The sequence below is a fragment of the Megascapheus bottae genome, chromosome 11 (assembly GCF_031878675.1).
Source record: "Megascapheus bottae isolate mThoBot1 chromosome 11, mThoBot2.hap1, whole genome shotgun sequence".
Classification (NCBI taxonomy): Eukaryota; Metazoa; Chordata; class Mammalia; order Rodentia; family Geomyidae; genus Megascapheus; species Megascapheus bottae.
Genome location: NC_143519.1, coordinates 18,599,978 through 18,672,066, shown reverse-complemented (window position 1 = coordinate 18,672,066; position 72,089 = coordinate 18,599,978). Strand labels below are relative to the sequence as shown.

At 33.5% G+C, this 72,089-nt stretch overlaps 1 long non-coding RNA gene across 1 annotated transcript; it reads right to left on the bottom strand.

Annotated features, from left to right (window-relative positions):
* Nucleotides 1–24,029: 24,029 nt before the first annotated feature.
* Nucleotides 24,030–39,891, bottom strand: LOC150056795 (uncharacterized). The gene is made up of 4 exons (XR_016536988.1): nucleotides 39,705–39,891; nucleotides 31,818–31,935; nucleotides 24,377–24,459; nucleotides 24,030–24,282 (listed from the first exon to the last, which is right to left on the bottom strand). It is a non-coding gene; the product is annotated as an uncharacterized LOC150056795 (long non-coding RNA).
* Nucleotides 39,892–72,089: the final 32,198 nt, after the last annotated feature.

The following is a 72,089-nucleotide window of genomic DNA, read 5'->3' as shown; positions in this document are numbered from 1 at the left end:
ATAATTTTTTCTTTTTTCTTTTTTTAAAGATTTTGTTAACATTGATTTTTACATCATATTTCAAATGTCATGTTTAACAAACAAGTATTCAAGAAGGGATTCTCTATATACAATCACTGGCACATATATTTTAGCAAATAATTAAAATTGAGCTGAAGGATTACATGTCATAGATACATATCGATTATATAACATTATGTCTGTAGCTTATATATCCCATCACAGATTTTTATGTCTATGTAGTTACGGTTATATCTCCAAGACCATGTCCATAACCTTTGGTACCCAAATATTGAGTCATTGCTCTTGTATGTTTGGATCTAATATTCACATATTAAGGATACCATGTGCCTTTTGTTCCTTTGTTCTTGACTTACCTCACTCAACATGAATTGCTCTAGGTTCATCCATTTCCCAGCGAATGCCATTATTTTATCTTGTCTGTTGGTTATGTAGAAGTGCATTGTGTGTGTGTGTTACCACATTTTTGTATCCATGTTTTTCATAATGTCTATGTTTCATCACAAGCTATTGAATTTATCAACTGTTTGGCATTTTAAAATCATTTTTAATGTTCTATCGGTTCTAATGTTCTATCCATTTTTGAAAAAGTCTATTTCAGAGGTATGTATCATGCTTATACTGTCATCTCATTTTTGCTGAAATGTTATGATGTTCATTTGCTATGAAGTCTCCCATCATACACTCAAGGAAATTAATGTTTGCTCATAGACAGCAAATGGTTTGCTATTCATGGATCTAAGTTCTATCCTCTGCCACTGTGAAGTTTCCCTTTTACAGGTACATGAATAGCAGATTAAAGTATATCCTTAATAAACCACTGCCATTAAACTTATGTTGATATGGTTTGAATCAGAATAATGATCTTCACCAGTATTAAATGTGCCTGCATCAGGAAATTTTCCTTTAAGGAGAGATGGAGTTGAACATACTATAAAATGTTCCATTTTTTCTAATCATGTGTCATTTTTCTTCCTATGTGTATATAAGGACATGCTAGTTACTCACAGATAAGTTTATTAGTTGTCTTTAACAATTCATGTGTCAGATATTCATCCTCATTCAGAAAAGGAAAATGATTGAAAGAGGTGGAGCTCATTGAACGAGTTACAACTGATTATTACAACCTGTTCTAACGGAGAACTAGTCATGAAATCATGATCATGATCATGATCACTTCTTACCGGAACTACCTACTTTGGGTTCCAAAATCAAGGCACTTCAACTAGTTCACTGGAGTACATATAAGTCATTTATTTCTTTTGACAAACTGATTTTTTTAAACTCTGTTTTGTCAGTAAAAAGAAATGTTAATTTTAAATAAAAAACACTAAGATGGAATAAAATATGGATGTATTTATTTGATAGTAAATGAATGCTAAAATTGAAGTTTTGATGAGAATGATCACTGTTGTTCAAGTACTGTATGAACATTTAACTATAGAATATCAGTTTGTTTTCATAATAATAATTCATTTGCATCTGTCTTCTTGCTTTGTTTCTGTTGTGTTGATCCTGTGTTCTTGTTCAAAACTAGCAAGATCTTAGTCATTACTTCCCTATATGAATATTTTTATTCCTCTCTAAAAGTTCTAGAATTCTGTGTCTATATATTACTTAATACTCATCACAGCTTTTGCATCTTCAGAAATAATTCCCTTAGATAAATAAGCCTCCCTCCATATGTGAGCAAAACCCTTGCCTCTAGTTACTCATTAGTAGAAAAGACTTCCTCCACATAGTTCTGTAAGTGACTAAATAAAATCTGAATTTTTCTTCCAGCTGGTTTCATATTCTGCAGGTCTTTTGGTGCTAAGAATGGCAGTTGTGAAGTCATCTGTTTTTAGAAGATATCGTGGCATTGTTGAACTTTTATCCAAACGTTTTGTTGAAATAGTTCTACTGTGACTTTCTTTGGGAACCATCAAATTTTCTCTCTAAATTTCACAGCTTAAAAATGTATGATCTCCTTCAAGGTTCCAATGTATAGCTGCCGGTTGTACACTATGTAACATTAACTTAATCTATTCGCAGTACATTTATCACTGATTTAGATAACTTTGGATCTTTTTTTGGCAGAGAACAGTATTCAGTTGCAATAAAATAATATATTCTGGCTGTGTTTTGATATATAAAAGTGCTCCAGTCAAAGAACACTTAAAAATAAAAGTTTATAATAGCAAACATTATGACCTCACTATTATATTAAGTTTATTAATTGAATATGAGGGAAGTACAAGAACTTATTGAAGAGATATTTCATTTATTCATTTTATTTTTTTGATTTTAAGAATAATACCTAATTCAAATCTTTCTTTCTTCACTTGCTCATTTGATGTTGTGTTACATATTTAATCTTTGACAAATTTGGTTTCCTTCCCCGAAAACTGGGAAAGATGTTTTCATAAGATAAAATCAAAATAGCCCTCGAAATAGGAGAACATTGGTAGAAAACAGGCAATGAGTTGAAGGCACCATGACAAAAACTGGGGAACTAAAAGGCAATCATATTTTGAATTTTTTATTGTATGTGTCACATTATTTAAATCTTATTTAAATAATGCTAATATGGGGAATGTTTAGCAGTATGGCCAGCATCTATTGGACATACAGTGGTAATTTTTAGATATAATTCAATCATTGTTCAAAACCAAAAAGGACCAGGCATTGGTGGCTCAACCTGTAATCATAGCAGCTCTGTCTAAAGATCACCTTTCACAGGCAGTCTGGGCAGGAAAGTCCATGACATTCTCACATCTAATGACCAAAAGCCAGAAGTGCAGGTTTGCCTTGAAGTAGTAGTACACTAGCCTTAAGCACAAACTTTCAGGAATAGCACCAGGCCATGTATTCAAGCTTCACAATCATTATCAAATACAAAAAGTTAGAACTGATGATAGAATTTGGTGATCTGAAACCTGGTATTCCATTCCGGAAGCCTCTGGATGGGAGGTTCTGCACCAGTGTACACTCATATGATAACTTACTGTGGATATAGCAGAGTCCTCAACAAACAAACACACATACACAAATCAAACTATGAAATCCAGGAAAATGATGCTTGTGCCTACTTACAAAAACTAAGAAAATTGTCATGCAAAAATGTACTGAAATAATCATTTTACTATTAGTTAGGTAAGACAGGGGGTGGGGGGAAGCACAGGATATGCCTCTGTTGTATTTAGTCAAAGTTAATTTTATAACTCTTTCGAGTGTGAAAGTTACAAATCATTGAAAAATGATCTGGCATGAGGACTGATCAAAAGTATATGAATTCTTAAGTAGAATCGCAAATGCTGATACTCACTGAAAGACTATGATCTGTCTGCCCAGTAAAAGTGCAAGGCTTGAAAAGGCTTGAACTCTGCCTGGGCTCTATCCCTAAGCTCTTCAGCCCAAGACTACTGCCCTACTCTTGAGCCAAGCCCCACTTCCATTTTTCTAGAGGTTAACTGGAAATAAGAGTCTTTGGTCCTTTTGTGCCAGGTCTGGCTTTGAACCCTTGATCCTCAGATCTCAGCCTCTTTTGTAGCTAGGTTTACCAGCCTGAGCCACTGTGCCCAGCTTAAGTGCAGGATGTTTTTTAAGCAGGCAATGCAGTTCTTGGGGCAGAATGGCCTACTAGGAGCACATGTGGAAATTTGGAAAGAGAAGCTAGAGGAAGTATGATACAAATGTCACCACAGTATGGAAAACCATATCTTTGAAAAGTGTTGTTTTTCTTTGGTTTTTGTGGACCTGGATCTGTGAAATCTGGATCTGTGTGTTGTCCCTGAGCTATTTTTCTCAAGGCTGGCACACTACCAACTTAAGCCACATTTCCACTTCTATTTTGTTGGTGGTTTCTTGGAGAGTCTTCTGTACTTTCCTGTCTGGGATGGATTTGAACTGTGATTCTCAAATCTGTCTCCTGGGTAGTTAGGATTACAGGCATGAGACACCAATGCCTACCTTTTTTCTTTTTTATTCTTATAGCTTAAAATGATGCACAGCCCAGTAGGAATGTAGGATTTTTATGGTTAGTCCTATGAGAATATTGATGTTGCATACTGGATTTTGAGAAGTAGATGCTGAGTTTTATTTGGTAATAAAATATTTATTGAACACCAGGAATAGTGCCTGTGAAAGAAAAATGAGAGAGAAGCATTAAGTAAAGAATAATAAAGATTAATACAGAGCTGACAATACCTCTGATGGTCAACTATGTAACTCTGGAATGATTGTTACTTGGCCATTGTCTCAAGCTGAGATAAACATGGCTGGGTCATGACAACACCCCCCCCCCTTTACCCTTTGTCCCCATAGCACATACCCAAGTCCTTAGGGAATCCTGTTTCTTTGAACTGAAGTGGGAAAATGAAAACTTATTTACTGTTGGATACATGATGATGAAAGTTCTCTGATGGAAGAGATGGGTGTTCATTCTCTGTAATTCTGTGTTAATGAAATTCTGAAATGACTTTGAAAGTTAAAAATCCAGATAACAAAGTGAAATACTTTAACAATATGAGATAACCAAGGGACAGCAAAAGAGATGAGAGATAACATAGTACATTAAGGAGAACAGTCACTTATACGGCTTTTGTTTTTATATCCTAGAGGTCCTTTCATTTAGCGTCATACTGTATGGCCTTATGTATCTAGGTTTTGCTCTATTGTAAATCTCTGCTAGGAGAGCCCAAGGTTTCTACTGATTATGACAAATGAAGGAAACCATTGAGCCTATGTTCCTTTGAGTCTGGCTTACTTCACTTAATATGATTTTTTTCTAAGTCTTTTCATTTCCTTACAAATGGGGCGATGTTGTTCATTCTGACAGCAGCATAGAATTCCATTGTGTATAAATACCACTATTTGAAACTGGATAGGGAAGGGGGAAAACAAGATTATGGGGGGGGGATGCAGGGGAGGGAAATGGGAATCAAGACAAGAGAAAGTGTATCAATGTATGTGAAGTAATGCACCTCTATGTGGTGAATATAATGTAACCCTTTTATTAATTACAATAAAATATATGAAAAAATCCAACCCAATGCTATATATCTGAGATATTGACTCCTGGTTTATATTTTCATTCCTCTGCATTCTCTCCTCATTTACATTTGTATCTGTAAACTTAACAAACACTGCTTAATAATGTATATCAGAATTAGACAAGTATGTACCTGTGAAATATAGGCAATCCACATTCTCAACCCACTACTGAGACAAATACAGAAGTTCCCCTAAATATAACACTGTATTTTATCTACAGGTAAGAAATTGCATTCCAATCACATAAAATAATGACTTGATGGAGGAGTAATGAAGTTTTGATTGTTAGTTTCACCTAGCAATTTTTAGTTATATTAGCTCATTGGGCATTTGTCAGGTTCTGTAAAATGAATTTCCTCTCCTTTATTTGTTTATGTAACTATTTGCTGTAAAGCACCAATAGATGATTTGTATAACCTGGTACAATTTTTTAGTTACAAATCCAACACATGAACCAATGAGAAATAACAAATAGTCTGAATGGAGAATTTATAATCTTTCTACTAAGCTCTGACAGTTTTTTTCTTACTGTGAAAGTATATGGAATCACACAGAAAAGTGAACTCTCAGTCTCAGTCAATCTCTTTAAGAGACCTGCTGACCATTGAGTTATTCTATTTCCCTGGTAACTTGCTATATACTTAAAACTGGAAAGATTTATATATTCACATAAAGACTTGTGGATTAAGATCAATACAGAATCTGTAAATAAAATCTAATATGAAACTCTTACCTCAAGGTCTAAATAGTAAACCACAAATAAATTGTTAGAGATTTGTTCCGTTATGCTTGATTTGTAGAATCCAGTGTTGACCTCTGTCTCATTTTCCAAGGTAAAGGAGAAAGCACTGTAAATTGAATGTGCTAGTACAAATAACAATCTTACATTCTTTTTTAATTTTTTTTATTTTTTATTGTAATTAGTAAAAGGGATACATGATATTTGCCAGATAGAAGGTGCATTAATTCACATACATTGATACCCTTTCACATGTCTTGGTACCCATTACCCTCCCCCCCACATCCCCCACGGGTCTTGGTTTTCCCCCCTTCCCTATCAAATTTCAAATAACCAAATACAAATAAATTCAATATATCAGATAACAAAGTGAGATATTATAACAATATGAGATAACCAAGGGACAGCAAAGGAGATGAGAGACAACATAGTACATTAAGGACAACAATCATTCATTATATGGCTTTTGTTTCAATATCTTGGAGGTCCTTTCAATTAGCTTCATACTATATGGCCTTATGTATCAAGATTTTGCTCTATTGCAGATCTCTGCTAGTAGAACCCAAGGTTTCTACTGATTATGACGAATGAAGGAAACCATTGAGCCTAAGTTCCTTTGAGTCTGGCTTACTTCACTTAATATGATTTTTTCTAAGTCTTTCCATTTCCTAACAAATGGGGCAATGTCATTCTTTCTGACAGCAGCATAGAATTCCATTGTGTATAAATACCACAACTTGTTGATCCACTCATCAACTGAGGGACATCTAGGTTGGTTCCATATCTTTGCTATGGTGAATAGTGCTGCAATGACCATTGTTGTGCTAGTGGATTTAGTATGCCCTTGTTTCTGGATGGTTGGGTAAATGCTAAGTAGTGGAATTGCTGGGTCATAGGGTAGTTCTATGTTTAGCCTTTTGAGGCACTGCCACACTGCTTTCCATAGTGGTTGAACCAGTTTGCACTCCCACCAACAGTGTAGTAGTGATCCTTCCTGGCCACATCCCCTCCAGCATCTGTTATTATTCGCTTTCCTAATCCTGGTCACTCTAACTGGAGTGAGGTGGAATCTTAGAGTTGTTTTGATTTGCATTTCTTTTATGACCAGAGATGTTGAGAATTTTTTCATGTGTCTATAGGCCATTTTTGTTTCTTCTTCAAAGAAGACTCTCTTTAACTCTTTGGCCCATCTTTTAATGGGATGGGTATTTCTTTGGAGATTAGTTTTGGAGTGATTCAATTTTTTGAGCTGTTGATATATTTTAGATATGAGGCCTTTTTCTGTTGTATGGTTGGTGAAGATCTTCTCCCATTCTGTAGGCTTCCTAATTAATTTACTAGCTATGTCGTTTGCCATACAAAAGCTCTGCAGTTTAATGCAGTCCCACTTATCCAGCCTTTGTTGGATCTGTTGTGATTCTTGGTCCTTATTAAGAAAGTTTCTACCTGTGCCAAGGAGGCCTAGTGTATCCTATTCCTTCCTGTAAAGTTTTCAGTGTGTCAGCTTTTACCTCAAGGTCTTTGATCCATTTGGAGTTAATTCTAGTGCAAGGTGACAAAGAAGGTTCAAACTTTAGTTTTCTGCAGGTGCTTAACCAGTTCTGCCAGCACAACTTGTTCAAGAGGCTGTCCTTCTTCCGTTCTATTTTTTGGCTCCCTTGTGAAAGATTAGGTGGCCATAGGTCTGTGGTTTAATATCTGGATCCTCAGTTCTATTCCATTGGTCTTCAGGCCTTCACCTTAAGCTCCTGGAAAAAGAGCAACAAACCAACCCTAATCCCAGTAGAAGAAAGCAAATTATTAAAATCAAAGCAGAATTAAATGATTTGGAATACAAAAAAATATAGAAATAATCAGCAAAACAAGGAGTTGGTTTTTTGAAAGAATTAACAAAATTGACAAGCCCTTAGCAAATCTTACCAAAAAAAGAAGAGAGCATATCGAAATAAAGAAAATCGCAGATGAAAATGGTAATATCATGACAGAAATTACCAAGATCCAGAATATCATGAGGGAACACTTCTCAAACCTTACGCCAACAAATTTGAGAATCTAGATGAAATGGATGAATTCCTAGCCAATATTAACATACCCACACTGAACCAAGAAGAACTAAGCCAACTCAACAGGCCTATTTCAAGCTCTGAAATAGAAATGGCAATTAGAGAACTTCCACCTAAGAAAAGCCCAGGGCCAGATGGATTCACAGCTGAATTCTATAAGGTCTTCAAAGCAGAGCTCACACCAATACTCCTCAAGCTCTTCAACGAAATTGAAAATGAAGGTTCCTTACCAAACTCATTCTATGAAGCCAGTATAACCCTCATCCCCAAACCAGACAGAGATTCATCAAAGAAAGAGAACTATAGACCTGTTTCTTTGATGAACATCGATGCAAAACTTCTCAACAAAATACTGGCCAACCGTCTACAACAACTCATCAAAAAAATTATACACTATGATCAAACTGGATTCATCACAGGAAGGCAAAGCTGGTTCAACATACGCAAATCAATTAATATAATTCAACACATCAAGAGGAGCAAGGACAAAAATCACATGATTGTCTCAATAGACGCGGAAAAGGCATTTGACAAGATCCAACACCCCTTTATGTTAAAAGCTCTGGAGAAACTAGGAATCCATGGAACATTCCTCAATGTAATAAAGGCTGTGTATGAGAAACCCACTGCTAGTATTAAACTTAATGGTGAAAATCTAAAGCCATTCCCTCTAAAATCAGGAATGAGACAAGGATGCCCACTCTCTCCACTACTCTTTAAGATAGTACTAGAATTCCTAGCCAGTGCAATAAGGCAAGAAGCAAACATAAAGGGGATCCAAGTAGGGAAAGAGGAAATAAAACTATCCCTCTTTGCAGATGACATGATTCTGTATTTAAAGAATCCTATAGACTCTACTCCCAAGCTCCTTGAGCTGATTCAAAACTTTGGAAGAGTAGCAGGCTATAAAATTAACCCTCAAAAATCAACTGCCTTCCTTTACGCCAACAGTGAGAGGAACGAGGCAATAATTAGGAAAGAAACTCCTTTCACAATAGCCTCAAAGAAAATAAAGTACCTAGAAATTAGCTTAACTAAGAATGTAAAGGACCTTTTTGATGAAAACTTTAAAACCTTGAAAAAGGAAATTAAAGCAGAACTAAGGAAATGGAAAAACCTCCCATGCTCCTGGATTGGAAGAATCAACATTGTGAAAATGACAATCTTGCCAAGGGCTATCTACAAATTCAACGCAATACCCATTAATATCCCAATGGCATTCTTTAAACCCTGTATAGCAAAAACACTTCTTAGCAGAAAGAACAGTGCTGGAGGAATTTCAATACCAAACTTTAGACTCTATTACAGAGCTATAATTCTCAAAACAGCTTGGTACTGGCACAAGAACAGGCCTGAAGACCAATCTTACATTCTTATGATTATATGTACTACTCATATGATGATGGCTATAAATTGGTTATTACTACATTCACAGTGACTGTTTTGAGTGACTGCAGTAAAAGGTTTGTCTGAAGATTCAAATTTTCCAATTGACTCATATGTCCAAGTTTACCTCAAGTTGTTGCCATATTACATAAATAAATATATTTTCTTCTTCATTCTGCAAGCTTATATGCCATGAAGCATCTGACCATAACCATCACACATTTGCTTATGTTTCTGAAGGAACTCCATGCTAACAAACCAGGAAATTCTTCTTACATGGAAAGTACAGCTTGCCTAACAGTTTGTCTGGTAGAAAATGAAATCTTACAGACTCAAAATAACTGTGGTGATGTTTGCCAAACGTGAGCTGTCAAGCATCATATTTGTTATGAGATATGGTTAAAATTTTGAATGTGCCCAAACAGTTCATGAACATTTTGTCTGCAAGTCATATACTCAAATTCTATGGGTCTATATGTATCATTAACCTCTGCCACACCTCCCATCAGAAAACACTGAGGCTCAATGATGTCCTTTGAGTGATAAGACAATTGAGGAAAAAGTAGAAGACCTATTTGATTAATGGTTTAACCTAGTGCTGTGTTATAATATATGAGTGACCCACTGATGCTCAGTGATGCTGCAGGTGAAGAGAAAACTGACTCGTCTGAAATAAAATTTCAACTGCTAATGTTCACACATGGTATTGAATTCTACTTTCTGAGAATCTCAGCTAATGTACCAACAATTTCCATAAACTTTCCAGCTATCTCAGGATTTGTCAGACGTTGGTGCTGTGAGACACCACTAGTTTTTGTGCCTTGTAGAACAAGCTCTCAGTTTTCTGACCTGAAGTCTGTTACTCAGTTAAGTTGTAAATCAACAATACTTGAAACCATATGGGGAATCATTTTAGCAACCTGAGAACTCATTAGGTTTCTTTGAGGTGGCTCAGTTCTATTCAAGTTATGTATGTATGCATCTAATTTGGTTCTACTGTGTGGAACAGCTGCCTGGAAATATTGCTTTAATATTCCATCATTTTGTATTTTCTAACTTAGTTCTTCCTTCATACACTTTTTTTAAATCAGAAAATGATTCCAAATATTTTCAGGAATTTTTCCTTTTCTCTGGTCCAGGGAAAAATATGTCCTTGTTAAATATCTGTGGCAGTTCAGCAAGTTTATTTTCAAATTTCACTGGCTTAGTTTCCTTCACTATTTAAAACAGTCATGTAAATTATTTTACATTTTGAAGAAATTCTGCTATGATTTGTGTACTAAGGATGCTATAGTCTAGCCTGCTTAATATTCTTTAATTTTAATATATCATAATTAATATGGGATTATTTTATATTATATAGTCCTAACTTATTTATTAAGGAAGAAATTTCTGGATTTTACAGATAATTAATTTGTGTTACCATTTGTGTTTAATGTATTTTTATTTTGTGAAAACTAAAGGATTTCCGGGATTTTTTAAAGAATATGGAAAAATACAGTATATATACTATATACATATATATGCATATATAAATGTATACTGTATACATGCTGCATGTATGTATTTATATACTGCACATACAAATATATAATATATATTTATATACTATGTGTATATTTACTATATACACTATATATACACTATATACATACATATATATACACTATGTATAACCTATGCTGTATGTGTATTTGCTATATATACTATATTTACAGAGATATTTACAACATCATTATTTAATAAGAAATCACATGAATTATTGTTGTTGTTGCTCATTTTTTATTAAATGCAAGCTCATCTGGTTTATGTGCTTGCCTGCAACTTAATAAGCATTTCTTAGTATTTGAATTCTCATCCTCAAACAAATTTGTGTCTTTATCCCTGTCATTTTTTCAAATTTACAGCAGCATAATTCCAATAGAATTGCTTAATGATGTTGAAATAATGCTAATTTCAGAACCCAAGATTGTGAGAGTTTCAATGATATCAGATATTGTCATAGGAAGAAATGTTGAGGTATTGTTATAATGTCAAAATCTCGCATCCCAAAATACCTAACAGAAATCATCACATAGTAATCTCATGTTGTTACATGGTATATTGTATATATGTGTTTATTTATTTATTTGAAAGTAGGAAAGAGAAGGGAGAAAACAAGATAATTGGGAGAGGGTGGGGAAAACGGGGACAAAAGCATGAGAAGGGATATCAATGTTCGAGAAGTAATGCGCCCACTGCCTGATGAATATAACTTTTAACCCTGTATGCATTATCCCCAAAATAAAATAAAAATATAAGAAATTAATGTACTGGTATGTAAATGAGATTCCCTTATAATTCTGTTTCCCAGAGTTGTAAGCAGAAAACATATGTAAATATTTTCTTACCTTATTTTTGACATTGAATTAATTTACTGCTAATCACCAGTTTAGCAATAACATTTTTACATTTTGTATAATTCTTTACAAAAATTGCAAAATTTTGTCATCATTTACTTGGTAAAAAATGACAAAAAACAATAACCTATATTACTGAAATATAATTGATAAGTGCCAAAAGAATGATTCTAGAGGGAAAATCTTTCCATATGCATATACCTTGTCATTATGAGGAATATGCAAAACAGTATACATAGTACAACCTAACACATTGACATTGACCTATGACATTGATCAGGTGGTTATGTTCCTGAAACAAAACAAAACAAACAAGCAAAAAGCCCTGCAGAACTAATATCAGTTGCATGTTGTTTTCACTTTGCTAAATCATCTAAAATCTCATAGCAGGCACATGGGGGCATTGCAATTCAAATCCAGGTGTTTTTAGGCTACAACCTGTATGTCACAATATCATGTTATACACTATGGAGATGTGCATACATATATTGATAACATTGAGTATGTTACATACTTTATATAGTAAGGTGCATGATTCTTCCCTCTGGGATGGGAGAAATGTACTGAATAGACTTGTAGCTTTGGTACTACCACAGTTAGATTACTGTGGTTACAAGGAGCCAGCTGTACAGACATTTCTGACAGACTATATTCATTAACTCATTGATGAATTAGAGTGTAGTACACAAATCTCTATTCCTCTTGAATGAATTGATAACTGTAGGCAGGGTGTTTTCACCATAGGGGATGTATAAAAATTTGCAATGAATACGTATATTAATGCCCTTTGGTAATTAATCTCTCTATGAAGTTCTTTGCTATTATTTCAGTATTGTAAGTTTTCAGAATCTATCAAGCAAATTATTGTCCAATGACATTATGGGTGGAGGGTTCTCTCTATACTCATTTGATTCAAAAGAATTCTTAGGTCTCCGTATCATTTATCTATTTATAATATAGTTACTATGAAATAAGAATATTTATATGTACATACATGGAGACATATTTGTCAGATAGATTTTTAAGAATTGATAATAAAATGAGCAAAAAAATAATAATTCCCCCACTTGTAGGCTGACATTTAAAAGGAGAAAAGAAGATTGATAAGGAATTAGAATAGAAAATTAGACAAGGGACAAGATCTTCAATCATGATTCTTTTCTATTGGAAGGTTTTCAGCAAAGAATGGTTTAAATTTGGCATATGGTTTAAAAGGATCATTCAGATTGCTGTATGGAAGATACAGACACAAATTCTTGTGGCCAATTTAATTTCTTTGAACTCAGATAAACAGCTTCCAGATTGCTCTCAGGATCCTTTATGTTACTGAATGCTTTGGGAACAAAGGCTCTGTAGGTAAAACCTTGAATTGCAGTCATAAGGATTTAACATACATCATTGTGGAAGAAGCACTGACATTTGAGGACTTTGTTCTCAAGAAAGAAAAACTTTTTAGTTTACTCCGTCCCATTTTAAATTCTAGCAGGGAATTCTAATCACAAATTCTAATTTGTTATTGTTCATTACTTTCGGGATGATGTGATGTTGAATTAGGCATGATACATCTAAATTGAAATTAATAGGTTTGTTCTTTTCTGCCACTTTTAATGAGAGAGAGAGAGAGAAAGAGAGAGAGAGGTTGAGAGTAAAAGAAACAGGCAGGTAGACAAATTTAAATAGATTCTATTTATTTACATCACTACACTTTTTAATTATAAAATTGTTTTTGCAATACTTTGTAGAGTTATCTAGTTATTTAGCCCTATTTTATGTAAATAGGTGATATGTTGTTTTATATAAAATAAGATGGCATATTAAGCATAACACTTTAGAAGACATATTTCCCACATTTAGAATGTTCAGCATATAAATGAATTAATTCCTTGACTATTAACTTGACAAAACGGTAGTTGGAATTGTGGTGTCTTCTCAGCTAGCTACTGTGTTGAGGTGCTATCCTCACCTTGTCTTTTCTAATCCTTTTCATAACCATGAAACTATCTGGAAATGGTCACCTTCATTATTCAAATAAGCAAACTGAATCTCCCGGTGTGAGAAATGAAGCCAGCCTCATTTTCCTTCTTAAAGACTTGGTAATAATTTTTATGAAGGATTTTGGAATATAAAGTTGTAATAGTTATTAACTCTGAGATATCATATAGTTGGGTTCTTGGTAAGAAGTCTATAGAGGAAGATAATTCAAACTGATATAAAGAAAATGAAGTCAGGCAACAGTGGAAAGTGAAAGCATCAAAACATTTTAGGAATCAGGAACGAGACAAGGATGCCCACTCTCTCCACTCCTCTTTAACATAGTATCAGAATTCCTAGCCAGTGCAATAAGGCAAGAAGCAAGCATAAAGGGGATCTAAATATGGAAAGAGAAAGTAAAACTTTCCCTCTATGCAGTTGACATAATTCTGTATTTAAAGAATCCTGTAGACTCCACTCCTAAGTTCCTTGAGCTGATTCAAAACTTTGGAAACGTAGCACGCTATAAAATTAACCCTCAAAAACCAACTGCATTCCTCTGTGCCAACAGTGAGAGGAATGAGGCAACAATCAGGAAAGCAACTCCTTTCGTAATAGCCTCAAAGGAAATAAAGTACCTAGGAATTATCTTAACTAAGAATGTAAAGGACCTTTTCGATGAAAACTTTAAAACCCTGAAAAAGGAAATGAAGGCAGAACTGAGGAAATGGAACAACCTCCCATGCTCCTGGATTGGAAGAATCAACATCGCGAAAATGATAAGCTTGCCAAGGGCTATCTACAAATTCAATGCAATACCCATCAATATCCCAATGTCATTCTTTAAAGAAATAGAAGAGGCAATCCAAAATTTCATATGGAATAATAAAAGACCCCGTAAAGCAAAATACTTCTTAGCAGAAAGAACAGCGCAGGAGGAATCTCAATACCAAACTTTAGACTCTGTTACAGAGGTATAATTATCAAAACAGCTTGAAATGGCACAAGAACATGCCTAAAGACCAATGGAAGAGAACTGAGGACCCAGATATTAAACCACAGACCTATGGCCACCTAATCTTTGACAAGGGAGCCAAAAAAATTAGAATGGAAGAAAGCCAGCCTCTTAACAAGTTGTGCTGGCAGAACTGGTTAAGCACCTAAAGAAAACTAAAGTTGGATCCTTCTTTGTTACCCTGCACTAGAATTAACTCCAAATGGATCAAAGACCTCAAGGTAAAAGCCGACACACTGAAGACATTAAAAAAGGAATAGGAGATACACTAGGCCTCCTTGGCACAGGTTGAAACTTTCTTAATAAGAACCAAGAATCACAACAAATCCGACAAAGGCTGGATAAGTGGGACTGCATTAAACTGCAGAGCTTTTGTATGGCAAAGGACATAGCTAGTAAATTAATTAGGAAGCCTACAGAATGGGAGAAGATCTTCACCAACCATACAACAGAAAAAGGCCTCATATCTAAAATATATCAACAGCACAAAAAATTGAATTACTCCAAATCTAATCTCCAAAGAAACAACCATCCCATTAAAAAATGGGCCAAAGACTTAAAGAGAGTCTTCTCTGAAGAAGAAACAAAAATGGCCTATAGACACTTGAAGAAATGCTCAACATCTCTGGTCATAAAAGAAATACAAATCAAAACAACTCTAAGATTCCATATCACTCCAGTTAAAATGGCCAGGATCAAGAAATCTAATAACAACAGATGCTGGGGGGATTTGCCAGGAAGGATCACTACTACACTGTTGGTGGGAGTGCAAACTGGTTCAACCACTATGGAAAGCAGTATGGCAGTTCCTCAAAAGAATAAACATAGAGCTCCTCTATGACCCAGCAATTCCACTACATGGCATTTACCCAATCGTCCAGAAACAAGGACATACTAAATCCACTAGCACAATGATGTTCATTGCAGCACTATTTACCATAGCAAAGATATGGAACCAACCCAGATGTCCCTCAGTTGATGAGTGGATCAACAAGATATGGTATTTATACACAATGGAATTCTATGCTGCTGTCAGAAAGAATGACATTGTCCCATTTGTTAGGAAATGGAAAGACTTAGAAAAATCACATTAAGTGAAGTAAGTCAGACTCAAAGGAATATAGGCTCAATGGTTTCCCTCATTTGTCATAATCAGTAGAAACCTTGGGCTCTCCTAGCAGAGATTTGCAATAGAGCAAAACCTTGATATAAAAGGCAATATAGTAGGATGTTAAATGAAAGGATCTCTAGTATTTAGAAACAAAAGCCATATAATGAGTGATTGTTGTCCTTAATGTACTATGTATGTCTCATCTCTTTTGCTGTCCCTTGGTTATCTCATATTGTTACAGTATCTCACTTTGTTATCTGATATATTGGATATATTTTTATTTGGTTATTTGAAATTGGATAGGGAAGGGGCAAGCAAGATGAAGGGAGTGGGTCGGGGGGAGGGAGATGGGGACCAAGACATGAGAAAGGGTATCAATGTATGTGAAGTAATGCACCTTCTATCTGGCAAATGTAATGTAACCCTTCTATTAATTACAATAAAACATATATGGAAAAAAATGACAAAAAAAGAAAATTACCTGACTTAGAAATGTTTAAAAAAATAGAAGCACTGCTGTTATGCTTCAAGAAACATTTTTGGTATGTAGAAACAAAGTATTTATAAATATACCGATATAATAATTGTATATAATTATATATACACACATAGCTTTCAAATTCTACTGAAAAATTTGACTACATCTATGTATATTGTTTTATGTATTTAATCCAGTTTTTATTCTAATTTTGATCAAGGATATATCTTACCTAATTGTTACTCTTTGTCTGTTACAAAATATTAACTGGTAACGTTATAGTTTCATCTTTTTTAAATTAAAATTTTATTATAATGAAGCTGTACACAGGGATAGCATTACATATGTTTGGTAATGAATACATTGCTCTATTGCTTTTGGAATAATGTTATCATCCTCCCTCATTTTCTCCTGCTTTTCCTCTCCCCACCATTTTCTCCTGAATTTGTAAAGTTCATTTCTGGCATAGTGTGTAGTGAATATCACTGTTGATAGAATTCATTCTTCACAAATTTTCAAGAACTTTCAAGGCTTGGAATTCGAATAAAATTTGTAAATTTATATTAACGTAGCAGAATGTGGAGAAGAGAAGTAGTGAATACAGGAAAAGGAGGAGAGATGTTCATAGCAAGAAGCAGTAGGTGTGTAGAAATCGATGATAAGAGAATGGCATTCTATTTTTTTTGGGGGGGTGGGTCATGGGGCTTGCACTCTGGGCCTGGGCTCTGTCCCTGAGCTCTCCAGCTCAAGACTACTGACCTATCCCTGAGCTACAGCCCCACTTCCCCTCTTCTAGTGGTCTCATTGTCTTTAGTGCCCTGTCTGGCTTTGGACCATAATCTTCAGATCTCAGCCTCCTGAGCAACAAGGATTACAGGTATGATCTGCAGCACCTGTCTTAAGAATTTCTTTCTCTCTTTGTTTCTTTCTTTGTTTCTTTGTTTCTTTCTTTCTTTGTTTCTTTCTTTGTTTCTTTCTTTCTTTCCTTCCTTCCTTCCTTCTTTCTTTCTTTCTTTCCTTCTGGTGTGTGTGTGTGTGTGTGTGTGTGTCTGTGTGCATGATGGGGCTTGAACTCTGAGCCTGATCATTGTCCTTGAGCTCTGCAGCTCAAGGCTACTGCCATATCCCTGAGCCATGGTCACACTTCCCATTTTCTAATGACTAATCGGAGAAAAGAATCTCACATTCTTTTGTGCCGGGCTGGCTTTGAATTGTGATCTATCCTCAGATCTCAGCCTCTTAAATAGCTAGAATTACAGGCATGAGCCACTACCCCCAGCTAAGAATTGCATTATGTTAACCATTGGTGGTCAGTTTCTCAAAACTGATTCATTAATGCACATTTCAGTGATTTGTGCTCTCTGTCACAAAGAAGTTCATCCTGACTCAGAATTTTTTTTTACAATTTATGCAATGACTTGTAGAGAAGGTTCTATGCATGAATGTGTGTGGGTGAGGGTGTGCATATGTGTGTGTTTTATTTCAGCAACGGGCCATAAGAATGTTCTTCTTGTCTCCTAAAACAGAGGTCTCATCTCTCTGCTGGATATCTCTTTTCCTCCTCTCCAGATCTAAACTGTTCTCTATGTTTTCCCAACTCCCATAGAGCAAGAAGACTAAGCCTAATATATTGCATGCTGTGACAAGATAAATGCCAAGAAAGTGTACAAGTACTGGAGTATTCACATATCTTAAAATTTAAATGCTTTAACCTTTATTTGCAAATAGCTTCTTATCTGTGATTGACATGTGTTATTTTGTTTTGTTGGTTTCTTCTCCATTTTAGCCAGGATATATTACTTACTAAAGATATATGTGCCATTCTCTTTGTTTAGTACCTCTCTCTTCAATGAAAATTTGCTTGTCTAGACTTAAATATAGAAAAGCATTCAGAAAATCAGACACACTGACTGTTGTTTATTGCTTGATTTTGCTTTTTCTTTTTAACTTTCAAGATATTACTAATTGATACTAGCCATAAATTTTTCATTTCCAAAAGAAATTACATTTCTTTACATTACATTTCATTACATTATATTTTCATTGCATTTCAATGCATTTACATTGCATTATATTTTCTGGCATTAATAGACACCAAAATACAAAGGATCAAAATAATTCTTATGTATTTATGTATTTATTTATTTATTTATTTATTTTTCACATTGAATAAGTCTAGAGTTGAGTTGTTGCTAATTATGTAGGCACAATCAACTGGAACTAATGCTTCTCGTTCTTTCAGGGTCTGTCACCAAAACATATCCTTTCCACCCACCAGTTTAAAAGATGACTTCTGTAGCTCTAGCTATGACAGGGAATTTCCAGAAATGTGATGAAGAGGAAGAGAGGAAGGCAAAGCCTAAAAAGGACAATAAAATGCCAAGGATGCAGAATTACAACTTTCACTTACATTTCCAAAATTCTCTATTGGGCTAAATCAAACTCAAAAGAAACATGAAAAATAGAATTGTCATACTGTCAACCAGATTAAAATTAAGCATTTTGCAGTAGGAAGGAAAATGAGCATGGAAAGATTAGGTAGTTGTTAGCCCTTGACTCAATCTTGTAAACCTTTTATTCTAAACCTGTAGTTACAATCATCTCAAGTAACTTTAGAGATGATTTTGAGCAATCCCAAATGATTGAAAAATGAGACCACTTATTTACTAACATTTAAGAATTACAAGCCATGTTGCAAGTACCTTGTTAAGGATTTTTTGTCTAACTTAAATATACAGCATCTTGTCTTCATTATACCTATGAAATTTTCACACTGACAATCTTACAGTGTTTCCAGTTAGGATTAGTATTGTAAGCCTTAGTCTCAAACTGAATCCTGGAGATGATAAATGTGGAATAAGAATCAACCTGTAATGTCTACATAGGTAGGGAATATGCACTCAATATATACCATGACAAGAAGGCTATTTGTTGCCAACTTAATTATTTGATTAATTATTTGATTAATGGTCAGGCTGCTGGAATTATTTTAAATAGATCTATCTGACTTCAGATTTCAGGATTTTGTTCAGGTTGTAGTGTTTTGTTTATCTGAAAAAATATTTTGTAACAGGGTACTGTGGCTCATGCCTGTAATCCTAGCTAATGAAGAGGCTGAGATCTGAGGAACAAGGTTCAGAGCCAGCCTTGGCACTAAAGACAATGAGACTCTTATCTCCAATTAATCACTAGAAGACAGGAAGTGGGGCTGTGGCTCCAGGGGGAGGTGGTAGCCTTGAGCTGGAGAGCTCAGGGATAGTACCCAGGCCAAGAGTTCAAGACTCATGACCTGAAAAAAAATATTTATTTTATTTTATTTATTCATTTCTCTGAATTTTTGTACAGTACTTTGTTCATAAAGCTGATGAAATTAAAATACTTATGAATTGAAAGATAAAGAAAACCAATCCAAGTAAGATTTAAGCACAAAGGACCTGCTTTACAAGGAGCTGACTTTGTCAAGGAAATTGAACCGCAGGGATGGTTAGAAGGAACTATGCTAGCATAGTCAGCACATTTCAGATCCATGAATTTGTTCCTCTCTGCATTTTTTGTATTCCTCCATCACTCTGTATTTTGTCAATGCTTGCTTTACTGGTGCACAAAAAAGTTAACACCATATTTTCAGCACAGAAATTTTTTAAGTTGTATCTATAACAAAGAAACATGAAGCAGAATCTCATAGCTACATTTCCAAACTCCTCAGAATAAAAACTGTGAGAGGATGAGTAAGTTTATCTATATATTATAGATATAGATATAGATATATAGATACATATAGTGTAAAGTGAAATCAAAGAAATTATATGATCAGTTATATCTTGTCAATATGGCAAGAACAGAGTTATTAGATACATAAATATGTCTTTAGTTAATAATGTGACAGCTTACTGATGTAAGATTCCTGGTAGCCATTTGTCTTGAAGTAAATATATCCATTCTAGATAAACCGAGAGTATCTAAAATAATTCACTTGTGGCCACTGCTCATCACCCTGAGACTTCCCCCATGTACTCTATTTTCTTCTCAACTTGTAACTATTCTGAAATCCATGCACAGGGATGGAAAAGTGATGCACAGGGGATATGCATGGAATAAAGAAAAATGTTTTGTACTACATTCCAAGACAATTTTGCATTTTTAAACTATTTTTACAAAGAGAGATTTGTAGTATATAGACGGAAATTGTTCTTAAGGCTATCATAACATGATAAATAGAACTTAAAGTTAAATTGGATTGAGTTGATGAATAGATGAAAAACTAGCAAAATTCAGAATCCAATATTTCACTTGTAAAAATCTGAAGTGACTAAAAATTTTCCAGTTTTGACAAAGAACCTACAGGATTCTCAATATCTGAACTGCCTAAACATACTATGGAGATATCCAAGAGATTATGAGATGAAACATTCCATTAATTTATTCATCAAGGGAACATTACTTATTCCAGAATATCTAAGGAAAACAACTCTAAGGAGATCCTTAAAATTCAGTGGGGAAAAACATGCATTGATTATTTTGGGGTGGACAATGTGTTAAATTTGGGACTGGCCCATAACACCTGAATCTCTAAATGAATTTTGATCTTATGACCCTTAAAATGGTGACAGTTGCAAGGTGGATAGATTTTTCATAATATTTTAAATCAGAGATTAGAGAAAGATTACTCATATTTTTTAGGAAAGTATTACAACCATAGAAGGAATGGAAGAGCCATCAAAACCTTTGCCTAATCTTTTAAAACAAGGCATAGGTCAAGTGCATCTTGAATCACTAAAGTACAATATCTGGACCTCATCATAAAATCTCGGACTTAGTGAGCTTTCATCGATATTGATCTTGAAACCTGCCCTCTGAGTGATGCTGTTACAATTACAAAAACATGTGATATTAATATTTCCTCTAGGCTTCCTTATTTCTAGGCTTACTCATAGAACTTAAGGCAAGTTACTATGGTGACTACACTGAGGAAAAAGGAAGGAATTACTGGATAATGTCTAAACTAAAATAAATGTCTGAAGATAGAAAACTATGATTTTTAATCTGTCAGTCAGATGGGTGCTTATGGTGGTTGTATTGTAAAGGAATTTTAATGTAAGTGCATCTTAAAGAGGGATCAATTGATATTCAAACACATTCTGTGGATAGTTCCCAACTCTGGAAGGCATATTTACAATAAAGACATACAGAAACAGAATTTTTACTGTTATTCTCTGGCTTGGGCAGTGATGACTTTTATGGTGGGAAAAGCCAAGAGAAGGCCAATAGAATAGACTCTATTAAGAAAAATATCCAGCCGAAATTCATATTGAATTCCTTGTTTGTGCCACAATCTAGGACTTGAACAGATGCAGGAAAAGTAATTCCCTTCACAAGTCTACTTGACAGCTTTTTGCCCTTTGCAGAAGAGATGAGCAATGGAGGATGCAGCATGCATTGCTTTAGCATAATTTTGATCTGTTGGTGTCTCTGATTGGCCATGATTTTCCACACATGGCTTTATAAATTAGTCAAATCAATATTTCCTCTAAAACTAACATTCAGTTATCTATCTCACACATTTTTTATGGGGAGACTGGTTACCAAAATTAACAGTTATGGCCAGCAACACCTAGTAGCATGAAGGACACAACTACTCATGAGTCAGAAATCTGAGGATAAGGGTTTTAAGTCAACAGGGAAAAGAGGTTCAGTGGCTCTTATCTCAGATTATTCAGTTAAAAGTGGGAACAAGAGTTGTAGATCACTCAGAGATTGTGGTTCATGAGTGAGAAATTGGAGTGAGTGTAAACTGTATAAGCTTCTATGAAATATGAAATATTTATTTTTCTTATTAGCACATGCTATTGTGACCAAAAATGCTGTCAGTTCTGAATGAAGCTGAAATAGAAAAATGTCCTTGGACAGTTCTGTAGTTCCACCCAGCTGATCTATTACTGTTCTATTAATGTGTTCAAGTAAATAGAATAACACCGAAATTTTGTACTTCTGGTTGGCTTCTATAGATTAGCTTATTATCTTTACATTTTCAGAATGGAGTTCTACCATCTTTTTTTTTTTTTTTTTTTTTTGCCAGTCCTTGGCTTAAACTCAGGGCCTGAGAACTGTCCTTGGATTTTTCTCAAGGCTAGAACTCTACCACTTGAGCCTCAGCACCACTTTCGGCTTTTTCCAAGTATGTGGTACCAAGGAATTGAACCCGGGTTTTCGTGCATGCTAGGCAAGCACTCTACCACTAGCCCAAACTCCCGGCCCCAAGTGTTACCATCTTCTTCAGATCATTTTTCTCAATTTTGAGAAAAAATTTCTTAGTATAATGTTGAGCAGAGAGGAACACACTGAACAAAATTCCAGGCAAACTCGAATTCTCCATGCAAAGGCTCACAAAATACTAATGCTAGGAGAGGATTTGCTGAACGAAGTGGAAAACGTTACTCACTCCTCTGCTACTAATCAGTCTTACGTCCCCAACTACTCTTCCTATGAGTTCATCAGCAAAGTAACCCTAAAGCAAGAATGGATGAGTTTCATTGACTGTATTATCTGATCCTTCTGATTATACATATGGACATGTAAGGCAAATGAAAATAGTATGTCTGAAAACACGATTGGCAAATTAAAAAAAATCTTCAGGAGGAAGTTGTTCTGCCTATATTATTTTACTCCTTGAACTGTATACCAGTGACTCAAAATGAATCTTCTACATATAATGGATTGAATGATAACAAAACAAAACTTAAAACTGATTTTCACATTATATTCACATTATATCCCCCAAAACACTTGACAGCACACTATATCTTCATTATAAGATATTTATGAAGGACAAGTGAATCAGGTCACTCTCAGTTTATATATACACCTGTCTGTGTTTATAATCAAAATTTTCCCTATTATTGTTTAATTTAGATAAGTAGGTTAATGCTCAATCGTATGTAAAATGTGTCTGGCTTACTTCTTTAATTTCTCATTTCAGAAGTTTAAATATTCAGCTAATCATTAAAAATAAAATTGCAGTGTCTGGAAATACATAGAACATTTTTAAGATTCAGTTTGCGAGTCTATTAAAATCCTACCCTTGTCCTTTGTGTTTTTAACTTACAAATATAGTGTAACTTTTCAGTCATTATTTTCTAAGACTTTTAGTAGAATCTATTTCCTCATTCTTTATTTCTACTAGAGTATTATTGCTACGAATTATATTTTCTACAAAATATCCATGCTAACTCAAGGCAAAATGAGCAGACATTCTGAGTGCTTTTCTTAGCAAATAGGAACGAAATTGCTCTAGAAAAAAATTTAAAGTACTAGCAATACAAGTAGCAAAAATATCTGTTGAAAGTCAATGCATTTAAATACAGAATGTGTCTGTAATAGTGATTAAGCTCTTCCTTATAATTAAATATCAGCAAGACAATTAGAACATATTATACTTGTATAAGTATACATCTTTAGGAAGATTACTGAAGTAAAAAGGAACGAGTTAAGAAATAGAAACAGAAGGAAAGACAGTGTAAAATAAGCAAAAGTTCTTGAATTCTTTCCACATATCAGTTTCTATTTTGAAAGAGTACCAAAAGAAGGAAAAAAAATTCTTGAATTAGTAATATTCAATCTCTAGCAGCTCAGTACATAATTTTGTCTGTCTCACAATGGATTATCAGATTCATAGTAATCATTTCAAATATTATATACTCAAACAGCAGTTTTGTCATTTAGAAAGCTGAAGGATGTTGCTGAAGACAGTCAAAAATAATTGAAGATAACAAAGAGAAAGGAAAGAAAGAAAAGCAAAGAGAGGAGAGGATGAAAGAAAGATAGGATAGAAATTAATATATAATATAACATATATAAATATAATATATATATTGTCCCAATGCTCTGTTTCACTTCATTCATTCATTTTCCACTTCTGTCCCTTTAACAGAAACTTGTATTTCTAATCCTAATTAAAGAAATGTCTTATAACATTAAAGGGAGGAGAATACTGAGGCAAGTGGATCTTTGAATAAAGTCAGTCGAGTCTTTGTAAGTTGAAGCCCAGACTTGATTTCATAGCAACACCCTGTCCAAAGAAGCAAACAACCACAATTAGCATAAAGCATGTTTTGGAAGTTCATATGTAAAGCTGACATTTATGGTCACAATAATTTCCATACCTTCAAATTCAGTAGCATGTTTTTCAAAAGAAGATTAAAGACATTAAATTCCATTGTCTGTTGATTTCTATGTCATTTCATTCCTTTAAATAGTGTAATAAGAAAGGAAATCAGAGAATTGTTAGTAAAGTTTAGATCAATTCAGTGAAATGATTCACTTTTACTAAAATTATTATTTTAAACACCATGAAAAGATATTTAGCAGCCCTTTACACTTTTGCTTCTTATATTACGACATATCAAAATCAGCACTTGTAAGGCAAAGGAAATAGCTAAATGAATCTAACTGTATAAGCAAATCTATCTTAATTAAATGTATATTTACCTCTGCCACTGAATCTTCATTGCTTTATTCTCTTCTTGGTCCTTTTCATTGCCTGCTCTCTAAGATAATTAGCTTAACAACAACACATTTATTTTATTTTGGATGAATACCCCTCGTTATACATGTTGCTTGTTTGGGTGAAACTTCTTTAATAGAAGAAAATATTGCACCTTTGTCTAATAAGAACATTTCTTAGTGAGAGGAATTTTAGGTAGTGAGGAAATAGGAGCTCTGCCTCCTTTCCCTAGAGCTGACTTCATAGCCTTGAACATGAACACAAGAAAGGAAACTGCAGCTGTAACTCAAGGCCCACCATCACTGTGTGTGTGTGTGTTTTTTTTTTTTTTTTTTTTTTTTTTGCCAGTCTTGGCCATGGGCTCAGGGCCTGAGCACTGTCCTTGGACTTTCTCAAGGCTTAGCACTCTACCACTTGAGCCTCAGCACCACTTCCAGCTTTTTTTTTTTTTTCTATGTATGTGGTACCAAGGAATGTAACCCGTTCATGCTAGGCAAGCACTCTACCACTAGGCCAAACTCCCAGCCTGTATTTGTTTTTGTTTTTGTTTTTTTTCAGTCCTGGTCTTGAGCTCAGGGCCTGAGCACTGTCCTTGGACTTTTCTCAAGGCTAGAGCTCTACCACTTGAGACTCAGCACCATTTCTCCATTTCTATGTATGTGGTACTGAGGAATCGAACCCGGGTCTTCATGCATGCTAGGCAAGCACTCTACCACTAGGTCAAACTCCCAGCCCACCCGTCACTGTGTTTTAATGTCATGATCTGAAAACTCAGAAGAGTCCTCTGAAAATGGATCTTGGGCTAATCCTAAAATGTGGTTGGATGATAAATAAAACTTGATGCAGTTGCTGAAATGATATGTGATTTCTGCCAGGGTATTTGGGAGCTGTTATAAGAAGTTAGATAAATAATTTTAATAAGTAGAAAGCACAAGTATCTTTGTGTGAGAACATGAGTAATTTAACTGGTTTTTTAAGCATAATTAATAATTATTAGAATACATCAAATATTATTTACTGTTCAAGAATAAGCTAATGAAATATTGAGCCACAGAGATGACATAGAAGATACTTAAAAATAATTCATAGTCATGATTTAATATAATTAATTAGTGAATATATGCTGAACTTGAATCAAACCAGAAAAAAATAGTAGGAGTATTGTTATGGATTGAGATTATGAATTTGAAGTAGCTGATTGTAAACTCTAAAAGTTGAAATTGAAGTCAGTTCTAATACACTTGTATTACAGAAACTAATGGAAAATCTTTTGATTAAATACATTTTTCTAAATTATCCATGTATTGTTTTAAGAATGACAAGATACATTAATTTCAAATGATACAAATATTCTGTTACTTTATTTCCCTGCTTTCTTTGTTGTTACTATGGCAGATATACATATGAATCATTCTGTATCTGTGTAACAGGGGTAGTATTACATCTGTTAATACAGCTGAAAATGTGTTATGTGTTCCTTTGTTAGTAAATACAATTTTGAATTATGGTCAATTTATACTAGAAAAAATAATTTATAGAGGCCGGGAGTTTGGCATAGTGATAAGAGTGCTTGCCTAGCATGCATAAAGACCCGGGTTTGATTCCTCTGTACCACATACATAGAAAAAGCTGGAAGTGGTGAAAGTGGCTCTAGTGTCAGAGTGCTAGCCTTGAGGGAAGCCTAAAGACAGTGCTCAGGCTATGAGTTCAAGCCCCATGACTAGCTAATAATAATAATAATAATAATTTGTAAAGTCATTCTTTAATTTTCTAGTACCAGGATACTTAAGTTAGAACATATGCCCATTAAGTAGTGTGAAAATAAGTAATAATTTGGTAACAAATTCTACACTTACAACCATGATTACCTGTTCTTTAGAACTCTGCTTTAAATAATTGCATTCCATTTATCATTGAATAATATTTCTATTATGTAAAGCAATTTTAAAAGATGAGACCAATTAATTATTAGAACCAGATATTTCTGAATAATAATGGGAATGTCGGGTTTTATTGACAAAGTCTTGAAGCCATATCTGTGGTTCTCCCTATTTTAAAATAATTTCTAACACAAAGTACAGGATATTATTACTGCAACATTAGATTTGTTCATGCAAATTTGTTCTATGAAATACATTTTATTTTCTATTGTGATATTTGTAATATTCAATTTTTCATGCTTAGTTCATAAAATAAAACAGCCCTTTACATTACTACACATGTGCTGACAAGAGAAAAATTGAAGTTGTTAAAATATTAGAAAAACTTGACTAAGATACTGCTTCAAGAGACAAAACCAAGATGAGGGGTGGGGGAGGGGGGAGAGAAATGGGGACCAAGACATGAGAAAGGGTGTCAATGTTTGTGAAGTAAACACCTTCTATCTGGTGAATATAATGTAACCCTTCTATAAATTACAATAAAAATATATGAAAAAAGAGAAAGAAAAACAGTCTGTGGAATTAAGTAATCATCACTTAAAATTTGTGTGTCCTATGGCAGGTCATTTGCTTCTGAGTTTCAGTTCATGTAGAACATACAATTTTCATAATAAAATAATTCAGTTTGGTGGAGTATAATTTACACTGTTGATTTAGGTAAATTTTCTAGAATACTACTTAGGTAGAGTTTACACAAACAAGAATTATTATGTGCTTTTTCTCTTAATTACCAGGAAATATGCAAAGAGGCAATAGAATACTTACTTTCCTTTCAGCATCTGTGTGTATTTAATGTATTCTTTATTGTTTAAAATTAAATTTAGCCATCCAGATGACTGAAACTTAGATGTATAAAAATAATTCATATCCATTGTTTAGTTGTTGATTACTGATTATATATACCTGACCTTAGCAGTTCAGCTAGAAAAGAAAATATTATGGGTATTATTATGGATACTATTTAAAACTGCTGCCATCTGTTGAGTAAAAAAAAAATGTGCCCCACTCTTATTTTTGCTTATTTAAATCAAAATTTTTATAGAAGTTATACTTTCCTTATTATATTTGCTTTTCTGTACACAATTGACTGAATTGGTTTTATATGCTGTCCATTTAGAATTGGTTATTTCATATTTCACATTGCCATATCTTATTAGTGCCTATTTTTCAGTAAATAACAATGGGATTTTAGGAGATACAATCCCTGATTTTTTTGTTTTGTTTTGCCAGTCCTGGCCTTGGGCTCAGGGCCTGAGCACTGTCCTTGGATTTTCTCAAGGCTAGAGAGTTCTACCACTTGAGCCACAGCACCACTTCTGGCTTTTTGCTAGGTATGTGGTACTGAGGAATCGAACCTGGGTCTTCGTGCATGCTAAGCAAGCACTCTACCACTAGGCCAAACTCCCGGCCACGATTCCTGATTTTTAAAGGAATGTGTGTGTGTGTGAGTGTGTGTGTGTCTGTATGTGTTTGTATTATAATGAATAGGATATTGAGAAATTTATTGGTTTCTTATAAGTTCTCCCAAAACTTTTAAGATGAAATACACGTTTAAATGAATTTGTGTGAAATATGTCCATATATATGTATGTATATATATATATATTCGATGAGTAAGAGTCATAGAAATAAGACTCTTATCTAAGACTGATTTTGCAAACACAAATAACAATTGATAACATTTCAACTTATTAAACATTTCAGGCTATTAAATATAATTTAAAAGGAGATCTTTATGTGAAGATAAAAATGACTTTGACATATGATCACATAGCTTTTCCTTCTTTCAAGTGCTTCAACATTGCTGTACCCTATTTCTTCTCTACTCTTTTGAAAAGAGAGTTGTGGATATCCTGTTCACTTTTGAATTGCTTATTCCCATCGAAACCACTCTAACCTCTACTATATTTAGAAATCAGGTGAAAGTGTTATAATTAGGGAGATGAACAAGTTCTTAATTTGGAAATCTAAAAGTAATTACTTATCCAATGTTAATGATATCATATAGCTTTATTTCTCATTCTCAGTTTTAATTTCTTTTGTATGAACAGATAAGTTTCCCTGAAACTTAGATTTCTTTTATCATATTTTTCAAATTCATGTTTTACAGACAAAATGCTACAAAAGCTTTGCAAGTTTAGAGATTCTTCCAGTATCCATTTGTACGTATTGATTCTCAGACCTGACACACTTGTGCCTCAGGTTTACTTGGAAAATATCATAACTTTGTGACAATTTTCGAGGTTGAGTTAATTATGACTTTGTTTCTTTGCTTTTCAGTAAAGGGACTTGAATTTGGAAATACTGCGCAAAAGAAAAAAGTCATGACTGTCCCTAAATAATACTGAAATTAAGTTGTGATATGACTACCACTTATCCCAATCCTAGTTATCTTCTACTTACATTTCATGAATAATCTATTGGTAAGGCACTATGAATTTAGTCTCTATCCCAGCTCTTCAAGGACGCATATTTACTTCATAATATTTACTTCAACTCTATTAAATTCTCCAAGAGAGTTATTTTGTTTTGGGTCCCTCCTATTCTTTCTTGAAAATGGCAGAGGCAACTAAAAGCACAATGCAAGGATGATTGTGGTTATCTTTCCAAAAATAGAACACTTAATCATATTAAAAATTCAAAATTACCTTTCTGTTCAGAAATGTTTTTATGTTTTCCTATTTTAACCACTCTAAGAATTCTTGTAAGATGCCCCCATTGACATGTTCAATTATGCAATCAGGTATTTATTGAGAGGTAGAATTTGGTGATTTTATTATGTTAAGGTGATAACTAGATACATTTCTTACTTTTATTACTATTTTTGTTATTTTGCAGTATTATTGCCAACATAAAATTTCTGTATGAACTTCTTTTGTTTATTGATGATCAAGGATGCTGGTCATCGATTTTCAGCATCATATTTTTAGCTCAAAAGGGAATTACTTCTCCAGATTTATTTTAAAACTACCTGATCCCAGAATAGCTGAGTTTACATTAGTACACACACACACACACACACACACACACACACACACACACACACACACACACATACACACACACACGTTTTCCATTCTTCTTCATTTTAGGGTATTTTGTTGTAGAAGTATATTTTTTCCTCAAGAATTTTTTTCAGGGAATACTATTACTCTTGAAAATCCAGAGCTAGTAAGTAATTAACTCAGATGATTTATGCCTAAAGAGAATTTTACTCTCCTGTTCTTTAAATGTCTCCTTGTGGATACACAATCAACATTATGTTTTCTAACAATGCTAATCTTAAAGAGGTAAAAAGTAAAAGATTTGATTCATTATTTTTTTTCCAAACAAGAGGATCATTATCACTATTTTTCTAATAATTTGGCATGTCCTGTTTACTATTATATATATTTGGAACAATGAATATGATAAACAAAATATAAATTAGGTTACAACTGATTTCTATATAAATACGACTCCTTCATTAACTAAGAATAGTTTTATGAAATATTAAGCATATCGTCAAGTTCATTGTCAACTCCTTTTACACATATTATTCAAATTCATATTTAAAGCAATATACCTCATGAAGTCCCTTCTATAATCTGTTTCACCAGATTGTATTGCTCTATAAATATATAAAATGTATTTTGTATTTTATTTTAATTTAATGAATTTCTTACAGTCAGGACTAGATTTTCTTCCTATATTAATCTGTGTGATATGTATAAGATCATACACAAAACTAAGTTAATGTCACATACTTTGTTAGGTTCTACTTTTCAGCAAATTCCTTCTTTGATGCTTTACCATTATGGCATTCACAATGATAGTGATTGAGATTTCCAAACGGAGAGAACACTACTTCCACATCATTGTCGAAAGACTAATTCTCCAATCAGTCAATTTTAAAGTGATGCTCACTCCCAATTTTCTTCTTGTACCCAATGCACTGAATTGGTTATGTTGTATATAAAATATGGGAAGCAAACTCTGTTTCTTTCTAAATATTATTTTATCTTCCTTGTATATGCTGTTTTATTTTAAATTAAATTAATATTTATTTTAACACTGAGGTATTTCCTAAAAAATATTCCACTACATCCAAACACAACTATTTGAAGATGTTCTATTCTTTCATGCAAAGTGATGGCCAGCAACTTTCATTTAAGATACACACAGAATAAGTCAATCATCAAAATACACATTATACTATAATCACTTATTTTTGGAAAGAAAAAATATTGGGGGTGGGGCAGTGAATAATTGTCAAATCTATGATGTGCCATTGTTCTAGATACTTAAATATACAAAAACTATTTAGGTAAATATCCATAAAAGACTCTTTAACTAGACATCAGAATCTTCAGTTAGTTTGTTTAATGCAAAGTATGAGAAACCAGTATAAGAGATATTTACCTTAGACCAGGACAAAAGTTTTTGGTTCAGAAATTTATGGTTGTTAATAATATACATAGTCAGGGCTGGAAGTTTGGCCTAGGGGTAGACTGCTTGCCTATTATGCACAAAAACCAGGGTTTGATTCCTCAATACCATATACATAGAAAAGGTGGAAATAGTGCTGTGGTTCAAGTGATAGAACTCTAGCCTTGAGAAAGCCAAGGGTAGTGCTCAGGCCTTCAATTCAAGCCCCAGGACTGGAAAAAAATAATATCCATAGTCTGTCTGCATTTATATGGGAATTTTTATTTGAATTATGCAGTTTCCTCTATCTTTTACAGATACTGCAAGAGCTCTTCAAGCCAGAAATATGGTTAATAATGAAACTACACAGACAGTCTTCGGTATGATTTCTACATTTCTGGTTACAAGATGACAATATCCTTATGAGAAGAAACATTTATCTATGTTAGAGATATTATATTAAAATCTCAACTATTATTTTGTTATTTTTTATGTATTATGTCTCTTGTGTGCAATGGTGCATTAAGGCGGAAGTAATTAGCTTTTTGTTGTTTCCCCCCTTTTAAAAAGCCCTCATTAATGGCAAAACCTGCTTTAATACTCTGTCACAATTTTTAACTAAAAAGTTCAGCATGTGTACATAAGTATATTTCAACAACAGGGAAGTAACTTTGATTGACCTTTCTGAGGAGGAAATTATTGAAAATTTCCATCAGATGGTTTCTCTTTTTCCCCAGCCCATTTCCTACTGACCTTTTGTGGGTAATTCTGAATTAGATTTATATTTCCTTTGGTCTTTGTGATATTTACTATTGAAATATCATTTGCTTTCAGGATCATTTTAAGAGGTTCCCTGATGCACATAGCATACCTATAAATGAAGCACAGAAACATCATGAAGTCTTCTTATCTCTGTTTATTCTCTCCTACAATAATACACAAAGATGTATATGTAAATACATATAGGTAATATATACTTTAATTCTGAAAATATAAATTTTATTGTAAACAATGATTATTTCTATCTTTGTAACCTATTATCACTTAACCATTTTGTTAAGTGCTTAATAAAATTTGATGTTGATAAGATAAACATGCTAGTGAAAAACCAAAAAGGTTATAATTTTATATATATCCATAGCATTATTTTTCATTTTAGTAAAATTTAACACAGATCTTTTTATGCTTAGTTTTTCAAGGCGTGAATATATGAAAAAGAGAGAAAAGGAAGCTATAGCATTTGAAAATTTTACACAAGGGCTACACTGAGAAAGTTCAACATCCAGTGCAGTAACATATGATACAGTTAAGGATTCTATATCATTATGTGTATTTCTTGGTCATTTAAGAGAGAGATTAGTTGAGTGCCCAACTTAAGAGGTCAACATGTTTTTATTAGATCTTCAAGGACTCAGTGACCTTGCCATAATTCCCCACTTCTATTCTGACAATTACTATTTTCTCCTCACTGAAGACTATCAATATCAAGTGAAAGTCTATTACTACAGGATGAACAAAAAATAAATGATATTTAAAGCCTAATGCTGATAAAAAGTCAAACTAACTCTTAAAGTATGAATTTTTTTTAGTACTCAATGATGTCTGAATATAAAACATATTTTATATCTATCCATCTCTGATCTAAATGTTTGGGAGTACTGATGATTAGAAAAATTAGTCAAATAGGAAATAAGATGATTATCAGCAGCACAAATCTGCCCACACAAGAAGCAAATAAAAATGGGTTCCAAATAGGGAAAAAGGAAGTAAAACTATCGCTCTTTGCTGATAAAATGTTTCTGTACATAAAGAACCCTATGGATTCCACTCCCAAGTTATTCAAACTAATACAAAACTTTGGTAAAGTAGCAGGGTGTAAAATTCACTCAAAAATCAATGGCATTCCTGTATTCCAACAACAAAAAGAACAAAGGTGAAATCAGGAAAGCTATTCCTTTTGAAATGATCTCAAAGAAAATAAAATACTGAGGAATTAACTTAACCAATGAAGTTATAGGCTGAGAAGATAAAAACTTTAAGATCATAAAAAAAGGAAAATAAAAACAGATCTAAGGAAGTAATCTCCCTTTATCCTGGATTGGAAGAATTAACATCGTGAAAGTGGCAATTCTTGCAAAGGCTATCTGCAAATTCAATGCACACCCATCCATATCCCAGTGTCATTGTTTAACAAAATAAAGGAAGCCATCAAAAACTCTTATAAAACAATAAAAACCCAAAATAGCAAAAACAATCCTTACCAGAAAGTACAGTGTTGGAAGAATATCAATACCAAACTTCAAATTCTTCTATAAAGTAGAGTAACCAAAGCAGCTTGGTACTGGCACAAGAAAAGGCCAAGGGGCAAATGGAATATAACTGAAGATCTAGAAATCAACTCACAGACCTATGGCCATCTGATCTTTGATAAAGGAGCCAAGAATACTGGCTGGAAGAAAGACAGCCTCTTCAACAAATGGTGCTGGCAGATATGGCTAAATACATGTAGAAAACTAGTTAGATCCTTATCTGCTTCTCTGCACCAGAATCAAATGCAAATGAATCAAAAACCTTGAGGTAAAAGCAAACAACCTGAAATAGGAAACACACTTGGACTCCTGGCACAGGTCAAAATTTTCTTTTTTTTTTTTTTTTAGGCCCAGAAACAAAAGAAAGTTTGGATAAATTGGACTGCATTAAACTTCAGAGCTTGTGTAAGGCAAAGGAAATAGCCAGCAAGATAAAATGGAAGCCCATTAAGTGAAAAAGGGTCTTCACTTGCAAAACAACCGACATGGATATTAAATCTAAAATATATCTACAGCTCAAGAAATTGAATCTCTGACAAACAAATCCTCAAAGAAACCACCATCCCATTAAAAGCTGGGATAAAGACTTAATGGAAGATTTCTCTGAAGATAAAATAAGAATGGCCAATATAAACATAAAAATGCTCAACATCTCTGTCTATAAATGAAATGCAAACCAAGCTTGAGATTTCACCTCACTCTAGTTAAAATGGCCACTATCCAGAAATCTAATAACAACAGGTGCTGGCAGGGATGCAGCCAGAAGGGATTGCTTCTGTATTGTTAGTGGGAGTAAAAACTTGTTCATCTACTCTGGAAAGCAGTATGGCAGTTCCTCAAAAGACTAAGTATAGAGCTCCCCTATGACCCAGCAATCCCACTTTTGGGCATCTAGCCAAATATCCAGAAATAAAGTAATGCTAAACCTACTGACACAGCCAAGTTCATTGCAGTATTATTCACCATAGCTAAGATATGGAACCAACCCAGATGCTACTTAGTAGATGACTGGATCATGAAGATATGGTATATTTATATGAAAATCTACGCTGCCATCAGAAAGAATGACATTGCCCCATTTGTAAGGAAATGGAAAGTCTTGGAAAAAATCATATTAAGTGAAGCAAGACAAACCCAAAGGAGCATAGGCTCCATGGTTTCCCTCGTTTATAACAATTAGTATACATGGAGGATTCTTGTAACAGAGGATCATAGTATCTCTAAAGCTATGTACATGTGGCCATATAGTATGACACTAAGAGAAATGAACTCCAGGGTGTGGAAACAAGAGGTTTATCTTTGTGGTTGTTGTTCTTAATGTACTGTGTGAAGCTATTTCTTTACTCTTCCTTTCCCCTTATGGTTTAATCATTTGTTATTGTATTGGAATGTGGTACCTAGTTTATTGTACATATGTTTATTTGTCAATTTGAAAAAGGGAAGGTGAGGGAAAAACAAGATGAGTAGGAGGAAGTGGGGGGGGGAAGGAAAAGGGTTTCAATATTCAAGAAATAATATATCTACTATCTGATCAATGTAACTGCAATCCCTCTGTAGACCACACAATAAAATAAAAATAAATTTAAAAAATTGCTCATATATATATAGTACATATGCATATGCATATGTATATGTATATGTGTATGTATAGTATCAATGCATAACAAAGAGTAATAGAAAGCATTGCAACTTGGGAAAATGAGATTACACAGTGGATTATATTAGTTCAAAACATTTTATGAATGCTTTTATCTAAGTCACGATGTTTGACTTACACTTCAGCATAAATTGATGGAAGAAAGGAGGGTTCAAAGAGAAACATCATTAGAGCAAACACACAATGATGGAAATTTGTAGAAAATGTTAGGAAAGAGACAATTATATTTTGATGCTAGGTGGAATGAATATAACATCTAAGCACAGAACGTTTGCATTAAATGAAAGAGATTTGCGACTTATTCCTCAGATTGCATAAAAAATTATTCAGTAAACACATAACTAAACCCTATTTGAGAAAAAATTGGAAATAATTTGATTAGGGAGGAAAGATAAAAGAAGACATCTTTAAGAAGCTACAGTATTTATGGTGACAGTTAATCAAGTTTAAGTGCAAAAATTAGGCATCAGTTCAATATTTTGACTTGTAGAATAATGATATATTTTCCCCACAAAATCATGTTTTTAGATAATTTAATATTATTTCAGAAATGTTAACACTTTAAGTTATGAATTATTTTTATTCGGTTTTATACTATAATGTTATTAACAGTATATTTCCAAATATATTAATGTAAAAATAGCATACATTACACTTTGTTCATTCTGTATGCTATGTTAAATTCACTTTAAGTGAGTATTATAGTTTCTTATCAGTTTTACAACATTCATTTATTTGCAATAGCAAATAAGCAAAAAATGTGTCAATACTGAATATATAACTAGAACCAAATCTTACCCTCAAAATGTTTCTAAACGTAACACTATTATAACCAGATATTTATAATCAGAAAAGAAAATCATCAGCAAAGATTTGTTTCTGAAATCTTGACTAAGAAAGCCCACAATTATTTGCTCTCTTGAAAATATTTGTCAAAAATGGGAGGCATAGTTCAAGTGGTACAGCAGATGTGAGGGGTAATGAGAAAAAGAAAAACTGAAAGAGTGCAAGGTCCTGAATTCAAGCTCCAGTACTGGCATGTGAAAAAGAAAGAATTTGTAAAAATTTTCTAGAAAAAGAATAAAATCACCATGCTGTATTTTTCTCTACATTCTTTCATCAGGATATCAGGATGCAAAAGTTTCCTCACTTCTCTCATTTTTACTATTACATAGTTGGGAGAGCGAGGGGGAAATGTTAGTGCACAGCTTCTAAAATGTTGTAACTGAACCTGTGTCTCTGGTTTAGTTTGATTACTTTGAGACTGCATTGAGTTATTTATTTTTGTATTATAATTCCTTCAATATTATGGCTGAAGGAGAGACATTAACTATATTGTTTGTGAATCTGGTATTTTGGCTGGCCTGGATGGAGCCAGCCAAGCTCTGTTCTATTTGCTCAGCCCAAGTTTTTCAAACATGGATAAAGACGATGTATCTCAAAGTGCCTGGGAGCTTAGTGCTGGCTATTACCAAGGAGCTTCAGCTCTGTTCATAAGGTGTTCTTATTGATTATGTGAACATTTTGTAAGAGCAAATATTTAAGACTTAATTAAAATAAGCACAGGACGCTTTCAAGAACACAAGCCAGATAATTGGCATCGTGCCATTTATACTAAAAAAGTATTGATCAAAAGTAGTTTCATGAAAATGCTGTCCACAATATAATACCTGTCTTACAAAATTAAGAAAATGGAATGAAAGGTGTGTTGGGAGGGATAAGTAAGAATGTTGAAAGAGATGACATTAATCAAATGGGTTGTATTTATAAACTGCTTTTATAAATGGTAACTCCATTGCACTGTTTTTTAAAGTACTCTCAGGGCCGGAGGGACAAAGTTCAAATGTTCTTTTTTATCCTCATTCCTCTCATGTGTGGAAGTTAGTTCTAATATACATTTATCCATATATATTCATATATAAATATGTAAATACACAAAGGATTCTGTGCACATATACACAAACTTATTAACTATAGCTATACACAGGAGAAAATTCAGGTAGTTGACCTTTTGAACAATCAAATGACAGTATTACAAATTGAATACCAGGAAGCTGGTATTTGATATCTAAACGGTGGTTGGTAAGATCAAAGGCAATGTGTAGCCATATAAGGAAAGGAAGAGTGAAAGAATACAGTCATATATACAGTCAGTGTATAAATGTAAAAGTGAAAATAGCAAAATAGAAAGGATGCTGAAAAAAGGAAATTAAAGCAGAACTGAGAAGTTGGAAAAACCTCCCATGCTCCTGGATTGGAAGAATCAACATCTTGAAAATGACAATCTTACCAAGGGTTCTCTACAAATTCAACACAATACCCATCAATATTCCAATATCATTCTTTAAAGAAATAGAAGAGGCAATCTGAAATTTCATATGGAATAATAAAAGACCCCGTATAGCAAAAACACTTCTTAGCAGAAAGAACAGCCCAGGAGGAATTTCAATACTAAACTTTAGACTCTATTACAGAGTTATAATTATCAAAACAGCTTGGTACTGGCACAGAACAGGCCTGAAGACCAATGGAATAGAACTGAGGACCCAGATATTAAACCACAGATGTATGGCCACCTAATCTTTGACAAGGGAGCCAAAAAAAATAGAATGGAAGAAAGACAGCCTCTTCAACAAGTTGTGCTGGCAGAACTGGTTAAGCACCTGCAGAAAACTAAAGTTGGATCCTTCTTTGTCACCTTGCACTAGATTTAATTCCAAATGGATCAAAGACCTGGAGGTAAAAGCTGACACACTGAAAACTTTACAAGAAGGAATAGGAGATACACTAGGCCTCCTTGGCACAGTTGAAACTTTCTTAATAAGGACCAAGAAACAAAATGAATCAGAGAAAGGCTGGATAAGTGGGACTACATTAAACTGCAGAGCTTTTGAAGGCAAAGGACGTAGCTAGTAAATTAATTAGGAAGCGTACAGAATGGGAGAAGATCTTCACCAAAAAAACAACGGACAAAGGCCTCATATCTAAAATACATCAACAGCTCAAAAAATTGAATCACCCCAAAACTAATCTCCAAAGAATAACCAATCCATTAAAAGATGGGCCAAAGACTTAAAGAGAGTTTTCGCTGAAGAAGAAATAAGAATGGGCTATAGACACATGAAGAAATGCTCCACATCTCTGGTCATAAAAGAAATGCAAATCAAAACAACTCTAAGATTCCACCTCACTCCAGTTAGAATGGCCAGGATCAGGAAAACTAATAACAACAGATTCTGGGGGGGGGGATTTGGCCAGGAGGGAACACTACTACACTGTTGGTGGGAGTGCAAACTGGTTCAACCACTATGGAAAGCAGTATTGCAGTTCCTCAAAAGACTAAACATAGAGCTCCCCTATGACCCAGCAAATCCACTACTAGGCACTTACTCAATCATCCAGAAACAAGGACATACTAAATCCACTAGCATAACGATGTTCATTGCAGCACTATTTACCGTAGCAAAGATATGGAACCAACCTAGATGTCCCTCAGTTGATGAGTGGATTAACAAGATGTGGTATTTGTACACAATAGAATTCTATGCTGCTGTCAGAAAGAATGACATCGCCCCATTTGTTAGGAAATGGAAAGATTTAGAAAAGATCATATTAAGTGAAGTAAGCCAGACTCAAAAGAACATAGGCTCAATGGTTTCCCTCATTTATCATAATCAGTAGAAACCTTGGGCTCTCCTAGCAGAGATTTGCAATAGAGCAAAACCTAGATACATAAGGCCATATAATATGATGCTAAATGAAAGGCCCTCTAGGATAAAGAAACAAAACCCATATAATGAGTGATTGTTGTCCTTAATGTACTATGTTATGTCTCATCTCTTTTGCTGTCCCTTGGTTATCTCATATTGTTACAGTATCTCACTTTGTTATCTGATATATTGGATATATTTTTATTTGGTTATTTGAAATTGGATAGGGAATGGGGGAAAACAAGATGAGAGGTGGTGGTCAGGGGGAGGGAATTGGTGACCAAGACATGTGAAAGGGTACCAATGTATATGAATTAATGCACCTTCTATCTGGTGAATATAATGTAACCCTTCTATTAATTACAGTATAAATATATGAAAAAAATAAAGGATGACTGAATTTTGGAGAAGTGTGTAAGGATGATGAAAAGAGTGATATTAAAGCTGGGTGAGGTGGCTCACACCTGTAATCCTAGCTACTCAGGAGGCTAAGATCTGAGGATTGTGGTTCAAAGCCAGCCTGGACACTAGAGTACATGAGACTCTTATCTCTAATTAAGCACAAGATAATCTGAAGTAGAGCTGTGGTTCCTTCTATAGGATGGTATCCTTCAGCTGAAGAGTTCAGGGACAACACCGAAACCTACAGTTTAAAGCCACAGGACCAACAAAACACATGAGTTTGTACACATGAGCTAACATGTTCAAATGTAAATCTTTTGTTCAACAATTTTAAGATAATAAAATTATAATTAATGAAAAACCATCTTGGAATCATTGCCATACAAAGAAATAAGATATCCTTAGAGTGTTGGTAAATTACCTCTCAATAAGAAATGCCTGATGTATACTGTTAGACACTTTGCATGGAATAAATTCTTTTCCTGTGATGACTTTTGAGTTACTATAACATTAACATGTTACTAAATGTACAGCTGTAAATTGACAAAAAAAATTTTCTTACCCATTGTTACTAGCAGTTTCACGCACACCATTCTGCACATCCAAATTTTAATGTCAGTTTTGCATTCGTATTTAACCAGACATACGTTGACAGTGCCACGGAAATTATGCAAATGTATTTATTAGCAAGACAGGGATAGTTCCTGTAATAACAAATTTGTGTTAGGGGAAATATGTATGAGACTGGAAAACACTCTAAATTGTTCGTATTTGCATTATTAGAACCATTCCTGAAATTATGTTCTTAATGAAGATGGTAATGTCACTTTGTCATAGAACACAAGGTGTTACCTCATGTCTGATTTGTTGTGCTAAAACTAATGAACAGTTTGAAAGTATTTCATTTTAAGTTACAGCTCACATCTTAGTGAAATTATTGTATTTTATTCAGGAGACAATCTAAAATGTGTACACTGCCATAATATAGGAGGGCTTTTTGTGTCTGAATAAATCTTGGAGTTTTAGCCATCCTTTACAGGGTTTAGACATGTTTTGCAGGACTGAATGGAGGAGGCTTAGAATCCAGATCTGCTACTTTGCATAGACTTTTATCCCACTGACATCTTGTTGTATAAGGTGGTATTTTTTTTAAAGAAGGCTTTTTTTGGCCAGTCCTTGGTCTTAAACCAGGACCTGAGCACTGTCCTTGAGCTTTCTCAAGGCTAGGGCTGTGCCACATGAGCCACAGCACTATTTACAACATTTTTTATGTATATGGTACTGAGGAATCAAGAGGTCTTTCTCATGCTAGGCAAGCAGTCTACCACTAGGGCAAACTCCCGACCCTAAAAGACTATTTTTTTTTCCTACATATTGATAACATTTGATAACACCTTTTATGGGATGGAAAAATTAAATGACTTTTTATAATGTTCAATTTTTATTTTGAAAGATAAACTCTTTGTTTCATCAGTTAGTGAGAAATTTTAAAGAAATTCATTTCATTATAGAAGTAAAATATTAATAAAACCATACATTTAATTAAGTAGCATGGTTTAATTGTTCTCAATCTTAAAATTGCATTCCTAAAGGGAATATTAGAAAACTTTAAAATTAAATGATGAACATCTTCTACTAAATAGCCATGTGTTGACTACAGACTGATTCCAAAACACAGTTTTATTGGTTTACAAAAATAATTTTCTATTACATGTGTATGTAAAATATGGTACTTTTGTAGAAATTTATTAACACATAAAACATTTAATATTATTCTTCAATTAATACTTTTACCTATTCAAACAACAACTAAAACTGATTTCCTTCCACCTCAATGAGAAAGAAGACCGCTCAAGTTTCTTTTGGATTCAGACAAAGTCACTATGTTTAATATAGTTTCATTTTTTGGTATATGAAAAAACCATTATTTTTATATGTGTATAAGTATATGTCATTACTGCAGCTCCAACTCAAGTAATGGATGTCTTCACTGAGCTTTTTGCTAAAGGGTTGCACTTGAGATATAGTTCTATTTTCAGCTTTTTTGTTATGAATTGGGGCTAAGGGTCTTACGAATCTTCCCTTCAAACTTCCATCCTTAACATCTTGAATAGCTAGTATTTAGGATTACAAGAAATATATCACTCCCTGGAATATATCTATGTACATATATATATGCATGCATATACACACTTATAGATAGATATGCATGTGCTTATGCATTGAAAACTGTAACATAAGAAACAAAGATAGGAAGGCAGATGTATGTTGGGAGTGAAAAATAAAATTGCATAAGTGAATATACCTTCCAATGTTTTCCACGGATTGAACAAAGATATAAAGGATTGTAGATGAGAAATTGAAGGATAATTATAATATGGATGAAGAGGATTTCAAATATAGAGAACACATGCAAAGGTGAAAAAGAAATACATCTTTTAAAAGTTTAGGAAAGTAAATAGAGAAAAGGAATTGTAGCTGAGAAATGAGAAGGAAATCAGTAGATATTTTCAAAGGAATAACCTAGCTTAGTTTTTTAGATCAAATTTTTATTTCAGTCAGATTGACAACTCATTCTGATCTTTGACTAGAATGCTAGACTCTGAAATACTCAGATTTTGTTTCCAGTGCAGGAAGTAGGGCTTGGTTGTCATTCCACAGCCTTAGTCCTCTTTCCACTAGTTGCTTCAAAAATGGTAAATTCCAAGAGAGAGCTTTCTAAAGGCAAAGAACAGCAGCTGATCAGTATCTAGAGGAAATTTGCAGTTGTTTTCTAACAGAATGAATGGGTGAGATGGGCTATATAATCAGGGGGAGGAAGGTTGAGAAGTTGAACGAGAAAGAATATTATATAACTGTTATGTACATGTGTTAAAATAGAACCACAAAACATGTTGAGGTAGATGTGGGAAAGGAAATGGAAGAGAATGGGTGAGATTGATACAGATGAACCATGTGCATATATGAACTTGTCAAAATGAAACCCCTTTGGTGGTAATAAAAATGTAGGATTTTTTTATGTAATTAGGAAAATAAACTGTAATAGAAATCAGGAATTGGAGTAGACAGAATAGTTGGGGAAGTTTAGTTTTATGTAATTTCATTTATTTTTATGTTTAATGTTTAAAGGATTTAGGTTAATTTTACATATGAAGTACACAAGCTTATTATATAGACCTGTAAGATGTAAAACTAACAGAAAAAAAAACTGTCAAAGGAGACTTTAAAGATTTGGATTGGAACAAACACAAAGTTGAATTTATATTGGGAAGTATGGATACCCAATGAAATGGATAATTTCTTTGTATTCCCTTTTCATTGTATTTTATTTTGGGGGTAATGTGTAGAGGGGGATACAGTTACATTCATCAGGTAGTGGATACATTACTTCTCACACATTGAAACTCCTTCAGATTTTTGTCCCCATTCCCCTTCTGCCACCCCCTACCAATCATCTTGTTTTTTCCCTTCCCTTTCCTATTACAAATAAACAATGTATATACAATATGCCAGGCAACAAAGTCAGATACTGTAACCACATAAGATTAACCAAAGGGGGGAAAAAAGAGAAAAGAAATAACTTCACATAGTACATTAAGAACAACAATCACAAAGATAAACCTCTTGTTTCCAAACCTTAGAATTCATTTTGTTTAGTTTTGGATAAAAGTGGCCAAAACCGTGCATTGATTGCTGTTTTACTTAAAAATCCTAAATATTTAAGTAAAGGAAGTCAAATGACTCTGCTAAATTTGAAGGTGAGAATGTTACTGAGATTTAAATAGGTAATTTTTGGACTTCAATATTTTAATGCTTTAATACTATATTGATATACAGCCCTCCACAAAGAAATAATCATAAAATAATAGCTGCAAAAAGAAAAGGGAGGAAGAGAAATAGGAAGAGAAGAGGATAGAAACTAATTTGTCAAGACACAAAATTCATACCTTGAAAATACATGAATTAAGTCATAATGTAATTTATAGTAGTGAAAGTTAGAAAAGGATTTCAGACTAGATTTCAGGATGACTCCCAGAGTTATACGCTAAGAAATTAATGCAACTCTAAAAATAAAACACTTCAAAGTCAAGTAAAGCTAAGACTCCAACTGTGACCAAAAAATAGATCAAATAGTGCAAATTTGCAGAGTAGTTTCAAAATCTGCACTTTAGCTTTTGGCTTACATATTTTCTAGCAAACTTGAGGCTCTGGGAATAGTCCCTAAAATCAACAAGGGAAAAATAGAAGAAGATCACATTCAGGAATTTGTGTATGTGTGACTTGAAACACCAATTAAACATGTTTGAAATAATGACATTGGTACAAGCTATCTAGAAATAGGCATAAAAAACAGGAAAAATAGTATGAACATATTGATGAAATCTATATGAAAAGTTTATGTTCTTTTCTACTGGAAGAGCCATAGATCAACACTAGGAAGGAAAATACTGGGTTCTTACAGAAGGAACAAGTTAACATATTTATCTTGCAGAGTAGAAGAGTAGACTAGATAGAGTGCTTGAGAAGTAATAGTGAATATATTGATTACAAATTTAAATCAGAAGGTGCATCAAAACTTTTTCTTTTTTTTTTTTGCCAGTCCTGGCCTTGAGCTCAGGGCCTGAGCACTGTCCTTGGACTTTCTCAAGGCTAGAACTCTACCACTTGAGCCTCAGCACACTTCTGGCTTTTTTCTATATGTGGTACCGAGGAATCGAACCTGGGTCTTCATGCATGCTAGGTAAGCACTTTAACCACTAGGCCAAACTCCAGTCCCTTTCATAAGTTTTTGAAAAGTTAATTATATGATTTTTGGATCAGGGTTTCACCTGGACCAAGAGAGCATGAAACATATGAGTAATATGGAAATGAAGATATTGCAAAGAGAATAACTGTAATAGATCACATTTAATCAAGTTATGGAGACAAAGACACGATGGTATCATAAAACAGGAGAAAGATGAAATAGGAATTGTAAATTATGGTGAATTCAGACTGTTATATTAGAGTAACCCATCAAATACATTGGGAAATGATAGGTATTATTGAGACAGTGACATACTTGACATTGGAATTAGTTGAAAAACAGTTGTAATGACCATGAAAACATCCAAGGAATAAATGTATGTTGGACTATCCAAATGAAGTGGCTTGCAAAGTTATTTGACATAAGATCAGATTAACACAATTATGCAGAATATTAATGGGTACTACAGAGGTAAGATTATATACTTTCTATACCGCAGTATACAAAGTTTCGATCATTGAAAGCTAACTACTACTTCCAGGGAAATATTAATTGAATAAATATACACAATAAAAGTTGAAATGAAAACACAAGTTTTTAGGTATATTATATATTAGGTATATGTTTTCCTCTAAGTCTCTAAAAATTATTAAGACTGAGTTGTCTGATGCTCATATATTTTAGGAAAATGTAAAACTTTTGTATGGGTTGAAATACATGTATACCATTCTTTTAATGTTTGCTAATTTGCACCTAAAATAAAAAAATGAAATTCATATATTGAACAAACAATGATTTGTTGCAAAAGAGCAATCTTCTCAATTGTAACTGTATAAGTAGTAGAAAATATTTCTATAAACAAATAGCTAGCTGGCTGGCTTAAGTAAAGTATATATTGTTATATCAATAGTAAGAATTAGTAGGACAATCTTAGAACCTACAATTATTGAAAATAGATATTCCCTACAGTACTATTTTCTTTAACCTGGAGGTTTAATCCTTACAAACATTTCTTTTCATAGAATATAGGAAAATCGGGGCTGGGAGTTTGGCCTAGTAGTAGAGTGCTTGCCTAGCATGCACAAAGACCCAGGTTCGATTCCTCGGTACCACATACATAGAAAAAAGCCAGAAGTGGTGCTGAGGCTCAAGTGGTAGAGCTCTAGCCTTGAGAAAGTCCAAGGACAGAGTTCAGGCCCTGAGCTCAAGCCCAGGACTGGCCAAAAAGAAAAAGAATATAGGAAAATCTTGAGGAAATTTAATGTTTTATATATATATATATATGTGTGTGTGTGTGTGTGTGTGTTTATATATGTGTGTATATATGTATGCGTGTGTGCATGTGTGAGCAGAATGCTATGCATAAGGGAGTGAACTTGATATGTTGTGGAGAGAAATCCCTGTTATAAATTAAAACATATTAATTGAGATATGGTAGATTCAAAAAAGAACCCAAATATTCCTTAGACAGACAAAATCAAAGTTCAACAAAATAAACACCAGAAAGCAAATACTTGAAAAGGGTGAGGTGGCATCAGAGGGAAAGTGGTAGACAATGAAGAGAACAGAAGGAGAATGCAGTCATAAATTCAATATATACTCAGCAAATTTAAGAAAAGGAAGAAAGAGATTGATAAAGGAGGCATGAGAATATGGAAAAAGCTGTCACTGATTGAGTCACATTGTGCTCATTAGCTACTTTACTAAATGGCATTTCTTTGCCTTACTATTTAAACATAATAAAAATAATAAACTGTCAATTTAAAGGTTATTAACAATTGCAGGTGAAATACAAACAAATCAAACATGCACAAAAATAGAGCAAAATAGGTTTTCCTATTTTCTGTGTGTATATACTCATTTTATACTATAATATTATAGTATAAAATTATATTATAAGTCAAGACTGAAAATAACATTTAAAATGTTCTAACATGATTCCATGTAATTGGAAATGGAGGCTGTTAGGTGACAGCTTTGGGCTCCTTATGATAATAAACATATAGACATGAAAGTATCCCAGCACTTACAGAATAATTGATCTTGATTATTTAGGAAATGGCATAATAACATTTTTTCTAGAAAATATGACATAGAAATGTGGCCCCCTCTGATGGCCCCTTAAATATCTGTAGACCCTATAACTAGTGTAAAAATATAATCATATCAGCTCATTAAAATCAGGATTTCTAATGACCCAGATACTTCAGTAATAACTTTATAATTCATTATACTCCCTGTAGTTACTCTTCTCCCTCAATTCATGGATTCCTTCTTTTGTGCACCCCAATCCCCCAAAAGAATCTTGTTTCAACTTCCTGCTATTCATTTTATAATAATGGTTTTATAATTTCAGATTTCCAAGGAATTGCAATCTGTTGAAATGACTACTGAGGAATATAGAATGATAATGAGGAAATGTAGTTAAAACTACTATTTATGTTCTCATGACTAAGTGTTTCAAAGATGACTACATTACCTTACAAATGCTTCATCTTTATTTCAACAAGTGATTCATTTGAATATGGCTTAATTATTTTCTTTTCCTCACTCACATTCTCTTACAGGCAAACATAAAATCTGTTGGGAGCAATTTCTCAACATCCTAACATCTCAATACTTACATTCCAGATTCCAAAAGGAAATGTGAGTCACCTGAAGAGGAATAAGCACCAACTAAGGACTTATAAAAGGACTTTGCAAATTACTTAGGAAGAGAGTTGGTATGTTTATGTTTGTTCAGGGACAGATGAGTCACGTAAGAGGAAGCATGATTTTGTTTATAGTTAATAAATATGTACGTGGTTTTCCATGTTCTAAAAGATGAGGCTGATAACATTGTACCTAATATTTTAGCTAAGCTGACCAAATATTTTCCAGAATTTTTTTCCACCTATGATTCTTCGCTGGAGTTGACTAAAGCAAAACATTGCACACTAGATTTTGAGAAAGAACATGGATAGTATTAAGAGCATGCAGTATTTGTTATAGTTTGTGTTTTGTGTAACATACTTGCTAACTCACCTCTTGGATGAAAAGCAGTAAGGGGACTTCTGTATCCTCCACCAACTGTCAGGTGTTCCCTTCAGTTTCTCCCGCTTCCAGGTATGCTGGTCCTCTCCTATCAACCACCACCAGTCTTCTGTTGTCTAGCACCTTGCTGAAGTTGTACAGTTGTAGATTTGGGGAACAACAAGGGTTCCAACTCATTTCATAGGCTTAGAAAACCCTGTTTTATTCATGGGTGTAATTTACCAACCAGAGTTTTATTAGAGAAGAATCATTCTGAGTGGTACATAACAAAATAACTGGTATAAGGATTTGTGCATGCAATTGGGATACCAGTTAAGCATCTTCAATTGTTTCTCTTACTAGAAACAGGATGAGAGTTAAGATGTTACATAACACACAAGGAAAATGACCACCACCTGAACAATGACCAAACAAGAAAACCAGAACTTGTGAGCATGAAATAGAGGAGTTTGAGAAAAATGTACCATTTGCTTAATTTCACCAACCACATGCATCTCCATTACTATGCATTATTTGGTAATTTTATGTAACTATTTTTCATAGCAAGCTGTTAGTATCTCATAAAAGTATCTATCTTCCCATTTTTCTCTGTTCTCAGTCTAGCTCAATTAATTGAAATAATTATTTGTTGTTGAAATGATTTGAGCAAAGTGAATGTATTAGCATGTGCCTTTCTAAAATAAGCTTTTGCCATTCTATTAATCAAATACAGATTTAATCTATGAAAGTTACTTCTAAAACTTTGACAAAGCAAGGTATTTGCTATTAGATGAGAAAAAGCAGTATTTTTTTATTTTCTGTAAATTTCCTTCACATTCAAAACATTATTATAATGAGCTGTTTATTAATGCAAATTGTGTTTATTTATTTTTCCTGATTTGAAAGATTCCTATAAATAAAATTACTTTGTAAATATATATACACATATATGTAAATATACATATTTATATTTATATATATATATATTTATATATTTTGTAATTTTGGCAGATGGGGTTTAAACAATTGTACATATAATCGACTGTTAGCCATATTTATAACTGTTGCTAAAGAGCACTTTTACACCAGATATATACTTTGAAATTATCTTTATGAAAGACAAAGCTGGATAGTTATAAAAATATCATAGTTATTACCCAAGAGTATAAGCTGTTGAAATGTGAAATAATCCCTAATTATTTTTCCCTTTTGTCCAACCTGCCATAATACATACAGGCTCAGTTAAGGATCAGAATAATGCTAAAACAATATTTAAACATTAAAATTAAAATGGAAATACGATAAATTTTGATTTGTATCTGTGGTAATAGTATATACATAGAGAGTGATTAACTCATAATAATATTATTATTTGAGATACTGTTTCCAGGCTGTTTGGTAAGTTTTTGGGACCTCTAGTAAAAGCTATTCTTTTTTAATATTTCATGTCAAGTAGTTTATTCTTATTACATATAATGCCTTCTGATTTTTTAAAAATAATTTATTAAATTTTTACATCGTATTTCAAATGACATATTTAACAAATGAGTGTTCAAGAAGGGAATCTCTATGTACAATCACTGGCACTTAGTTATTAGAACAAAATCAAAATTAGGCTAAGGGTTTGTATATCAGAGATACATACTAATTTATGAAATGCTTCTTTCTGAATCTGAGACATAATTAGGTTTGGAAAACACTGATCTTGGTCTTTTTATTTTAACTTTAGTTATTTGTCTACTTTTAGAATCTGTTAGTCTAAGAAATCATCTTAGTCATGCGTTCAGTCATAAATCTGAGAGAACGTATTAGAATTTCAAAATTTTTGCACAGAAACATTCAAACATTTGCTATTTGACAGAATGGAAATGAAGAGTTTTCAAAGAATTACAAAAGGAATATAAACTAGGGCTCCTAGTGGGGCCATACTGATGGTATCATTGAGTGTGTTATTCAGTAAACATTAATGGTATTATTTTTTATTTTTTTTGTAATTTACCTTTATGTCCAGGTGATGTGCAGAGGGATTAACAGTTACATACCATTACAAACTAATTTATAATACATATTTATAAGTTAATGGCAGAACCAGAAAAATATACAAATTGGCACTTTATCAAAAATAAATTAATAAATTACTTTCATGGATCAAATACCAAGGAAGTGTCCCTGTTATTTTGATTGTTATTATTGTAGAGAATTTATGACTCACCTATGTTGTCATGAAACTACTGTATTTTTGTATGGTTTCTTATGCTTTATAAATTATTCCTCAGCACAAAATTTTATAGTTTAATATGACAATTACAGCTTAGCAATCTTTTCAAATGTTAGTTATATAAATTTATATGCAGGGTATTTAACCTAATTCTATGTATCTTTGTCAGTGAAAATAAAAAAGATAAGTTATTTGAAACATGAAAAGTCTTGGGTTATTTTTAAGGACATTCATAAAAATCTATGCTCACCCAATAACTTTTACTCGACACACACACACCCACACCCACACACACACACTCACACAGTCACACACATGTTTATAATGCACATCTTTTTAATAAAGAAATATTGTCTAATCAATTTATACAAACCACAATGTTCCATAGTAATATTTCTGCATTATTTTATAATTCCAGTCCTTCCTCATTACCCACTGGAGCAGGGCACGGTACAACAGATAACAAAATCTAAAGATGCTCAAGTCTTTTATATAAAGTGTCATAATAAACACAAATAACCAATACACAGCTTCCCATGTATTTTGAATCAACTCCAGATTGCTTGTGATTCTAATACAATGGATGGGGTATAGAAATTATTATTATACAGTAGTGTTTAGAAGATAGTGACGAAAAAAACTGTAGGTCCAATACAGGCACACATTTTTTGGAATATATTCAGTACGCAATTGGTTGAACCCATAGATGGAGAAAAGATAAGCATGGAGTGGCAGCTAGGGCCTTTCAAACAATAGAAGAATATATAAATATTTTATGGTAGAAACAAATTATTAAAAACACAGCATATTCATTCCAACATTATATGAAAGACACAAATAGATATTTTATATATCACAACTTTAGGACTAATGTTGTCTTTAATTAGAGCATTTTCTGGTTTTGCAATTTTTCTTAGCTTTTATTTACAATGTCCAAAGTCAAGTTTTACACAAAAGTCATTCTCAGGATTTGATTACAATCTAAGAATTGGTAGCTATTGTTGTACTAAAAAATCATAATACAGAACTTTATTACAGGCACCCCATATATAGTAGAGACACATTTTCGTACTGCTATTGAACAACTACCATATCAAATACTAATAAAATACTGTGGAATTTCAAGAGACATTTAATATGCTTAATATTTAAATCATGTATGAATATATTCCTGACCAAGAATGGAAACATAAGAAAATAAACAAATCAATAAAATGTATAGATTTTTATAACTTTTTTGTGTTTAAATTGAGATGTAAATATTAAAGTAATGGAAAGGAGAACATTAATTATTGTACCTGTACCAGCAGAGTTCTTTGTTTGGATGAGATCTTAGAAGTCTTTATAATGAAGTTCATATTCTAAATTTTAAAAGTAATGTATTTTGAATAAAAATGAAGAGAAAACAGCACGTAAGGCAATATTTTTGGGAAGACTTTATTTAAACTACAGCATGACTAAATTTTTATAAGATAGCAAAATTATATCTGCATAAAAGTTATGTAACAAATGTAGAATAACAAAATAAACAGAAGATACTGTATTTCACTAGCTGATGTATATTTGTAAAAGATGTATATTTCACTAGCTGATGTATATTTATTAGTTAAATCTCAGAAAGAGAATAATCTTACTTTAATCTGTTTTGGGATAATTGTCTATTGTATGAAGAATTGAGGAATAAAATAGGAATATAAACTTTCATAAGCATTTAGACCACTGCAAAATTCTTTTTACACTATTTTATTTACATTATTACTTTTTGTTGATGTTCTTCAGGGGCTCTGTTCTGGGTCTCAGCACTGTTCGTATGACTTTTCCCTGAAGGATGGCACTCTATCTCCTGAGCAATAGCTCCATTCCCGCCTTTTTGCTGGTAAATTGATGACTCTCAAATTTATCTTCTGGGTGAGCCTGAGGCTGAAGAATTCCTGTCTTCTGTTACCTAACATAAGATAGGCATACCTTGTATTTCTCTGATGCTTGTGGTGATACTTGTGTTGTCAGTTCCCAACAAACTCTGCCCATAAAAGACAGCAGCAGTTCTGAACAACCACTGTGTATCATGATTGTATCAGAGGCCACGTGGTGTTGTTGACTTTTACCATCTAGGCCTTGGGAAGCACAATTATGATGCTCAAACACCAAGTCACCTCAGGAATAATTTCTAAGAATTTATCCGCCTTCTGAATCACCTTCTGATTTTACTTGGTACAAGCTAAGCATGTGATCAGCTCCTTAACATAGTTTTTCATATTTTTTCTTATCATTTTATGTATGTAAGGAATGAGAAGTCTAACAAATTTATTTGTGAAAGCTCATCCAGTAAGCACACAGGAGGTTGAGAGTTCTAGTGTGTAAATGCTCTATATCCTTGGTTTCAACTTTGTGCTACACTACCCTAACCAGTCATTGAGAAACAATGACCCTGAATGAGTGCTCATAATTCTAGATAATGTAAATCTTAAAGTGACAAAGAGAATAGGTTAAAGCATGCAAAAAGCTATCAAGATCACATCTCAAACATAGGCTCAATGGTTTTCCTCATTTGTCCTAATCAGTAGAAACCTTGGGCTCTCCTAGCACTGATTTACAATAGAACAAAACGTAGCTTCATAAGGTCACATAGTATGATGCTAAATGAAAGGACCTCCAGGATATAGAAACAAAAGCCATGTAATGAGTGATTGTTGGCCTTAATGTACTATGTTATCTCTCATCTCTTTTGCTGTCCCTTGGTTATCTCATATTGTTACAGTATTTCTTCTGGTTATGTAATATATTATATATTGTCTATATGCGTATTTGGTTATTTGAAGTTGGACAGGGAAGGGAGAGAGGAAAACAAGATGAGGGGCGGGGTAGGGGGAGCGAAATGGGGAACAAGACATGAGAAAGGGTATCAATGTATGTGAAGTAATGCACATTCTATCTGGTGAATATAATGTAACCCTTCTATTAACTACAATAAAACATATATATATATAAATCACATTTCAATTAGTACTAACCTGAAAGTGATGATACAGTCCTTTGAACCACCCCCCCTCAACCCCCAACTAATGTGCTGCAGTCAGGCTAGGTCCAGGCTAAAAGAGAAAACTCTCACTAAAGCAAATAATCTAAAAATCAAAAAGGATTGGGAACATGGTCCATGTGTCAGGGTGATTGCCATAGTTTCTAAGCCAGTAATTCCTTGTAAAATAAATATATCATTCTTAAATATACTCTCTTCATTTTTCATCCATACTTCCAAGATTCTTTTCACAATTTTAGGCAATGTTTTCCTACTATTTCAGAATTTCAGTGAATTATTCAGCAAGTGTAATATTACTTTTCTATGACTATAATTAAATTTAAAGTCAGAGTCTCTAGATTAAATTAATAAATTGTCAAAGAACATTTTCCCTATTAAACCTTAATAAAGAATCAAACTCATGAATACAAACTTTACTCCATTAACTCTACCTTGAGACTTTGACACGTTTGAATTTCAAAGTATTCATAGTCGTGATTTCCAGCTCCAGTGATCCAGTTTGCAGAGATGATTCTACACAAGGTTATCAAATATGACTATACAATGACATCACAGTTTGAGTTCTCACTGTTTCAACAGTAGTCGGTATTAGTTCACATGTTTTAAAAATATTCCACTTTGATTATGACCCAGGAGTTGGGCTTTGCACACTAAAGAAATTCTTCATTTCTTAGAACTCTTTATCAGTTCTCAAGTATTAAATTTGCTCTTATCTAGGTCTCTGATATATCTTTAATGCTTTCCACCATTTATATAAAATTGAGAGATTGATTTATACATTAAATTTTTGAAGGAGGTAAAAAGAGCTCCATCATTTATCTTCTGCTTAAAAGTGTTAGATCTACATTAAGATCATTTTCCATTTCTCTTGGGCCTTTTTAAATTGTGTTCTTAGGTGAGAACAATGAATTATCTGACAGAGAAAGGTTTCACCTGCACTGCCAAACTTCCACTCTATGATAAAAGGATTTTATGCAGTTTTTATGCAGCCCTTAATGGCTGCTGGCAGGCAACTGTGACAGGCGATGGCCAGACAGCACATTTATTTCACAGATCACACAAGTCAGCTAGTGAAGCATGGACAGAGATGGAGAGAGAACTCTATCTCACTTCATTTAGGTGGGGCACAGCTACCATTTTACCTTCCTCCTTTGTGCAGAAGTTCAGTATTCCAAAGGGAGAAATGCTTTTGAAAAATCACTCAAACCTGGGATGGATGGACTGTATGGAAAAACTGAGCATTTTGCTTGGTAAAATATTTAAAGGTTAGCTTTGATGACACTACAGTAAGTGAAAGATGGCCACCTGTAACATGATTCCATTTAGATGAACCAACTAGAATAGGTAAGTAAATAAGGAAAGAAACTTTATCAGCAGTAAATACTAGGGAAAAGGAAGTTACAGGGTAGGCCTGCCAATGAGTATGTTTCTTTTGGCAATGAAAAAATATTATAATATTAAATAATGGTAATATGTACACAACTTCATAAATTTATGAATATTGACTGTATTGACTACTTAAAAGAGAGCTACTGGGAATAGGATGTCTTAATTGCATTTTTTAAAATGGTTTCCTGCATCCTAAAGAAATCTAAAAATCTTAGAATAAAAATTTGAAATTTAACAAGTGATAGGGAATTTAAATTTTCTAAGGATACTTCTTGAAATTATTCATACTCAGGTATGTTGAATACTCTTAGAGGAGTATATAAAGAGAAATAGTCTATACACTAAGGAACATATGTTGTTCTAAGCTTTAAAATGTGTATCTTTTAAAATATGTATGATCTTCGAAGCCCAAGATTCACTTACTCTTTGCCTAGAAATACATAAAAATAAAATTTACAGAACTCACCAATAAAATCACCTTGTGATGAATAAAACAAAGAAGAAAAATGTTGAATTATGATTAATGTGTCAGTCTATTAGCCATTCTAAACCTAATTTTATTTTCTAGTTTGGGTGCATATTATATAATGTCAACATAATTTCTGAAGTGTGGAATTCTATATTAATAAAGGAATCTAGCTTGTGTTCTCTAGTCATGTCTCTCTTTCCCTCTTACCTGTTGTATCTCTTCTATATGTTTAAAGATAGGAATTCTAACAAAACCATTTGTGTTAATGAAATAGCACATTAACTATTTTCCCCAAACAAAGCCATTAAATTATATGATACTTTTATAAAAATTTAGGTGTTAAGTTTATTGCTTCGTGACAAGCATTTGTGGTTATGGATTACTCACAATTTCATTTTATTCTTGTAGTAACATTTAAATGCAGTTGAAAACACTGTAAATTTTGGTAATATAGGGAATGTGGGTCAAAAATAAATACTTTCTTTTAAATATAATTCTCTTTCATGTAAGTTCTCTTTATGTATTTCTCACTAGGAAATATATTTTTATATAAATTCCTGTTATATATTTCACACTAGAAAATTAAAAGCTCAAATAATATATTCTCCATGCATTGCACACAACTTCAATTGAACATGAAATAAGTATTTTACACGTTTATTTTAGCTGCTTATATTTTACACATTAGTTTTAGCTGCTAATAATTGAAACTGAAATATAATTCTATGTCATGAAGCTTAAGGTGTTAATAGTAATAGGGAAAGAACTGGAAAAAAATCATAAAGGAGAATAACACAAAGATAAGGCTCCTCTAAAAGTTTTAAATATATAAAAAATTATCAGCATATTTAAATGGATAAATAATCAGCAAATGCCTTGTGTTCTACACACACTATCATATGATTGCTTCTTCATGTCTATAAAAATTTATGAATTAAATATTTGAAGTAAACAAATTAAACTCTCCCAAATTAAGAGATTTTTATAACTGGATATTGATAGATTATAATTTTGATGGATTACTGTACACAGTGAGTTTAATAAATTACAATATGTTATAAAATTTATGCTATGATATATGTGCATACACAGCATAAAAATAGTAGCAAACAATAGAGACCTACCCAAATGATCCTTTCGTGTACATGTGGACATTTTTGTAGCATGTCTCTGGAAAATGCGGTATTTAAAACTTATACACTCAGGTACGTCATAACTACTCCCCTGGCACACATGAATTGTTATATTTTGTTTATGCCCCATAAAGTTGTTGAAATGTACAAGAAGCTTCTCAAGCATCATGCTAAAAATCTGCATGAAGAACCACAGATACAACAGCTTTACCCAGTGGGGTAGTGTTGTATCCATTTACTTCCCATGAGTTAGTGTTACAAGCCCTGTTCTTAATATATAATTTGTTATAAGGGAGACCGACCATATTGTTGGTTGAAAAACAATTGCTAAAGAGAATATTAGTAACCTTCAGTAGGATTTATTCATTGAATTTGAACAGAAAAATTTCTTTTTTTCCAAGAGTAATGTTTCACACTGAAAATAAATACTTGGTCAAAAGGGATCATGGCTGATAAATCTGAATAAATTCCATCAGCACAAACAAGTTGCATGGGCTGAATCTGGATATCTCTGCTATGCTGTCTTGATAACATATGGACATGTTTTCAACATTTTCTAATAAAATGTTTCCAAAGGATTGGAAAAATTTCACTAATACATTTTACCTATAACCTGTTTAAGAGTTTTAAACTAGTAATTCAAATTGAGTATTGTATTTGCTAATGTATTTTCCTCAGCTAGGAGCCACAGTAATACTTCACATGTGTGTCTAAAGCATACAAAAACTTTGAAAATATATTTAAAATATATTAAGTATTATATTTTGAAAATTATTTTATTGATATGATTTGAGATGATACAGGAGATATTATGTGTTCTAGAATTGTGCTTTCATCACATTTTTATGGACAATATAGAAAACAGACCATTCCTTGACCATGTGTATATTATTGGATTTTTGTTTTGTTTTGTTTTGTTTTTTTGTTTTTTTTTTGCCAGTCCTGGGCTTGAGCTCAGGGCCTGAGCACTGTCCTTGGACTTTCTCAAGGCTAGAGCTCTACCACTTGAGCCTCAGCACCACTTCCGGCTTTTTTTTTTCTATGTATGTGGTACCGAGGAATCGAACCCAGGTCTTCATGCATGCTAGGCAAGCACTTTAACCACTAGGCCAAACTCCCGGCCATTATTGGATATTTTTATATCTTCAATTTAATTTAGAGAAGCTTATTCATTTGCTTATTTTGGAAGACACAATGAAAACGAAGAAAGCATTATTCTTTGTGATTGATAACATAAAGAATGAGTCAAAATATTACAATTCAAATCTAGAAAAGGTATACTCTGCAAATATTTAATATTTTGTTGATTTTATTTGTGCATAGTTATTATGTAGTTATTTTTAATTTTAATTCTTGGCTACCCATAGTGCTACAAGAGAATGCCTCAATATATTTAAGGAAAGCAACTACAGGGAAGATAACAATATACAATGAAAACATTCTCTGAACTACTGGTCTTATCAAACTTGAACGAAAAATATATTTTCCTTTTGTCTTTGTAATCTTAATCTCACTAATAAAGAAATATCTACTCATCCATGCTAATCATCCTGATTACATTATATCCATAAATAATCTAAAATCTGCACAGTGTACAAAAAGCACATACAGCTCAATGTGGAAAGAAACAAATTCAGGTAACAGGGAACATTTTTGAAAAGACATTCCTTTAAAGAAGACATATAACTGGCAAATAGGTACATAGACAAATTTTCATATCTAACAGCAAAATGCACGTTACCACCAAATGAGGTACCTGATTATGATTTATGATAAAATAAAAATTGATTGTGAGTATACAGGAAATAAAGCTGATAAATGAATAGGGTAGTTTTGATATGAAGCAGCAGAGAAGTTCCTCAGCAACATTACATTGTTATGTAATCATGGCAGTGGTGAGAATTGCGAAAGAACACCTGTGTTCATATGTTTTGTACCAGTGTTTATGAAAAAAATGTCAGGAAGAACCTAAAAGGCCAACAGTAGGTAAATGGCAGAAGGAAATACAGCATGAATATGTGGTTATAGCATAAATACCCATTGAAAGAACATATGTCACAGTGATATCATAGATGAACCAAAAAGGCATTAGGCTAAGTGTGACTAACCAGAAATAAAATGTTACATTATGATTCATTTGCTAAAGCAAATTTTCAGGAGTTGGTAGTGGTGAAAAGCTACAAATATGAGATAGAACCCTAGTTTACACAATGAGGAAGGTGTAAATAATTTCTCTTCAACCTCATGACCACAGTTTCCCAGTGTTCCTATTGAAAATTTTTGTGAGAAATTAGATTTCCTGGTAATGGTTTTTACTAGAATTTTCAAAAGAATAGTGCTGCTAAATCAATCCTATGGTGCCATAAAAAATAGCATTGCTTAGTTTAAAGTAGGTATTTTATTATTGTTTACTTAAATGTAATTAAAAATAGAATGCATTTAGTGAACAATATAACACCTGTTCATATAAAACAGAAAGGTAAAATTTAATAATCATGTGTTGCAAGATACTTACATAAAACATTTTAAATTTTTATTCTGAGTTCACTTAGTATATTCTGTCCAATGTTAATATGTAGGCTCTTTGCATGATTTCAGTAGACAATTTTGAATTTACCTTCGTAAAAAGGGTAAATGTTTTGTTACTGCTGTTCATTTTTTTTTGCCAGTCCTGGGCTTGAGCTCAGGGCCTGAGCCCTGTCCTTGAACATTCTCAAGGATAGAGCTCTACCACTTGAGCCTCAGCACCACTTTCAGCTTTTTTTTCTATGCATGTGGTACTGAGGAATCGAACCCAGGTCTTCATGCATTCTAGGCAAGCACTCTACCACTAGGCCAAACTCCCGACTCCTGTTCATTTTATTTTTTCTTAAATAAGATTATCATTTTAGCTTATTTTCTCTTGAAAATGCAGTGTAATGCTGGCCATTGGTGTCCACACCTACAATCCTAGCTGCATAGGAGGCTGAGATATGAGGATCAGTATTTGAAGCCAGTCAACACAGGAACATCCAGGATACACTTGTGTCCATTTAATCACTTTATAAAAAGACAGATATGGAGATGTAGCTCTAGTGTCAAAGCACTAGCATTGAGGAAAAAGCTCAGTTTTAAGATCCTGTGGCAAGCATCAGGACTAACTCAATGAATGAATGAATGAATGAATTTGTAGTTTATAATTCTGTGAATTTACTTAGTCTCAAACACTGATCACAGAACTCTTAATTTCAGTAAAAATGCAGATATAGTTATATAGGATAATGTCATCCAAAATATTTGATAAAAGTATTTCATCTTTTTGTGATTAGAAATAAAGAATATATAGTGTTTTGAGCCTCTTAGAAAAGATAAAGAATTACATTTACTTTTTTTTTTTTTGCCAGTCCTGGGCTTGAGCTCAGGGCCTGAGCACTGTCCTTGGACTTTCTCAAGGCTAGAGCTCTACCACTTGAACCTCAGCACCACTTCCAGCTTTTTTATATGTGTGGTACCAAGGAATTGAACCCAGGTCTTCATGCATGCTAGGCAAGCACTTTAACCACTAGGCCAAACTCCCGGCCCATACATTTACTTTTTTTATTATAAATAGTAGCTTAGTATAAAAGTATAATTTAGGTAAATATAAAAATAACTAAAATATTGTAAAATTAATTCCAAAAACTTTCATTAAAATAACTTTTTTTTTGCCAGTCCTGGGGATTCAACTCAGGGCCTGAGCACTGTGCCTGGACTTTCTCAAGGCTAGAGTTCTACCGCTTGAGCCTCAGCACCACTTCTGGCTTTTTTCTATGTATGTGGTACCAAGGAATTGAACCTGGGTCTTCGTGCATGCCAGGCAAGCACTCTACCACTAGGCCAAACCCCCGGTCCCCATTAAAATAACTTTTATGAAAGTTAAAAGAATTTTGTGCTGAATATTTAAAAGGTCACTTAAAGATATTTGATACTATTAACAAAATTAATAAATAACTACAATAAATTCTTTTAATAAAATACAGCTATCTTTTCTGTTTTAAAATATTTGTTTTTTCTCCCTTATGCTTTCCTGTATTTTATTTTTTTCAAATTAATTAAATTACTCTAAATTGAACTATTTCACAGTAATAATCATTTACCTAATTATGTTAAACAGTATTATTATTATTATTATTGCCAATTTTCTTTTTTAGGGCGTGGAGCTTGAACTCAGGGACTAGGTATTTATGTTTTGCCAGTCCTAGGGCTGAAACTCAAGACCTGGGCACCATCCTTGGGCATTCTCAAGGCTAGAGTTCTACCACAGCACAACTTCTGGCTTTTTCTGGTATATGGCTCTGAGGAATTGAACCCAGTGCTTCCTGAATGCTAAGCAAGCACTCTACCACTAGGCCAAGGTCCTGGCCCTTCTCTGAGCAGTTTTGTGAAAGGCTCGTCTCCACTTATTTATTTTGGTCGTTAATTGGAGATAATATTCTCTTGGGAGTTTTCTGCCTAGACTGGCTTGGAATGTTGATCCTCAGATCTCATCCTCGGGACTTTTCTGCCTTGATTGACTTGGCATTTTGGTCCTCAGATCTCATCTTCCTGAGTAGCTAGTATTATAGGTGTAAATCCAGCTTACACTGGATATTTTTAATATTGTAAATGATTACATTGTGGAATAAACTATCACATAGGAATTTGGTCAATTTTTGTGTGCATGTTATTGGAGAACAAATATTGTATCTTGCAAATAATAGACAAATCTACTACTATAATACTCTGCTTAACATAAGACTTTCATGAAAACAACCACATCAGTGTGTGCCTTTAAAAATTGTGATTTTTATGATTACTGTATATTTTGAAAAGCACTACAAATAATGTCATATGTTAATATAATAATACAACTGATATTTTTTCTAAATGAACTTTTCCCAAACTTATTATTCTTAATTAATATTATGTTTGTATGGTATATGTCTCTATATGTAGCAATTATAAAATACTGCTAGCCCTGACATTCTAATTATAATGATTATTCTTTTCAGAAATGTGTCTACTATTCCATAATGGGGCAGACAAAGCAATTTTTTAGAATGTGGTCAGATATAGCAAAGGCTTGCCAAAATCCCAAGCTGAAACAAAGTACAGTTTCAAAGGTCATGTTTACCATTTAATGCTCTTGCATATGAACTATACTTACTTTTTTCCATTTTTGAAGAGAGCAATATCCTACCCAGAAAAGTAGCCTGGGCAGTTAAGCATTTCTTATCTTAAATTAACTAAAGCATTCTTGAGCTAATATCCTTTTACTGCCTGGAAGATACAAGATCAGGCATCTCTTTTGATCCATATCTTTGTTCATATGGTCAGTGATTAAAAATGTCTATGGAATATTGACAGATGCTTTAATCTTTATCGGACCACATTGAGTGAAAATTTTTTTTTGTAAACCCACGCCAAACTTGAAGAGAATACAGAGAAGGAGGAAAAGTTATCTATTGATGGCAATGTTTCATCACTTTCTATTTGATTTCAACAGACGACACAGATTTGGAATATTCCAATGAAGTAGAACATATTATGTATGAAACCAAATAGGTCTTGATAATTTTTTCTTGTGTCTAGTTCAAAGTCTTGGTTACATGATATAGTACGAAAACAGAATCCAACTCAATGAAAGATCCCAGTTCCCCTCCCTCCTTACTGTGACACTACTGGCTATGGTTTGATGGGGGTATGACTGGGACAAAATTACTACTAAAGCAGTGACTCTCTTTTCTGATTAAAAAAATGGCATTATTGAAGCTAACTGTTGAGCAATAAATTATATTTTGGAAAAAGCCAGATGATTCATAAGAATAATCAAATCTTGAAGAGGCTGTCTTTCTTCCATTCTATTTTTTTGGCTCCCTTGACAAAGATTAGGTAGCCATAGACCTGTGGTTTAATATCTGGGTCCTCAGTTCTGTTCCGTTGGTCTTCAGGCCTGTTCTTGTGCCAGGACCAACCTGTTTTGGTTATTATAGCTCTGTAATAGAGTATAAAGTTTGGTATTGAAATTCCTCCTGTGCTGTTCTTTCTGCTAAGAAATGTTTTTGCTATACGGGGTCTTTTATTATTTCATATGAAATTTTGACTGCCTCTTCTATTTCTTTAAAGAATGACATTGGGATATTGATGGGTATTGCATTGAATTTGTAGATAGCCCTTGGCAAGATTGTCATTTTCACAATGTTGATTCTTCCAGTCCAGGAGCATGGGAGGTTTTTCCAATTTCTCAGTTCTGCTTTAATTTCCTTTTTCAGGGTTTTAAAGTTTTCATCAAAAAGGTCCTTTACATTCTTACCTAAGTTAATTCCTAGGTACTTTATTTTCTTTGAGGCTACTGCAAAAGTAGTTGCTTTCCTGTGGTGCTGGCAGAACTGGATAAGCACCTGCAGAAAAGTAAAGTTGGATCCTTCTTTGTCACCCTGCATAGAATTCACTCCAAATGGATCAAAGACCTCCAGGTAAAACCTGACACACTGAAAACATTACAAGAAGGAATAGGAGACACACTAGGCACCCTTGGCACAGGTCGAAACTTTCTTAATAAGGACCAAGAAACACAACAAATCAGAGAAAGGCTGGATAAGTGGGACTGCATTAAACTGCAGAGCTTCTGTATGGCAAAGGACATAGCTAGTAAATTAGTTAGGAAGCCTACAGAATGGGAGAAGATCTTCACCAACCATACAATGGACAAAGGCATCATATCTAAAATATATGAACAGCTCAAAAAATTGAATCAATCCAAAACTAATCTCCAAAGAAACAACCATCCCATCAAAAGAAGGGCCAAAGACTTAAAGAGAGTCTTCTCTGAAGAAGAAATAAGAATGGCCTATGGACACAAGAAATGCTCGATATCTCTGTTCATAAAAGAAATGCAAATCAAAACAACGCTAAGATTCCACCTCACTCCAGCTAAAATGGCCAGGATCAGGAAAAGGAGTAACAACAGATGCTGGAGGGGATGTGGCCAGGAGGGATCACTACTACACTGGTGGTGGGAGTGCAAACTCATCCAACTGCTATGGAAAGCAGTATGGCAGTTCCTCAAAAGACTAAACACAGAGCTCCCCTATGACCCAGCAATTCCACTACTTGGCATTTACCCAACTGTCCAGAAACCAGGACATACTAAATCCACTAGCACAACAATGTTCATTGCAGCACTATTTACCATAACAAAGATATGGAACCAACCCAGATGTCCCTCAGTTGATGAGTGGATCAACAAGATGTGGTATTTATACACAATGGAATTCTATGCTACTGTGAGAATGAATGACATCTCCCCATTTGTAAGGAAATGGACAGACTTAGAAAAAATCCTATTAAGCGAAGTAAGGCAGACTCAAAGGATCCTAGGCTCAATGGTTTCCCTCATTTTTCATAATCAGTAGAAACCTTGGGCTCTCCTAGCAGAGATTTAAATAGAACAAAACTTAGATACATAAGGCCATATAGTATGAAGCTAAATGAAAGGAACACCAGGATATAAAAAAAAGTCATGTAATGAGTAATTGTTGTCCTTACTGTACTATGTTATCTCTCATCTCCTTTGCTGTCCCTTGGTTATCTTATATTGCTACACTATTTTACCTTGTTATCTGATATATTTTATATATGCTTATTTGATTATTTTAAATAGAATAGGGAAGAAGGGAAAACATGATGAGTGGTGGGTGTGGGGGTAGGGAAATGGGGACCATGACATGAGAAAGTAATGCACCTTCTATCTGGTGAATATAATGTAACCCTTCTATTAATTGCAATAAAAATATATGAAAAATATAGTCAATATATACCCTAAAATACTAAGGCAGGTGAGGGAAGGAGTGTGTTTGGTGGGTGAAAATGTTGAACGAAGTGTTATTGATCAAGAACTATTGTGTTGAATGACTATTTTAGTATGACTATATAAGGATAAAAATATTTTTAAAACATTCTACAGTTAATTTTTAAGTTTATTTTATCTTCAAATTTTCCAGTAAATGTTACACATATTGCTTAGAAAATGTTATTACAGAGATTAAGTACAGACAGAATGGTGTACTTTAAGTCTAATGTACCATGATACAATTTTTAAGGAATAATAGAATAAAGAACATTTTTTGCAAGACTGTTCATGAATTTTATTACGCATTTGAAAGAGAGATATATACAGAGAAATATTAGAAACACGAATAGAAGAGAAAGATACAGATACAGAGAGAAGCACAGAGAAAACAAGCAGAAAATGAGACACAGACTATCAGTTTCCTCATGTTTGTCAAAAGGAAATGGAATTTTATATTAAACACAGGTATAATTAAAACAATCAAATCTGAGATCTCAGAGTCTGAATAGATTGCAGATTGCTTAAGAACAGAATGCAATCAAGCAAATCCAAAGGGATTTTAACAGACAGAACTTTCTCATGACTTAATTATATGTAGTGGTACAAGAGAGACTATAATAAAGAGCCACTTTATTTGTTTTTAGCAGACATAGTCTCATTATTTTACTATTTATCGTAACAAATATTTAACTTAAAATTTGTATGTTAGCAACCTTATAACTTTCCTCTCTGTGTGAACTATTTGTACCTGAATTTCTTCTTGAAAAAAAAAAAAAGGTTATATGTAACAATTTCCTGTATATATACTTTCGGGTTTCTACAAAAGAGTGATTTTGACTTCTCATTTAAGTATCATGAGCACACCTCTAATTTAAATCCAATTTGTTGTAGTAATTTAGAAATATAAATAGATAAATCAGGTTATAATATAAACTTACAACATGGCAAATATATTATGCATCTTTCTATTCAAATACCACCTGGCATGGATTAGGAAATTGGTTTTTTAACCTTAATTTCAGTGTCCACAGAAAATTACAGAATTTTAATGAGAGACAATGAAATAAAACCAAATGTCTGGTATGTGCCAGACATCATGCTAGGTCTTAAGAAGCCACCCACAATTAGAAAATATATTGACACTATGAGAAAGACAAAATAACAATTTAAAGTGAAATAAGTTTTGATAACTATAGATTTAACCTAGGCAAAGAAGAGACATAAGCCCTTGTAGACCTAGATATATTTCAGTTTAAATACAAAAATGAGTTCAGTAGCAAATAGAGTTATCCTGGAGGAATTTTCTTTGGTGAAGAGCATATTCGAAACATAGAAAACTATTGTATAATTTTAAAACATATACTATAGAAACCATAGAGGAATGGGCTAGAAGTGCTGTGGAAAAGAATTCAGAGGCTACCAACTTTTCCTTGAAGGCCAATTATAGGATTTTTTCAAAGTCTATGGGTAAATATAGAGGCATTATGATAGAGATATTGAGGATGAGGAGAACTCTGTGGACAAGTTTAAGAAATACCTATGTAATTTTGCAAATAAAAATGTTTAGTGGCTTCACTAGAAAATGCTGGTAGAGATGGAGGTTTGGGGTATAGTTTAGAGACTATCATTCAGGTAGAATCATGCTAGCTTCTAGGTATTGGAAAACAGAGAACAAAGACATTGAAATAACTATAGTCATTTGAGGGCAGTGCAAGGAGGTTCCAACAGAGAAATTTGTATTTAAGAGTCAATAATGAGGCTGGGCACTGAAAATCCTGCCTATAATCCTAGCTACCCAGGAGAATGAAATTTGAGGACTGAGATTTAAGTGTCCCTGGAAGGAATATCTCTGATACACTTTTTTTCACATATTTTTATTGTAATTAATAGAGGGGTTACATTATATTCACCAGATAGAGGGTGCATTACTTCACAGATACTGATAGCCTTTCTCATGTCTTGGTCCCCCAACCCCTGTGACTTCCTTCCCTTCCCTATACGACTTCAAATAACCAAATATGCACATATACAATATATCAGATAACCAGGTGAAATACTGTAACAACCTGAGATAGCCAAGGGACAGCAAAAGAATAATTCTGTTAAGAACCAAAATTTCCAAAAATGGAAATGTGGCTCAAGTGATAGAACACTAGCCTCAAGCAAAAAAGCCCAGCATCAATGCCTAGGACCTGAGTTCAAGCTTATGGACTAGAACACACACTCTAGGATATGGAAACAAGAGCTTTATCTTGTGTGACTGTTGTTCTTAATGTGCTATGTTATTTCTCTTCTCTTTATTTGCCCTTATGGTTAACATTTGCCCTTATTGCTAATCTCATGTTGTAACTGTATCTGACTTTGTTACCTAGTATATTGCATGTATGTTTATTTGTTTATTTGAAATATGGCAGGGAAGGGGGGGACAAGATGAATGGGAAGGGATAGGGATAGGGAAATGGGGGTAAAAACATGAGCAGGAAATCAATGTGTGAGAACTAATGCACCTACTACCTGAGGAATGTAAGTGTAAACCCTCTATAGATTATTCCAACAATAAAAAAGACCAGAACACACACACACACACACACACACACACACACACAACAATAGAAGGAAAATAAATATAAAAACATCCCTGGAAATTCATAGGGAAAGAGAAAAGTGAGCCTACCAGGGCATGAAACGTTACCTGCCCCATTCATAAACAAAAGCTTTAGATCAGATAATGTTGACAATATAGTCCCCCAAATCACTGGATAACCAGGAAAATGATTGTGCAAATGTAAATCAAGAAAGGGAAAGATGAGTATTTGGGACTTCCATCTGAAATTCTATCTACTTGAGAGGCTAAGACAGGAAAAACAAAACAAAATAAAACAAACAACAACCAGAGTCTACCATAGGCATACACATAAGACCCCTTCAGCTAATGGGCTGAGTGCATACTTGTCATTTCATTCATGTAAATCACAAAGGTTGGGATGAACAAGATTCAAATCACTTAGGAAGAAAAGACTTTCAGCCTTCAGGATCTAATCTCATTGTGCATCTGTCATCCTAAAACCAAAAAGTAGGATATATTTGCATGTCCAGGTAAAAACCAATTCTTGATTAGTGGTTTTTTGTACCCCAGTAATATGAGAGTGGGGGAGGGAGAGAGGGAGAGAGAAAGAGGGGAGGGAGAGGGAGAGAGGGAGGGAGAGGGAGAGAGGGAGGGAGAGGGAGAGGGAGAGGAGAGGAGAGGAGGAAAGCAAGCAAGTAAGCAAGCCATAGTTCACATCAGTTGTTCACTCTTATTCATTAAAAAATATTAAGTTTAATAAAATGTGCCATCAGAATATAAAAAGAGCCATCAGATTTAAACAAAGAATAAGGCAGCTAATTTCTGCCTTACTTTGCAGGAACCAATCTTTATAATTAAATAAATAAATTGTGGCATTTGTTTTTTCTTTTCTTTTTGCCAGTCCTGGGGTGAGGTCAGGGCCTGAGCACTGTCCTTGGACTTTCTCAAGCTAGAGCTCTACCCCTTGAGCCTCAGCAACATTTTTAGCTTTTTTTTTTCTCTATGTGTGTGGTATCGAGGAATAGAACCCAGGTCTTCATGCATGGTAGGCAAGCACTCTACCACTAGGCCAAACTCCTGGTCCTAATCATGGCGTCTTTTATTTCAAATTTTAAAAGTCATTATAAGACAGTGATAATATTGTGGAATATCTATTATGTGTCTATTCAAAATGGGTAATTCATATTCACTGTCTGGAAAAATCTTTAACCCTTAACTAGAGAAAGTAGTGGAAAATAAATCAATGTCTGAGTAAGGGAAATGTGCTTGGAGGCCATGTACTATTTTCTATATTTCACCATATTATAAATCACAATTGAAATACCTTCAGTCTTTCTATTTTAGATAAAATTCAAAACCAGTAACTTTCTGAAAGAAATTTGAGAAATGCATTTTGAGAAACAATGAGCATGTCATGTTAGTTGGCCTAGAATTAAATAATGAATTATATGATGCCCAAATGTTAAGGTTCACATCATTGATTATTAGTGCATCAGTAATAAATTAATTTGACAGTTAATTAAGTTGAATCTGTCTTTCCTCCAAGAACTGTGCATAAAAATCAGCTATGTAGCAGAGCTCAGGCAGCTCACACCTGTAATCCTAGCTACGCAGGAGGCTGAGATCTGAGGATCCTGGTTCAAAGTCATCCAGGGCACAAAAGTCTTGTGAGACTCTTTTCTAAAAAATATTTTTACTGTAATTGATAAAAGAGTTACATGATATTTGCTAGATAGAAGGTGCATTAATTCACATACACTGATACACATTCACATGTCTTGGTCCCCATTACCCTCCCCCCACCCCCCATCTTGGTTTCCCCCCTTCCCTATCCAATTTCAAATAACCAAATACAAATATATCCAATATATCAGATAACAAAGTGAGATACTATAACAATATGAGGTAACCAAGGGTTAGCAAAAGAGATGAGAGATAACACAGTACATTAAGAACACCAATCACTCAGTATGTGGCATATGGCTTTTGTTTCAATATCCTAGAGGTCCTTTCATTTAGCATCCTACTCTATGGCCTTTTGTCTCAAGGTTTTGCTCTATTGCAAATCTCTGCTAGTAGAGCCCAAGGTTTCTACTGATTATGATAAGTGAGGGAAACCATTGAGCCTAAGTTCCTTTGAGTCTGGATTACTTCACTTAATATGATTTTTTTCTAAGTCTTTCCATTTCCTAATAAATGGGGCGATGTCATTCTTTCTGACAGCACCATGGAATTCCATTGTGTACAAATACCACATCTTGCTGATCCACTCATCAATTGCGGGACATCTAGGTTGGTTCTATATCTCTGCTATGGTGAATAATGCTGCAAAGAACATCGTTGTGCTGGTGGATTTAGTATGTCCTTGTTTCTGGACGGTTGGGTAAATGCCAAGTAGTGGAATTGCTGGGTCATAGGGGAGCTCTATGTTTAGTCTTTTGAGGAACTGCCATACTGCTTTCCATAGTGGTTGAACGAGTTTGCACTCCCACCACCAGTGTAGTAGTGATCACTCCTGGCCACATCCCCTCCAGCATCTGTTGTTATTAGATTTCCTGATCCTGGCCATTCTAGCTGGAGTGAGGTGGAATCTTAGCATTGTTTTGATTTGTATTTCTTTTATGACCAGAGATGTTGAGCATTTCTTCATGTGTCTACAGGCCATTTTTGTTTCTTCTTCAGAGAAGACTCTCTTTAAGTCTTTGGCCCATTTTTTAATGGGATGGTTGTTACTTTGGAGATTAGGTTTGGAGTGATTCAATTTTTTGAGCTGTTGATATATTTTAGAAGTGAGACTCTTATTCCCAGGAAATCACCATGAAACTGGTAGTGGCTCTGTGGCTCAAGGAACAGAGTGGTATCCCTGAGCTGAAGAGCTCACGGTCAGTGCCCAGGCCCAGAGTTCAAGACCCACACCCAACAAAAGAAAAAAAATCAGAAATGTGGTCTGGGACTTTTAAAATGTTTTCTCTTAATTGCACTCCAATTTCTAGTCATAATGTATATTTCATAAAATAAAAATAGGATCATTAACTGTCTCCCAAGTCAATCTTCTGAAGTAGAAAAAGGAAATTTGAGACATATTTCACTCTAATTATTATTTGTTCTAATACAACCTAATATGAAAAATCTAATGGTACCCCTAAGCTCTCCAATATCATTATAAATTAGGTATATTTTATATATATATTATATGTATATATATATACTTGTTCCAATCTATAATGTTTCATATTTATATAAGTAATAGGTACCTTCCTGTTCATTTTTATTGTTATTCAAATTTTTAATATATAATATATAATACATACATATGTATTTTCTTACTTTAGACACAATTTCAGCCATAATCCACTCATCACAGCCGCTGAGATGATACATGACTTTAGTATTGTCTTTCTATATTTTACTGAAGCCAAATGAGTATAATAAGTAAAGAGAAATTAAAAGCTACACTGCATTAATGATTTGAGGCTGCAAATCCTTATTTCTGATATGCTCCCATGAAATGTGTAATACTGCATTAATGTTGACAATTAAATTCTTTGGTTAGTTTGCATTTCCTTGATGGGGGTCGTATTATCTTCTTTCATTTATGATATGACACATGGTAATTTATCTACTCACACATATATGAAACAAAGCTTTCATTTAAATTTTAACATGGTCAAAATAATTTAGTGGATGTTTTGAACCTGAAATTTCCCTAGTAATAAGAATTTTATGCTTGTAGATTAATTGTATACTATATACAAGGTCATCTTTTAGTCTATTTGTCTGCATATATTCCTAAAATAAAGGAAGTAGCATGATTATGTTTAGAATTTTATGATGAAATATATACATTTATGGGAATGAGTTTTATTTCCCAAATCTCTGGTGTTTTTCTATTATTATTTTTCTTACAATGTATGCTACTAATTCAATGATGCTGTCTTATATTAATTTGTTTTTACACATCTTTTTTAATAAATAATAAAATGAAAACAACTTGATATACAAATGTTAGATCATCTTACCAACACAGAATATTAGGAAAATAAAATATAAAAATTAAAATCTAGTGCTGGCAACATGGCTTAGTGGTAGTGTTCTTGCCTAGCATGCCTAAAGCCCTTGGTTTGATTACTCAGTACCACATAAACAGAAAAAGCCAGAAGTAGCACTGTGGCTTAAGTGGTAGAATGCTAGCAAGAAGCTCCAGGACAGGCCCTGGCTCTGAGTTCAAGTCTCAGAATGAACAAAAAAATGCATAAATAATACTAATAAATTTTAAAAATTAAAAATATAATAATCAAAAATGAAAATATAGAGTAAAATACTTAAAATTAAAATATGCAAATTTAAAATATAAATATTTGAATTTTTAACCTGATTAAATTCCATTTAAAGTGATCCTGAGTTTAATTCTGAATGGCATAATGGTCAGCAGATTATAGTCACTGAGACCAATTCATTATTTCTCATGCAAATTTGTGTTTTTTTGGTGTTTCCTGTGAAATTCCAATGGTGTCCCTGCTAGGAAATAATGCTTTCATAACCTTCTTGTTCCAAATTCCAGATACTGTGGAAACACTTCACCAAGAAATCAGGATTTGTTTTTTGAAGGTAAAACTTAATAAGAAAACAGGCGATTGAGAAATGAGACCTTTTTTATTGTTGATATCCTTGTTTTGATGTTTTCATTCAGATGCTTGCCTTGGCTAGAAAGGAATTCTGTACCAAATCGCCTAATCTCTCTGCTTGGGGTAATTTTTAGGCTAGTGTTTGATGTTTATAATTGGATCCACTCTAGATCACAACTCTCTACCCTTCTGTCTCTCTCTCTCTGCTGGGACCACGAGTAACACTGCCACATCCATTCATTGAAATGGAGTCGTGTAACTTTTTCTTGGGGTGAATTTGAACACTGATCCATTGATCCTCAAAATCTGTATTTCCCATGGTGCTGCAGTAACAGGTATTATCCACTGCACCTATAGACAATGAAATGCATGTCTTTCTTTATTCTTTTTTTTTTTTTTTTGCCAGTCCTGGGCTTGAGCTCAGGGCCTGAGCACTATCCTTGGACTTTCTCAAGGCTAGAGCTCTACCACTTCAGCCTCAGCACCACTTCCGGCTTTTTTCTATGTATGTGGTACCGAGGAATTGAACCCTGATCTTTATGCATGCTAGGCAAGCACTTTAACCACTAGGCCAAACTCCCGGCCTCTTTATTCTTTTCTTATATTTAAGCAAGAGAGTGAAGGCATATATATCCAAGTAAGAGAAGTGTACAATTTCCCTTGCAACTAGCACTAACCACGTTCATAAATTCCCTAGTGTGATTTATAATGTAACAAAAAGTACCAGAAAGGAAGAAAACTTTTCTTGGCCTTTATAGCCTCATTTTCCCTTTGACAGAAAATGCTAATGGCATTTGCAATTTACCCTAACTATTAACTGGTATCAGCACACATAAAAGTCTTATTCCAGTTCTCTTTGAAATCTAGACATCTACTAATACTGAAGTTATTCCATCTTTATTTAAAAACTGTAAATTGCACCATTTTCATCAGCAGTGTGGGGCTGAAGCAGTTTTCGCAGCAGTCTCTTTCACCACCTATCAATCAACATGATTAGTCCTGTCAAATATTCAAAAGTAAGAAATAAAAGAGCAAGTATAAGATATTATTTGCCAGGTATAACTTTTTAGATCAACTGATTTTAAATCTCCATATTAAGAATCACTATAGCCCACAGAATATTTAAGGAAAAGTAGGCCGAGAGCTACATTTAGCAAAAGATCATTAAAAAAATCTCTTTTTATTTTCTTGAATATTTTTTATCTACAGAAGGTCAATAGAAGACAATGAGAACTAAACTTATATTTCTTATAATAAAAAGGATGCATAACAGAGGACATTAAAAATCATTTGAGAGAAAAAAAATGCAAAGGGCCCTATTATTTTCTGTGTTTACTTCTATTAAACATGGCTGCTCTATAATTTATCAAAGAGAAATGTGATTAGTTTCTAACTTTCAAAAACAATTTATCTACATAAGTAAAATATTTTTACATGGCTAATTTAAATTTCAATCATTTTCTTCATAAGGACCACAGATACTTTAGGTGACTTAATCATTTAGTGTTTTGCTTTTGTCTAAATTAAAAAAAATCTTTAGGTAGATTTAAAAAGGAGTTTATATTCAACAGTTTATGAATTCAGTATCTCTTAATCAATGTCACCCTTTTAATATTCTCACTCACCCTTCCTTAACAATTCTTTTTTACATTAGGTATTGATTTTTTTTTCCATTTAACAGAGAAATTTTCCCAGGATGACACAGATAAAGATATGTTGTCTAGATTTTTAGCTCCTGTATGGAAATGCTTTTTAGTTGAAAGCTTAAAAGAATACTGTACTGCTATCATATAATCAGTCTCATAAATGGCTCTCAAGAAATATCAGCAAAGGGGTTCTTCTTAAAGAGAACTTGAATGCTGAGATTTCTCCTCCACTGCAAAAATGAGATATAAATATGAA